The 72,089-nt window shown below is 40.9% G+C and overlaps 1 pseudogene across 1 annotated transcript; it reads left to right on the top strand.

The window, feature by feature from the left end:
• Positions 1 to 26,114: 26,114 nt before the first annotated feature.
• Positions 26,115 to 26,798, top strand: LOC307096167 (transcription factor E2F6-like; annotated as a pseudogene). Its single transcript has one exon. The product of its transcript is annotated as a transcription factor E2F6-like (transcript).
• The last annotated feature ends 45,291 nt before the right edge of the window (positions 26,799 to 72,089 follow it).

Below are 72,089 nucleotides of genomic sequence, written 5' to 3'. Positions count from 1 at the left end.
GTGTGCCCCTGGATCCAGGTGAGGGTGGGTCCCAGGCCCGGGAGAGGCCACGCGCCCCTGGGTCTGGGTGAGGCCAAGCGCCCCTGGGTCCGGGTGAAGCTGAATCCTGGGTGTGGGCGAGGCCGTGTGCCCCTGGATCCGGGTGAGGCTGGGTCCCGGGTCCAGGTGAGGCCGTAGGCCCCTGGATCCAGGTGAGGCCACGCGACCCTGGGTCTGGGAGAGGCCACGCGCCCCTGGGTCCGGGTGAAGCCACACGCCCCTGGGTCTGGCGGAAGCTAGATCCCGGGTCCGGGTGAGGCCGTGTGCCCCTGGATCTGGGTGAGGCTGGGTCCCGGGCCCAGGTGAGGCCACGCGCCCCTGGGTCCGGGTAAGGCCACACGCCCCTGGGTCCAGGTGAAGCTGGATCCCGGGTCTGGGTGAGGCCGCACAAACCTAGGTCCAGGTGAGGCCATGCGCCCCTGAGTCTGGGAGAGGTCACGCGCCCCTGGGTCCGGGTGAGGCCACGCGCCCCTGGGTCCGGGTGAGGCCATGCGCCCCTGGGTCCGGGTGAGGCTGGATTCCGGGTCCGGGTGAGGCCGTGTGCCCCTGGATTCGGGTGAGGCTGGGTCCCGGGTCCGGGGGAAGCCGCGCGCACCTGGGTCCAGGTGAGGCCACGCACCCCCTGGGTCCGGGTGAGGCCATGTGCCCCTGGGTCCAGATGAAGCCGTGCCCCTGGGTCCAGCTGAGACCCAACCAGAGGGAATTGAACCTGCATTACCACCATTTGTCCACCATCCAGAGCTGAGGGGTCAGTGCCGACATGTACACATAAGGTACTGGTGGACATTGATATTGGGTCTCAAAAGAACTGTTGGTCCAGAAAGAAACTCACTACAGACTGATTCATTTGCCTGTCAGCATAACTATTACTGCTCATCTCACATTCAGTTCATATAAGTATATCTCTAGTGACACATGATCTCGCTCATCTAGGGGAAATGATGAACAACATAGACTGATGAAAAAGAACAGAACCAGAAATAAGGAGGCATCGATCGGACTATCGGGCCTCAGAGGGAGGATAGGGGAGGGTGGGGGGAGGGGGGAGAGATCAACCAAAGGACTTGTGTGCATGCATATGAGCCTAACCAATGGTTAAGTTCAACAGGGGGTTGGGGCATCCGTGGGGAGGGGTGTGCGAGGGGAATGGGGGGATGAGGACAAATATGTGACACCTTAATCAATAAAGAAATTAAAATAAAGAATAACAAAGCTAAAGGCAAAATGCATCCTGATTTCAAAATATATTAAAAAGCTATAGTAATTAAAACAGTATAGTACTCTCATAAAAAGCAGACACGTAAACCAGTGGAACAGAATAAAAAACCCAGAAATGAATCCATGCATATACATTCAACTGATTTTCAATAAGAATTGAGAAAGGGTAATCTCTTCAACCAATGCCGCTGAGAAAAATGGATATCCATGTGCAGAGGGAATGAAATTGGATGCATATATTACAACATACACAAAAATGAAGGCAAAGTGGATTAAAGACTAACATGTGAAAAAATGAAACCAGAAAACTTCTAGAAGAAAACACAAAGAGAAACTTATTTACATTAGTCTTGGCAATGATTTCTTACATATGATGTCCACAGCACAGGCAAAGACAGCCTAAACAAACAAGTGGGGTTACATTTAAAAAAGGACCTTAATTTTAGAGAACATTTTATGAATCTGACCCCAAAGGCAAGGGAAGTAAAGGCAAAAATAAATGAATGTGACTATATAGAACTAAAAAGTTTCTGTACAGCAAAATAAACCACTGTCAAATCAAAAAGGCAGCCAACCAAATGGGACATGATAGTTGCAAACAACACCTCCAACTAGTGGTTAATATCCAAAATACTACTATTCCATGCTTCAATGTCTTTGAATCTATTTTGTTCATCAGTTTATTTTGATCTTTAGATGCCACATATGAGTGACATCATGTGATACTTGTCTTTCTTTGATTGGCTTATTTCACTTAGCATAATACTCTCCAGGTCCCTCCATGATGTCTCAAAGGGCAAGAGATCCTTCTTTTTTTACTGCTACTTAGTATTCAATGGTGTAAATGTACCACAGCTTTTTTATCTATTCATCTACTGATGGGCACTTGGGCTGTTTCCAGATCTTACTAGTATATAATGAACTCTTATCAATTAACACCAAACAAACAATCCATTTAAATGAGTATAGGACCTGAATAGACACTTCTTCCAAAAGGACATACCAATATCCAACAGATACATGAAAAGATGCTCAACTTCACTAGTTATTAGGGAAATGCAAATCAAAACGACAATGAGATATCACCTCATACCTGTTAGTATTAGAATACTAATAACAAGTATTAGGGGGGTTATGAAGAAAAAGGAATCCTCATTTACTGCTGGTGGGAATGTAGATTGGTACAGATGCTATGAAAAACAGTATGGAGAGAGAAACCAAGATGGCGGCATAGGTTAAACACCTAACCTACAGCCTGGCACAACAATTTCAAAAATACAACTAAAAGTCAAAACGGACATCATCCAGAACCACAGGAAAGCTGGCTGACTGAAATGCCCACAACTAGAAGGAAAGAGAAAACCACAAGGAAAATCAGAGAAGCCGTAAAAGCCTGAGGTATGGAGACACGGGCGGAGACACCAGCACGCACGAGTACGGGGAGGACGGAGCCGGAGAGAAAGGGGCGGCTGACGGCCTGGCTGGCGTTCTCTAGCAGGAAGGAGATAAAAGCTCCAGATTGCACTGAACCCCAGCTCCGACTGCACTGAACCCCAGTTCCGGTCGAAACCCTGGGAAGCCTGGCTCATGCTGGGGGAATCTGGGCTGTGGGGCGGAGGCACAGAGGAGCGGCGCCGGAGGCACGCATGTGAATGTGCGCAGAGGAGGGACTGTTGCCTGTGCCGCTGAATTGCCCTGGCGGGAAGGAGACAAAAGCTCCTGACCGTGCTGAACCCCAGTTCCAACTGCACTGAACCCCAGTTCCTGGAAAGACCCTGGGAAGCGAGGCTCATACTGGGGGAATCTGGGCTGTAAGGCAGAAATACAGAGAAGCGGTGAAAGGCAGAGCACCGGAGGCGCGCACGGGATTGTGCGCAGAGGATGGTCTGTTGACTGTGCCTCTGGATTGCCCTGGTGGGAAGGAGACAAAAGCGCCAGACTGTGCTGAGCCCCAGTTCCGACTACACGGAAACCCAGTTCCGGGCGAGAATCTGGGAATCCAGATTCATTGGGGGAGAGACTAGACTGTTTGGCAGCGGGCGAAACTCCAGGGCGCTTTTCTCTCAGAGGTGTTTAAAGGGAGTACAGAGGGACACTGAGACACAGGAACCTCATAGAGCGGGGCTGACGGGAAGCCAAGGCTGTAGGCTCCACCCTGTAACTCCGCCCCATCCAAGCTGAGCAGAGGCTTTTACAATTTTGCAAGTCTAGTTGAATAAGGCTGTCTCCAGGCATAGACACAGCTGATCCTCACAGCCAATTGGACTGGAGGTCACATCCTCCCAGTGTACCAACAGCAATCAAGGCTTAACAACACCAAGACTTTGCACTCAGCCCACAAAGGGGGGTATCAAGAGCGACCACCTAGGGAGATTGGGGAAGCTGAGCGATAGGGAGGCAGCCAAAAGGGGAAGACACCGAAACAGGTCACGAATATAAGGGATGCTGTAATACCTGCTGAGTGGCCTCAGGCAGTAGCTGACCTACACTCCATTGGAGACCCAGAAACGAGGGCATCTAGTGGTCGGTGTGAGATGACACCAGATTTCAACCACTCGCATAAGGGACACATTCAAGAGGCAGACTCAGTGAGCGCCAAAGCACCCCTGGGCCCATAAACGAGTCTCCTGCACAGCAACTCTTCCTTTATAGACACAGAGGGTCCGCACGGCCAATTGGCCTGGAGGACAATTCCTCCCAGCGACACCAACAACAATCAAGACTTAACTATACAAAGAAGGACCAAGATGGACCAACACAGGGCAGAAGCCTGATTGTTGCCTACCACAACAATTTTGAGACTACGACGGGAGAGAAGAGCAGACACCATCCAGAACCACCGGAGGGCTGGCTGAGGAGATGCTCTACAACTAGAATAAAAGAGAGGGGTACGCGGGATGATGCTGATGCCGGTGACCCGAAGATCATACTTTAAGAACTACGTCTCAGGCGACACAATGGCAGCCTGGAACATTCTCGGTGCAGTTCCCCCGGTGGTCTCCGGCTGAGGGGACAGCTCCACTCGCTGCGGAGCACGGACAGACGAGCCCCTGGGAGACATGGGGTGGGAGACTCCGCGCTTGCTGACCTCTGAGTCCTTCAAGAATCTCAACGCCCCAGATGCGGCCAGGTGCGCACGCTCGGCGACCGGCCACTGCTGCAGACCCAAGGGCCGACGCAGCCACCCCGGACCAGCCCGCCGCCGTGCACCAGGCACACCGGAGCTTCGCCGAGCCCGCCGCCCAACTAGTTCTGTGGCGGCTGCCCTGGAGCTCTGAAAAAATGGCCAAAAGAATTGCTGAGAGGGAATTGACCAACAGGAATTGGGATCAAGAAGACGAAACCCTGCTGGGTCCCGGATCCGGGTCAAGCCGTGAGCCCCTGGGTCCGGGTGAGGCTGGGAACTGAGTCAGGGTGAGGCTGGGTCCCGGGTACGGGCGAGGCCACATGCCCATGGATCCGGGTAAGGCTGCACGCCCCTGGGTCCGGGTGAGGCTGGGTCCTGGGTCCGGTTGGGGCCGCCCCCCTGGGTCCGGGTGAGGCTGGTACCTGGGTCCAGGTGGGGCCGTGAGCCCCTGGGTCCGGGTGAGGCTATGCGCCCCTAGGTCCGGGTGAGGCTGGTACCTGGGTCCAGGTGGGGCCGTGAGCCCCTGGATCCGGGTGAGGCCACGCGCCCCTGGGTCCAGGTGAGGCCACGCGCCCCTGGGTCCGGGTGAAGCGGTATCCCGGGTCCGGGTGAGGCCGTATGCCCCTGGATCCAGGAGATGCTGGGTCCCTGGTCCAGGTGAGGCCTCGCGCACTTGAGTCCGGGTGAGGCCATGCGCCCCAGGGTCTGGGAGAGGCCACACGCCCCTGGATCCAGGTGAGGCCACGCGCCCCTGGGTCCAGGAGAAGCTAGATCCCGGGTCCGGGTGAGGCCGTGTGCCCCTGGATCTGGGTGAGGCTGGGTCCCGGGCCCGGGTGAGGACACGCGCCCCTGGGTCCGGGTAAGGCCACGCTCCCCTGGGTCCGGGTGAAGCTCGATCCCAGGTCCGGGTGAGGCCGTGTGCCCTTGGAATCGGGTGAGGCCATGCGACCCTGGGTCTGGGAGGGGCCACGTGCCCCTGGGTCTGGGTTAGGCCACACGCCCCTGGGTCCGGGTGAAGCTGGATCCCGGGTCCGGGTGAGGCCGTGTGCCCCTGGATCCGGGTGAGGCTGGGTCCCGGGTCCGGGTGAGGCCATGGGCCCCTGGATCCGGGTGAGGCCACACGCCCCTGGGTCCGAGTGAGGCCACGCGCCCCTGGGTCTGGGAGAGGCCACGCGCCCCTGGGTCAGGGTGAAGCTAGATCCCAGGTCCAGGTGAGGCCGTGTGCCCCTGGGTCCGGGTGAGGCAACGCGCCCCTGGGTCTGGGTGAAACTAGATCCCAGGTCCGGGTGAGGCCGTGTGCCCCTGGATCCGGGTGAGGCCGCGCGCCCCTGGGTCCGGGTGAAGCTGGATCCCGGGTCCGTGTGAGGCCGTGTGCCCCTGGATCCGGGTGAGGTTGGGTCCTGGGTCTGGGTGAAGCTGCGCGCACCTGGGTCCAGGTGAGGCCACGCACTCCCTGGGTCCGGGTGAGGCCACGTGCCCCTGGGTCCGGGTGAAGCCGTGCCCCTGGGTCCGGCCGAGACCAATCCAGAGGGAGTCGGACCTGCATTACCACCATTTGTCCACTATCCAGAGCTTAGGGGTCAGTGCCGACATGTACACATAAGGGACTGGTGGACATTGATATTGGGTCTCAAAAGAACTGTTGGTCCAGAAAGAAACTCACTACAGACTGATTCATTTGCCTGTCAGCATAACTATTATTGATCGTCTCACATTCAGTTCTTATAAATATATCTCTAGTGACACATGATCTCGCTCATCTAGGGGAAATGATGAACAACATAGACTGATGAACAAGAACAGAGCCAGAAACAAGGAGGCATCGATCGGACTATCGGGCCTCAGAGGGAGGATAGGGGAGGGTGTGGGGAGGGGGGAGAGATCAACCAAAGGACTTGTGTGCATGCATATGAGCCCAACCAATGGTTAAGTTCAACAGGGGGTTGTGGCATCCGTGGGGCGGTGTGTGGGATGGGAATGGTGGGATGAGGACAAATATGTGACACCTTAATAAATAAAGAAATTAAAAAAAAAACAGTATGGAGGTTCCTCAAAAAATTAAGAATAGAATTACTATATGTCCTTGCTCTGGGTATAAATTTGAGTTACCATATGCTCTTCTTCTGGGTATCTATGTGTACAAATTAAAAACATTTATTTGCAAAATATATATATATATATGCACTTTTATATTCATTGAAGCACTATTCATGGTGGCCAACATGGAAATAACTGAAGTGTCCTTTGATATATGCTTGGATAAAGAAAATGTGGTACATATATACTATGGAATACAACTCAGCCATAAGAAAAGATGAAATACTGCCATTTGCAACAACATGGATTGATCTTGAGAAGATCATGTTAAGCAAAATAAGTCAGACAGAAAATGTTAACAACCATATGATTTCATTCATATGTGGGATATAAAACAAAGCAACAAATGGGCAATCAAGAAAAAAAACCTCACAGACACAGACAGTAGTATGGTGGTTACCAAAGGGAAAAGGGAAAGAGAGATGGGTGGTAGTAAAGAGTAAAGGAGGTCAAATATATGGAAGATGATTTGACTTGGGGTGATGCGCACACAATGCAATATACAGATTATGAGTCATGGAATTGTACACTTGAAACTTATATAATTTTATTAACCAATGTCACCCCAATAAATTCAATTTAAAATTGAAAGTAAGTATCTTGGCCAATTAAAATAGAATAACCAGAATGAATTATTTGTCAAGCTACTTAATGAGTAAAAAACACATCCTTTAATTAAAGTATTCATTTTTTAAATTTATTGATTGATTTTAGAGAGAGTGAGGAAGGGGTATATAGAGAGATCGACATTGATATGTTGTTCCACTTATTTATGCATTCATTGGTTGATTCCTGTATGTGTCCTGAACAGGGATTGAACTTACAACCTTGGCATTTCGGGACGATGTGCTAACTAACTGAGCTACCTGGCCAGGGCTAGCATATTCATTCTTTAAACAAATGCTGAATACTTATTATGCTCTAGGTAAGGCAGTGTACCATGTACCAAAAAGACCAAAAAATTCCCATTTTCATATAGCTTTCATTCTACTGCAGAAAATGTCATTCATAATGATGTAATTAATAACAAAAATTAACACAGAATTTATGTAGATGTTATTTAGGCAATATAAAATATGGGGATTAGATAAAATGAGTGTGTGCTTTGTAGTAAATACAAAATTTTTCTGTACCAGAAGTGAGATATTACCTGGGCGTTAAAGAAAATAATATAGAGCTTTTTTTTTTTCTGGGTCTAGCTTTTAATTAATAAGTTGGAAATAACTTCATAAATTATTTCCCTGTATCTTCCAAGAATATCCCCATTGTACTGAAATAATATAATCTGAATATTCACTAAGAACTGTGAAAAATGAGATTTTTTTTTTTGCTAATTATTATTCTGGCTTTACTCTGATCTTCTTAAAGGTGAAAATCTACTATAATTCATATCAGCATCCTCCTTTCACCCAAACTGTCACATAGTAGTCACTTGTATGTTTGCTAAGTTATTTTTTTCTTACTTGTTCATATACATTTAATCAATCTAAGGTCAAGAATGTATGATAGGCAAATGTAAGATGGCGGCTGGCAGGACAGCAGTGATGGAGAGGGTATGAGTGAGTGAGGAAATAAAAGGGGCATGTGTGGATGTGTGTGGTGTGTGAATGTGTGAGTAAGGGACAGTTAGATCTCACAAGAGTCTTGGGGGCTGGCAGACGAGGCTCTCCTGGATGGGGAGCCCTTGCCACCACTGTAGGCACTCCCCAGTCTGCGGGGCTCATGCATGGAGCCCACACCATCTTGAAGGGGAGAGTGCTCTCCACTAGGAGCCCAGCCTCACCACCACTCAGACTGGCCTTGGACGCTACCTGGGACCCTGCAGCCACTTTGGCCAAAGTCGTTCTGCCTTGAATACAGACTCACAGACCCAAGGATTTCAGCTCCCCTTTCCCCCCCTGGCTGCTGGCTCCTGGGCCTCTCAGGCACATGGCTCCAGTAGCATACCCTGTAATGTCCACCTGTCTGGTGGGCTCCTGGGACCCTCAGTGAACCACTGGGTGTGCGCCTCTCCAGCCAGGGGTGCACGGCAACAGCAGCAGAAACCATGACTTCCCCTCCCTGGAAGCTGGTTTATGGAAATTGCAGTCATGCTGTTTCAGCAGCAGACCCCGTGACACCCACCTCCCTGGCTGTGGCTCCTGGGTCCCTTTGTGAGCCTCTGGGTGCATACCTCTCCAACCAATTGTACAGGCTCTAGCTGTAGAATCTGTGACTACCACTTCCCTGGCCTCTGGGCCTTGGGCCCCTTAGTGAGTTGCTGAGTACACACCTCTCCAGACATGGATGCATGGCCCCAGTTGCAGACCCCATGACTTCCCCCTCCTGGGCTGTTGTCTTCAAGATCTGTTGAGGGCTTGCCTGTCTGGCCAAGGTCGAGCGGTTTCAACCACAGACTGTGATTTCCACATCCCCAGCTGCTGGCTCATGGACCCCCTCATGATTTGTAGTGTGACATTACTCCAGCAAGCAAGAGTCTCATCACATCAGAGCCACACTACCTCAGTGTAAGGACATGGGAGACCATCATCCCAAGCCATGTACTCCAGGACCTCACAGTGAGTGCACACCAGTATGACATCAGGCAACCCTTGTCACAAGAACCTAAACCAAGAGCACATCCACAAGAGAATGCACAATGAGGCCGGGGTGAATCACATTGTCAGACAATCTGTGATGAGACTTCATCCATGAACAAGAAACTAACATTAAAGACCCAACTATGTCAGGAGAACCCAAATAACTCAAGTAGTGGGCTCCACTAGAACACCAAGCTCAGGAAATCTGAGAGACTGCACCACTGTTCCCACAAATTACCAACTACATAGGACCACACCCAAAAGAACCTGGGTAGCAAGCAGTTGGATCTAAGACATAGAAACAATTAAAATGTGACAGAATAAATGAGGAGACAAAGAAACAATCCCCAAAGGAAAGAAAAAGTGGAATTGCCAGAAAATGAATTAAATGAAATGGAGGCAAGTAATTTGTCAGAGAAAGAATTCAGAATAATGGTTAGAAGGATGCTCAAATGTCTGGATTACAAATACACACAACTCAATGAGAATTATAAGGAGCTGAATGAGAATTTCATCAACATGAATAAGAATCAAGGGGAAATGAAGAATGACATAGCTGCAATAAAGAACACAATGGAAAACTTCAACAGAAGACTAGAAGAAGTGGAAGACCGAATTTGTGAGTTAGAAGAAAAAACACCCAAGCTGAACAGCAACTGGAAAAAAAATAATTAAAAAAACAAGAGGAGAGTCTAAGGGAACTTTGGGACAATCTAAAATGAAAAACATCTGCATAATTGGGGTGCCAGAAGGAGAGGAAACTGAGTACAGAATAGAAAACCTGTTTGAAGAAACAATGACAGAAAATTTCCCAGACTTGGGGAAGAAAAAAGTCTCACAAATCCAAGAAAGTACCAAGCAAGATGAACCCAAAAAGACCCACACCAAGACACATCATAATAAAATTGACAAATGTAAAAGACAAAGAATCTTAAAGGCTGCAAAAGAGACATGGAAGGTTACCTACAAAGATTTCCCATTAGACTATCAATTGATTTCTCAACAGAAACACATCAGGCCAGAGGGGAATGAAATGAAATATACAAAGTGATGTAAAACAAGTGACCTGACCAAAGAATACTCTATCCAGAAAGGCTAACATTCATAATTAAAGGTGAAATCAGGAGCTACACAGACAAAACAAGGCTAAGGGAGTTTATTACCACCCAGCCAGCAATGCAAGAAATGCTAAAGGGACTACTGTAAGGAAGAAATAGAATGGGAGAAACAAAAAGAGGCATAAAGAACAAATATGGCAACAAACAAGTACCTATCAATAATAACATTAAATGTAAATGGATTAAATGCTCCAGTAAAAAGACATAGAGTAACTGAATGGATAAGAAAATATGACCCATATATTTTGCAGTCTACAAGAGACCCACCTTAGAACAAAGGACTTACACAGACTAAAAGAGAAGGGATGGAAAGAATTATTCAGTCAAATGGAAATGAAAAAATACTGGGGTAGCAATACTTATATCTGACAAAATAGACCTCAAAGTCATAGGCCATAACAATAGAAAAGGAAGGCCACTACATAATACTAAAGGGATCAACACAACAAGAGGATATAACTCTGGTAAATATATATGTACCCAATACAGGAGCATACAAATACATGAAAAAGAAAAAACTTCTGGAAGATAGCAAGGGAGAGATAAACACCAATAGAATCATAGTAGGGGACTTTAATAACCAATTGACATTGGATACATCTTCTGGACAAAAAGCAACAAGGAAACAGAAATCCTAAATGACTCACTAGATCAGAAGAAACTAATTGATATCTCCAGAACATTTCACCTCAAAGCTACTGAATATATGTTCTTCTCAAGTGCACATGGGACATTTTCAAAGATAGACCACATGTTAGGACATACACTAAGTCTCTAGAAATTCAAGAAGATTGAAATCATATCAAGCATCTTCACAGATCACAATTGGCATCTTCACAGCTACAATAACCAAATCATAAACAATCAAACATAAGGGGGCTAAATAACATGCTATTAAACAATGAATGGGTTACAAAACAGATCAAAAAAAAGAAATAAAAATAACCATACTGGAAATAAGTGACAATGAAAGCACAACAACAAAAAATCTATGGGACACAGTGAAAGCAATCCTGAAGAGAGTAAGATGGCTGCCGACAGGATGGCCAGCTACAAGTTAGTGTGTGAGTGATAGAACAAAAGGAGAGGGTGACAATGTATGGGGAGTGTCTATTTGTGAGTGACAGACAGCTATATCCCAAGGGACTGTTGGGGACTTCTAGACCAGGATCCCCTGACTGGGCAGCCTCCACTGCTACTGAAATCTCTCCCAGACTGACCAGCTCTGCTGCAGAGACCACACCATCCTGAGGGGAGAGTGACTGTTATCGGAAGCCTAGACTTATGTTCAATTGGTAAGAATTGGATACCTCATGGGACCCTACAACCACAGCACCCAGGGACCAGCAGTGAACCCACAAACACTGGGTCTCAAGCAGCGCCAATACGTGGACCTGGATGAGCTCTGCACCTTCTCACAGAAAGGTCAGATTTCGCCCAGAGAAAGGTGAGGTCTGTGATTCAGGCTGAAGGGAAAAACGCATGCAGAGGGATCTAGAGATTCAGAGGAAGTCTGTGCCCCACAAAATCCGTGGACATAGGGAACAGCATAGTCCGTGAATGTGGAAGGGGGTCCACAGGGCTGCTGACAGAAGGGAACTCTAGAAAACAACCCATAGCTGGGCTGGACACAAAAAGGCAGCTGGAAGCTTTACCAGTAAACTGGCTGCACTGTGCCAGGGAAAAAAGACTTGCGCAGAGACGTGAGCAGAGTTGCGCACAGTGCCGGGGTAAAAAAGTCGCGAGTTCGCACACTTAACTCTGGCTCTTTTTCCTCTTTATGTCCTTGCTTTTGATTACTAAGCCAAGTACATAGGATCACCCAATTAAAAACACTCCCAGAGATGGCAAGGGAAAGTTGTTTTTGAGGAACCTGAGGATCAGAGTGAGGAGAAATGATCAGAAAACCAGTTCTGGGGCAGTCCATACCCCCAAAAAAGTATTAATTGAAGCAGGGAAAACAAATTCTAAATACTGGGTAGAGATGTCAATAGCCCCAGATGTCAATACAGAAACACTGCCACCTAGGGATTGAATCACAAATTGATTCTTGTGTAAATACCACAACAGGCAGACTGATTAACAAAGAAATACTGCCTGCTTGAAAATAAGATTATGGCTTATGACACAGAGGAGCTGTGGAATGCAGGGAACTTCAATATTGTCCTGACTACCTGACAGGAAACAGGTGTGCCAAACAGAACAGTACAGGAAGTGAATGACCTTCACTAATGCACATTTTCAATTTTTATCTTTTACTTAAGAAACTAAATTTTTTCTAACTTGATTTTACCTTTTTAATTATTATATTTTTATTTTTAATCAGTATTACTGCTACTACTATTTTACACTTTTTATAGTTTCATTTTATTTTCTCTTTATTTTATTATGGGATTAGTGTTTTACATTATATTTTCATTTGTCCTTTAACTTCATTTTACTCTCTTTCAACTTTACCTTTATGCCAACACTCTCTTCCTCACTTTTTCCTTTTGTTCTCATAGAATAAGAATGTCTCTTATTCTATTCCTGCTTTAGATTTTCCCTATTCCTTCTTTTTATCCCTGTTAAAAATTCATCCTACTTATATATTTAATTTCTAATTACCTGCACCAAGTCCATACACACTTCTCTCTTCTCTTTCTTCACTATCCAAAATTTTTTTCTCTTCCCTTTTTTTTGTTTTTTGTTTTTAATTTATGTTTTTTGTTTTATTTTGTTTTGTGCTTCTTTCTCTCTGTCCTATTGTTATTAGTTTGACTGTTGATTAGATTGGTTTTATTGTTTGTTTGTTTGTGGGATTGTTCCCTTTTTTTGCTTCTGTTTTTCCTCTCCTCGCTTGTTATTAGTTGTTGTTTATAGTTTGCATTCATATCTTGGTGTTAGTTGTTTGCATTTTTTTGGATTAGTTATTGTACTATTGAAGTTTTCTCGCCATATAAATAGTTTTTCTTCCTTCTTTTTAATTCTCTTCCTTTTCTCTCTTACTTTTTTTTCTTTTCTCAATGTCATTTTTGCACTCTTTTTAAAAATCTCCTAATTCTCTTTTCTCTGGTGGTTACCTTTATTTGGTGTTATTAGTATCATGAATACATTTGTGTTCAGTGCCTTGTGCATTGTGCCTTGTTGTGTTGTATTTTGTGCCTTTAAGTCAACACAGGAGAGAGAGAGCTACATAACCAAACACCCAGAGAGGAGAGATCATGGGGAGACGAAGAAACAACCCACATATGAAAGAAAAGGAAGTAAACGAAATGGAGGCAAGAAATATGTGAGAGAATGAATTCAGAGAAATGGTCATAAGGTCGCTGAAAAGGTTGGAAGACAAATTCAACAATATGTGCAAGAACCAAGAGGAAATGAAAAACCAAGAAGAAATGAAAAATGACATCACTGCACCAAAGAACTCAATAGAAAACATCAACAGTACACTAGAAGAAATGGAGGATCTCATCAGTGAGCTAGAAGACAAGGTAGGAAAAAATACCCAAGTAGAGCAGCATCTAGATAAAAAGCTTAAAAAACAAGAGGAGAGCATAAGGGAACATTGGAACAACACAAAATGAAACAACATCTGCATAATAGGGGTGCCAGAAGGAGAGGAAACTTAGCAGGAATAGAAAACCTGTTTGAAGAAATAATGACAGAAAATTTCCCTGATACAGGAAAGAAAAAAACTCACACAAGTCCAAGAATCTCACAGAGTCCCAACCAAAATGGACTGCAAAAGACCGACACCAAGGCACATTATAATTAAATTGACAAAAACCAAGGACAAAGTAAGAATCTTAAAAGCGGCCAGAGAGAGACAAAAAGTTAACTACAAAGGATCCCCCATCAGACTATTGACTGATTTCTCACCAGAAACTCATCAGGCCAGAAGGGAATGGAATGAAATATACAAAGTCATACAAAGGAAGGGTCTGAATCCAAGAATACTGTATCCAGGAAGGCTACCAATCAAAATTGAAGTTGTAAACAGGAGCTTCACAGACAAAAAAGACTAAGGGAGTTTATCACCACCAAAGTAGCAAAGCAAGAAATACTAAAGGGTCTGCTGTAAAAAGAAGAAATAGGAAGGGAAGAAGAAACACAGGCATAAAGAATAAAAATGGTGACAAATGAGTACCTATCAATAATAACTTTAAATGTAAATGGATTAAATGATCCAATCAAAAGACATAGGGTAGCTGAGTGGATCAGAAAACATGACCCATACATATGCTGTTTACAGGAAACCCACCTCAGAAAAAAGGACTCACATAGACTGATGGTGAAGACATGGAAAAAGGTTTTTCAGGCGAATGGAAATGAAAAAAAAAAAAAAAGCTGGGGTAGCAATACTTATATATGAAAAATTAGATCTCAAAGTGAAGGACATAACAAGAGATAAGGAAGGCCAGTTCATAATACGAAAGGGAGCAATCCAACAAGAAGATATAATTCTGATAAACATATAAGCATCCAATACAGGAGCACACAAATACATAACAAAACTTCTGGAGGATATCAAGGGAAAGATTGACAGCAATACAGTCATAGTAGGAGAATTTAATACCACACTAACACCACTGGACAAATCCTCTAAACAAAAAATCAAAAAAAATCAAAAAATATCAATCCTAAATGACACACTAGATCAGATGGAATTAACTGACATCTACAGAACATTTCACTCCAACATCACAGAATATACATTCTTCCCAAGTGCACATGGGTCATTTTCAAAGAATAGACCATATGTTGGGACACAGGCAAAATCCCTTCAAAATCACGAAGATAGAAATGATATCAAGCATCTTCTCAGATCACAATGGCATAGAACTAGAAATCAACGACAATATTTTATTTATTTTTATTTTTTATTTTATTTATTTATGTTTTCACTTTTTTTAATTTAGGTATTATATGTGTACATATCTTACCATTGTCCCCCCCACCCCACACCCATACATGCCCTCACCCCCCAGAGTTTTGTGTCCATTGGTTATGCTTATATGCATGCATACAAGTACTTAGGTTGATCTCTTACCTCCCCCACCTCTCGCTAAACTTCCCCCTGTAATTTGACAGTTTGTTTGATGCTTTACTGTTCATCAGTTTATAATGTTCTTTATTATCCATAAATGAGTGAGATCATGTGATATTTTTCTTTCATTGACTGGCTTATTTCACTCAGCATAATGTTCTCCAATTCCATCCAGGTTGCTGCAAATGGTAAGAATTCCTTCCTTTTTATGGCAGCATAGTATTCCATTGTGTAGATGTACCACAGTTTTCTGATCCAGTCATCTGCTGACGGGCACCTAGGTTGTTTCCAAATCTTAGCTATTGTAAATTGTGCTGCTATGAAAATAGGGGTGCATATATCCTTTCTGAGTGGTGTTTCTAGTTTCTTCGGATATATTCCCAGGAGTGGGATTACTGGGTGAAATGGGAATTCCATTTCCAGTTTTTGGAGGAAACTCCATAGTGTTCTCCACAGTGGCTGCACCAGTCTGCATTCCCACCAGCAGTGCACGAGGGTTCCTTTTTCTCCACATCCTCGCCAACACTTGTTCTTTGTTTATTTGTTGATGATAGCCATTCTGACAGGTGTGAGATGGTACCACATTGTTGTTTTGATTTGCATCTCTCAGATAATTAGTGACATTGAGCATATTTTCATGTGTCTCTTGGCCTTCCTTCTGTCTTCTTTTGAAAAGATTCTATTTAGGTCCGTTGCCCATTTTTTTATTGGATCATTTATCTTCCTTTTATTAAGTTGTATAAGCTGCCTGTAGATGTTGGAGATTAAACCTTTATCAGTGATACCATTTGCAAATATGTTCTCCCATGCAGTGGGCTTTCTTGTTGTTTTGTTGATAGTTTCTTTTGCTGTAAAAAAGCTTTTTATTTTGATGTATTCCCATTTGTTTATTTTCTATTTAGCTTCCATTGCCCTAGAGGCACTATCAGTGAAGAAGTTCTTTTGGCATATGTCTAAGATTTTGTTGCCTGTGGATTCCTCTAGTATTTTTATGGTTTCCTGCCTTATGCTTAAGTCCTGTATCCACTTTGAGTTTATTTTTGTGTATGGCGTAAGATGGTGATCTAGCTTCATTTTTTTTCATGTATCTGTCCAATTTTCCCAACACCATTTATTGAAGAGAGTGTCTTGACTCCATTGTATGTTCATGCCTCCTTTGTCAAATATTAATTGAGCATAGTGGTTTGGGTGAATATCTGGATTCTCTATTCTGTTCCATTGAACCAGTACTAGGCTGTTTTGAGAATAGTGGCTTTGTAATACAGCTTGAAATCTGGTATTTATATCCCTCCTACTTTATTCTTCTTTCTCAGGATTGCTGTGGCTATTCGGGGTCGTTTTTTATTCCAGATAAATTTTTGGAAAGTTCTTTCAAGGTCTGTTAAATATGCCATTGGTTTTTTATTGGGGAGTGCAATGAATCTATAGATTGCTTTGGGTAGTATGGACATTTTAATGATGTTGATTCTACAAATCCATGAACATGGTATGTTCTTCCATCTGTTTACGTCTTCCTCTATCTCTTTTTTTAGTGTCCTGTAGTTTTCCGTGTATAGGTCTTTTACCTCCTTAGTTAAGTTTATTCCTAGGTATCTTAAATTTATTTTTTTTGGTGCGATGGTAAATGGGTTTGCCTTTTTATTCTCTCTGTCTGTAAGTTCACTATTGGTGTATAGAAAGGCCATAGATTTCTTGGCGTTAATTTTGTATCCTGCTACATTGCCAAATTCATTTACTAAGTCTATTAGTTTTTCGAGAGAGTCTTTCACATTTTTTATGTACAATATCATGTCATCTGCAAATAAAGACAGCTTTACTTGTTCTTTTCCAATTTGGATGCCTTTTATTTCTTCTTCTTGTCTAATTGCAATGGCTAATACTTCCAGTACTATATCAAACAGGAGTGGTGAGAGTGGGCATCCCTGTCTTGTTCCTGTTCTTAGGGGAAATGGTTTTAGTTTTTGTCCATTGAGTATGATATTTGCTGTGGGTTTATCATATATAGCTTTCATTATGTTGAGGTATGATCCTTCTATTCCCACCTTGTTGAGAGTTTTTATCAAGAAAGGGTGTTAGATTTTTTCAAATGCTTTTTCTGCATCAATTGATATGACTATGTGATTTTTATCTTTCAATTTGTTTATGTGATGTATCACGTTTATTGATTTGCGGATATTGTACCATCCTTGCATTCCTGGGATAAATCCTACTTAGTCATGGTGTATGATCTTTCTGAGGTACTGCTGGAGCCGATTTGCTAGAATTTTGTTGAGGATTTTGGCATCTAGGTTCATGAGGGATATTGGTCTGTAGTTCTCTTTCATTGTGTTGTCTTTATCTGGTTTTGGTATTAGGGTGATGTTGGCTTCATAGAAGGAGCTTGGAAGTGTTCCTTCCTCTTGAATTTTTTGGAATAGTCTGAGGATGATAGGTTTTAGTTCTTCATTGAATGTTTGGTAAAACTCTTCTGTGAAACCGTCAGGCCCTGGGCTTTTGTTTGCCAGAAGCTTTTTGATGACTGCTTCAATTTCGTCCATAGTTACTGGCCTATTGAGCTGTTTAGATTCTTCCTGATTGATTTTTGGAAGGTTGTATTTTTCTAGGAATATGTCCATTTCCTCCAGGTTGTCCAGTTTGTTGGAATAGAGTTGTTTGTAGTATTTTGTAACAATCCTTTGTATCTCAGCGGGGTCTGTTGTTATTTCACCTCTTTCATTTCTGATTTTGTTTATTTGGGTGCTCTCTCTTTGCTTCTTGGTGAGCCTGGCTAGAGGTCCATCAATCTTGTTCATCCTTTCAAAGAACCAGCTCTTGGTTTTGTTGATCTGTTGTTTCTTTGGTCTCTATGTCATTCATCTCCACTGTGATCTTTGTTATTTCCTTCCTTCTGGTTACACTGGGCTTTTCTTGTTGCACTCTTTCTAACTCTTTGAGTTGTAGGGTTAGGTAATTTATTAACATGATTCCCTTTTTTTTTTTTTTTTTTGCAGTAGGCTTGTAGAGCTATGAACTTCCCTCTCAAGACTTTCACTGTGTCCCATAGATTTTGGATTGTTGTGTTTTCATTGTCATTTGTTGCCATGATGTTTTTTATTTCTTCCTTGATCTCTCTGGTGACCCATTCCTTGTTTAATAGCATGCTGTTTAGTCTCCATGTGTTTGATTTATTTGGATTGTATTTATGGTAGTTGATTTCCAGTTTTATGCCACTCTTATCTGAGAAGATGCTTGATATAATTTCTATCTTCTTGACTTTGAAGAGACTTTTCCTGTGACCCAGCATATGGTCTATCTTTGAAAATGACCCATGTGCACTTGAGAAGATCGTATATTCTGTGGCTTTGGGGTGAAATGTTCTGAAAATGTCAAATAATTCCATCTGGTCTAGTGAGTTATTTAGGATTGATGTTTCTTTGCTAATTTTTTGTTTAGAGGATTTGTCCAATGGTGATCATGGGGTATTAAAATCTCCTACTATGATTATATTGCTATTAATCTCTCCCTTGATACCCTCCAGGAGTTTTTTTTAATGTATTTGGGTGCTCCTATATTGGGTGCGTATATGTTTACCAGAATTATTTCTTCTGGTTGGATTTCTCCCTTTAATATTATGAAGTGGCCTTCCTTATCTCTTGTTATGGCATTTACTTTGAGATCTATTTTGTCAGATATAAGTATTGCTACACCATTTTTTTTTTCATTTCCATTTGCCTGAAAGATATTTTTCCATCGCTTCACTTTCAATCTGTGTGAGTCTCTTGTCCTGAGGTGGGTCTGTTGTAGAAAGCATATATATGGTTCATGTTTTTTTATCCATTCAGCCACTCGATGTCTTTTGATTGGAGCATTTAGTCCGTTTACATTTAATGTTATTACTGAAAGGTATTTGTTTGTAGTCATATCTATTTTTGTGTCTGTATTCCTTCTTACCTGTTTATTTCTTCTTTTCACAGTATTCCCTTTAGCATTTCTTGCATTGCTGGTTTGGTGGTGATAAACTCTCTGAACCTTTTTTGGTCTTCGAAGGACCTTATTTCCCCTTCAATTTTGATTGATAGCCTTGCTGGATATAGTATTCTTGGATTCAGTCCTTTGCTTTGCAACACTTTGTATACCTCCTTCCATTCTCTTCTAACTTGTTGTGTTTCTGTTGAGTAATCATTTGACAATCTGAGGGGTGTTCCTTTGAAGGTAACTCTCTGTCTCTCTCTTGCCGCCTTTAAGATTCTCTCTTTATCATTTATATTTGCCATTGAAATTATGACATGTCTTGGTGTGGGTCTTTTGGGGTTGATGCTGCTTGGGACTCTCTGTACTTGCGTAACTTTTATCTTTCCCATATCCGGGAAATTTTCTGTCATTATTTCTTCAAATAGATTTTCTAATCCCTGCTGCTCTTTTTGTCCTTCTGGCAGCCCAATTATACACATGTTACTTTGTTTCATGTTGTCCCGAATCATCCTTAGGCTTTCCTCCTGCTTTTTAATTTTTTTCTCCAATTGCTGTTCAGATTGAGCTTGTTTCTGTACCTGATCTTCTAACTCACTAATTCGGTCCTCTGCTTCTTGTAGTCTACTGTTGATACTTTCCATGCTGTTTTTGATTGTAGCTATATCACTTTTCATTTTTTTCCTGCTTCTTGCAGAAGTTGTTGATTTTCTCATCCATCTGATGTATAAATTCCACGACTATTACTCTGAACTCCTTTTCGGTCATGTTGCAAGATTTAGTTTCACTAATTTCCTTTCTTGGTGACTCCACATTTTCTTTCCTCTGTGAGTTATTTTGTTTCCCATTCTGGCTATCACCAGAAAGCTCAAGCTTCCATTTGCGTGGACCTGGGCCGTGTGCTGTGGGGACTTCGCTCCACCCGAGTTTCACTGAATTGCTCTGACACTAGGACCTGTGGCTTCCTTTGGTTGGTGGGAACCAGACATTCTCAGGGTCAGTGTCCCCAGTGTTCCGTGGGGTCTCGTGTGCACACTTAGAATCAGCGGCCTTGTTTGCACCACACTGTTGGTACGTGCCGAAAATGAGATCCTTAGCATGTGCCAGGAGTCAGAGTTTCCTTGTGTCTGCACCAAGAATCGAGTGTCAGTCTCTGTTGCCTTGTTCAGTTTCTTGTTGAGAATCAGGGTCCCTGTGTGTGCATGCACCAACAATTGGAGTCACTGGCTCTTAGTGTGAATGCGCTGTGAGTCAGGGATCCCAGGCAGCTGTGTCCAGCGTGCCAAATTCCCTGAAGTGGAACTGCGTCCTGTGTGTGCTCTCTCTACTGAGCCAAACTGGCTAGGGCTTAGCACACTCTCAAATTCCTGAAGGGGAGCTGCCTCAGTGCACTCTCCGAGATTCCCCAAAGGGGGGCGGAGTCCCCCTGTGCATCAAATTCCCCAAAGGGGAGCCCCTCTGTGCGCTCTCTAAGATTCCCCAAAGGGGAGCTGTGCACCGCAAGCCAAATTCCCGCAAATTCCCCGAATGGGAGCCCCCTGTGCACCCTGTCAGATTTCCCCAAAGGGGAGCTGCGTCTGTCCTGCATGCCAAATTCCCTAAAGGGGAGCGCGTCCTTTTGAGGGCACTCTGCAGCTTGGGCGAGGGGTGGGTCTATCAGTTACTATGGGGCTATCTGGGAGCCTACGGGCGCTTTGCAGCTCGGGCGAGGGGTAGGTCTATCAGTTACTAAGGCGATATCCGCGCGCCTGCGGGGAGGGGTATAGGCACTTTGACTCACGGAAATCTGCTGCCACAAGTCTGGATTCTTGTTGTTTGTTGGTCTGCAGCTGTGATACCAGTTCTCTCTCCCTAGTGGCTGCAGGGTCCTGGTTTGTGTCTGAAGACAGGATCCTAGTCTCAGGAAGCTCTGTTTCTCAAGATGGCGTGGTCTCAGCGTCCGCACCAGCCACCGAGAAGTGTCTGCTTTGTGCGCAGGGCTCCGCAGTCTAGGACTGCCCGATTAGGCAGCCCTTTGGAAGACCTGAAGAATCTAACTGACCCTAGCTCATACACACACACACACACACACACACACACACACACACACCCCACACGTCTACACTCTCCTCTATGGGTTCCTCACTCACACTGTCTCTCTCCCTACCTTCCTGCCAGTAACCATCTTTCCAAGTCTCCTATACTTAGTACTTTGAATTACCAATGTTTTCCCTCACCTTGAAATCCCCTTATCCCTCCTTCTATTAAACTTCACAGATCCTTCAAGGCTCAAATCATCACCGCAGTGAAGTTTTCTCATGGTAATTCTTCCCCTTTGTGTTGTCCATCTCATCTTAACTTCAGCTGCACTTAATGTATGTTCATTCTATTGTGCTTGCAGTTAATTTGTTTGTGTACATATTTATTAAATGAACATTTCCTGAATGTCTATTATATGAAAGACACTGTATTAGACCCTGGGAAAAGACAGTTTCAGTTCTTCAATGATTTCCATGCATCACTTTAAATTAATTGCACAATCAATGGTGAGAAGGTGTGTCGTTAACCTTTAGCTGGTCCATAGTAGAAAGCACTGTTGACATTTGTGGATATTGTAACAAGGGTAACTGTGGCATTCTAGACCATTCCCATTGGCTATTTTCTCCAAACCAATTATTGGTGAGGCAGCAGCAGAAGTCTGCTTCTCACAACCATAGGCATGTGACATTAAGAGAAGACATTATTGTGGGTCCATTGATCTTCCTGGAAAATGCTGAAGACTATAGTATGGAGTGGTTCACTTTTTCTGCTCATAGCTCCACATATTTATGTGAGCCAATACAGGAAAATATAAAAAGTGAATTGAATATGATTATAAATGTATGCAAATGTTTAATAAAGAAAATAAGAATCATTCTAATATAAATTTGCAGCATATGCTCATTTACCAAATAAACTAAAGGACACATTTTATATTGATACATGAGGAGTCAATCACTACTAGTATGACTGTCTTTCTTACTCCTTATTGGATGACACCTACAGCTGTCTCAATTGTTCTTGCCATTTCAGAGTCAGTCTATTGGACTATTGAATGTGCTGTGTAATGGCAACAGCTGGACAACTGCTGTACTATTGTGCTTAATTATTGTAGCAGATAGCTCTGCCATGACAATTAGTCTTAAAATGTGCAACATGCTGAGGATATGAATTTTATCCTATTTATGTTCATAGTTTTAAATTTAAGAATCATAAGGAGCAGTGCATACCAATAAATATTACAGTGAAACAACCATTTTAGCTATTTTAAACCACTTGTTTAAAAAGTCCTGATAATGAAACATCTCTTTAAATCCTGATCTAGCCAATAAGCCCAATTTTATTATAATTTTGGGTATATTGAAATTTGACTTTTAACCCCCTAAGACTCTCAAGAATCTCATGGAGGAAATAAGTCACTTATCTATGTAATAAGAATATTTTCCTCTTGATTGAAAATAGATAAATTTATTTATTATACACTTATATTTGACAAAATCAGACATTCTTTACTGAGAAAATATCTGTAAAAGGAGAGACATCTTTCCAGATATAAATAAAGTCAGGAAATTCTCTTGAAGAGATGATTATTGCCAATGAGAGGCAATAACCAATTTGTGACCAATTTTACCTGACTCAGGGTAAAACTTTGATGCTATTCAACATCAGTAAATCAAATAATCCCATCAAGTACTATGGATGTTTATTTTCAAATTATTAAAATTTCTTTTTTCACATTATTCTTAGCCAGTATCGTTGAGTTCCTGTTCATTTTCATGCCAAAAACCACCCATTAATGGAAACTAACACATTTTAATGGAAAAACCCCCACAATGGATCAGGAGACAAACAAAAATGATTTTACTAGTGTCTCTTGTTGACATATCATACCACTTTAGTAAGAAATAGTACAAAATTTTAGTTTTATAATAAGTAAAATAAGGATAATATTACTCCTATTCTCCTCAGGCTTATGATTGTACACCCAGAGCCTGAAAATTCTTTTAACAACTGCTCCTTATTTAGAATAAGTTATCTAAACAGCTGACTCTTCAAATAAGTTGACTCATGGCCTCCATATTCACTGGCCGTTTAATAAATAAAGAAATATCAACCTAAAAGTTTTCATATGTATTTTGGATTTACAGATCTGACAGTATTATAAATTTATATATCTTAAAATAATAGACTCTGCAAGAAGGGACCTTCAAAGTTATATAATATTTTCTATACCATCACTGACCTGCTGTCTTCCAGTTTGGGCTCAAATCCCTGGAGTAGCATGAGTTTACTTTCTTAAGTAAATATTATAAAATAGTTTCTTTATATTCACCACAAACTTCCATACATCTTCTGACCCCTGAGGTTCTGGATTTCTTGAGGACCACACTCATTTTCCTCTATGATAGCTTTTCAGGTATTTAATGATAGCTTTCAAGGCCACCTAATTTTATTTACCCCAGGTTAAACTTAATATTCCTTCAAATGCTTTCTATGTGACACAATTTAGTTGGTAAGGAACTATTGCAGTGATCAAGAGGTGAAACAGTGAGAATTCACCCTTGCACTGGGAATAAAGAAGGGAGATTAATGCAAAATATATTATGAAACTGTAACCAAAGGACTTGAAAATAGTTTTGTGTGGCAAGGAAAGAATCAATGATGATATTGAACTGTCAAGCCCATATCAATGGAAAGATATTGACACTATTAGCCTAAACAAAAAAAAGTAATTAAAAAAGTTTCAGAGTGAATAAGTTAAGTTGATGTTTAGAAATATAATTTTAGATGATAAAATGATATAAAAATGTAAATGTGTAATGGAGTTAAAATGTGGATTTAAAACTCAAAAGAGTATATAATAATAAAAATGTTAAAGACAGCCCTAACTGGTTTGGCTCAGTGGATAGAGTGTCGGCCTGCGGACTCAAGGGTCCCAGGTTCGATTCCAGTCAAGGAACGGCATGTACCTTGGTTGAGGGCACATACCCAGTAGGGAGTGTGCAGGAGGCAGCTGATGGATGTTTCTAACTCTCTATCCCTTTCCCTTTCTGTAAAAAAATCAATAAAATATATTTTTAAAAATGTTAAAGACAAAGTATTTCAGACCGGCTGGTAAAAATAAGTATGTAAAACAAATGTGTTATAACACAATTTTGAATTAGAGAACACGTGTTCAATTTGAATGTTAATCAAACAAGTCATATCTGTAAATTATACTTGATGCAGAGACTTCCAGTTTATATATTTGTTAGGTATAGAGAAGAGAGCTAAGAAAAAAAATTCCAGGAAACATCATGCTTTCATGTGAGGAGGAAATGAGACCAGAAAAATGGACTGTGTAGGTACATGAGACTGAGAAAGAATGGTCAGAAGAGGACGAAGAGGAGCGCTAGGAGGGTGTATGGAATTGCAACAGCCAGGAAGTGTCAAGTTAAGTTAAATAAGTCTAATGTCAAAGACAACTAAGATGAAGAATAGCAAACAGATATTGGGATTTTTTAGCTAGTGACCATTGAGTGAAATAGTATGTGTTAGTTAGAGTGTCATGGGAAGGATTTACAAAATGATTCGAGTAATGAGGTTTTAGACGTATAGATAGACCATTCTTTTAAGAATTTTGAAGTTAAGGGAATTTCAAAAAGGTATTGCAGCTTCAAGGAAGTATCAGGATTTAGGAACTTTTTAAAAAAAATGAATGGGGACATCTTGAATTTGTTTTTATTATGAAGGAAAAGGATTTGGTGCCAAGTGAGAAATTAAAAATAAATAAAGAAAAAAACCTGAGGTGAGGGAAGGAAAGAAAAAGGAATCTAAGGCTTTAGAAAGAACAAATGTTTTCTAAGATGGGAGGGGAAAGTATAATGTGTATAGAAAATATATAAATAATTAGAATTTGAGAAGAGAGACATTAAAGAATCTCATGTTGTGACAGTGCTTCCAAACCACATTAAATCTTAGTCATGTTTGATAGTATTGAATTCAAGAAGGACTCGAAGTGCAATTAAACACCAAGGGAGTATAAATTGAACATGTTCTATATATGCTTTAAGTTTCCTATATTAACAATTAGATTTGTAATTAAAAGGTAAAGTTAAAATTAATTGCTTTAATCATAATGACTACAGCTATATTCAATATAGTTCTTAAATATATTGAGGTATACCAATCACTTGTAAAAAGAAGTCTTCTACAAAAAAAAAAAAGGAACAAGATTCCAGCTATTAACTTTTTTTGTGTACACATAGTATTTTATGTTGTAAAATATATGCTAAAATAATATTCACCATTTTTCACCCTTACAGTTTTCCTTAAAATGGATCACTATATAGTATCATTACTAACACTTTTTTATATTGGCTCTCTTAGTTGATACAACATATCTCTAATGAAAAAGCAATAAATAAATAAATAAATGCACAATGTATTGTTATCCTGTGATACATTAATTTATTAAGCATGCAGGGTACCCTGACATCATATTCCTTTTCTCTTACAACATATTTTTAAAAATGGCTTAGTTGGGAGGTGGTCTGTCAGCTACATGATGAGTATAGCATCCTGAAAATCGTGAATCTCCCTGATCTTCTCTAGTCTGCTTTATAATTCCCAGGACCAGGACCTGGGCAGTGGTGCATTCATCCATATGTCCACAGATCGTCCTAGCCAGATGCATATCTGAGAAGGCTGCAAGCCCTCTATGTGCTTTGCTCAGGAACCAGCGCCTTGCGGGTAGATTCTGACCCAACCAGCAGAAGGTGCTAGAGCTCACGGGGTGCAAGGGCAAGGGGCCGCTGGCTGGGCATCATGAGTCAGCAGCTGCCAGCACAGAATCTGCTCAGCTAGCTCGAGGACCAGACAGAGGAGCAGGTGCACCCCCAGCGCCAGGACCACACCAACGTGGACGGCCCGCTGCCATAAAAAAAAGCATTGATTTAGAAGATAATGTACAAGCTGTGCACATGAGAAAAGCTCCAAAATGGAAGAGATCTCGTTTTGATTCATCACTATTTCTTATAACAAGAAAATTTATGGATCTTATCAGGAATGCTTCTGGGGATATTGTTGACTTAAACACGATTTCAACAAAACTGGGAGTAGCAAATCGAAGATTATATGACATCACCAATATCTTAAGTGGCATTGACCTGGTTGAAAAAAATATCTTAAAACCATATTAGATGGATAAGATTTTATATCACCAATTTTGAAGCATTGCCCCAACAGAAGAAGCTGCAGGAGGAACCCTATGGCATATCAGCAATGGAAGATGCTCTGGATGAGTTAATTAAGGATTGTGATCAGCAGTTGTTTGAGTTAACAGATGACAAAGAAAATTAAGGACTATCTAGATATTCAGAGCATTCAAGCATTCCATGAACATATTGTTATTGTAGTTAAAGCTCCAGCAGAAACCAGACTGGATGTTCCAGCTCCCAGAGAAGATTCTGTCAAGTAGGTATACGGAGCACCAGAGGGCACATTGATGTCTACTGGTATTTGTTTGAAGTGAAACAGGATCACTCAAGTAATAGGTATCTGAAGATGTAGGAATCTCCTTATCTAAAAGCAAACACTCAGAAAACCCTGATAAGGAAGAAAATCCTCCACAGCAAAGTGAATAATTACTTGAAGTGAGCAAGTGATAGCCTTTGAAATTCCTCCATTGAGTGTTTTTCAAACATCCTGTATAGATTAAATATGCATTAAGTTTGATGCTCAGAAGTTCCCTCATTCTTAGTCAGTATCAGCATTAAGGCCAGTATGTTTTTGAGTAGCTCACTACTTATATTACTGGATAATTATGATTTCCACATTAGAAAATAACTCTTTTTATATTTATTCATGGCTTTTTGTCAGTAAATTTGACACCCTGGCTACTGAAATAACTTCACCACAGAGTATCACTAAAACAGATGGTCAGGCCTAAAATGGACAGTTCTTCATGGGCTCTGTTCTTTCCTGCAAAGATTATGTGTTCTTATAACAAAATAAATTGCCTTACATGGGTTCATGTCTAAAATTAGCTGTTGTACACAAGCATCTAAGCATTATGTCTTTAAATATATGTGTATAATGTTTAGATTACTTGTGAAGTATGTCTAAGTGAAACTTTTCACCACTGTACAGCCAAAATAATGTATATAAAGAAAGTAACATACAAATTCTCTAATATTTGTGGTATCTATAACATACTAGAATCCTCTGAATACGAGTTAGAGGAAAGTTTTTCCAAACTGCCAAATGTAGAAGTATCATAATTATGCTATACTGGTACATTTAAAGTTATTGGTGTGTATTTTTTTGTTATTATTGTTAATCTTCACCCAAGGATATTTTCCCATTTATTTTCAGGAAGAGAAAGGCAGAGAGAAACATTGATGTGAAAGAAACACATTGATTGGTTGCCTCCTGCATGAGCCCTGACCAGGGCCCAGGCATGGGAAGAGCCTGCAGCCAAGGTACATGCCCTTGAATGGAATCAAACCTTGGACCCTTAGGTCTGCAGGTCGATGCTCTATCCACTGAATAAAACTAGCTAGGGCAAAAGTTATTGGTATTAATTGAATGTCAATATGATTCCCAGTGCTAAAATTGGACTTCAAACTCCCTACACTTAGTATGTCTGAGCAGACCATTGGCATGCCCCAAGCCTTTAGGGACAAGTGTAAAAATACCATCAGGTAGTGGTTTAATTGATTGTAAGACGTGACTTCAATCAAGGTGACAATTGGAAACTATTTTAACCTTTTCACCAGGAAATTTTATGATATGCTTTTGTATGTACCCTTTCTCTTCAAGCAAAGGCATTTACTTATGATGTGTTATTTGTACCCTGGCCTCTTTCCAGCTCTAGTCCCCCATTTCTAAGTACCTGGCTAATTCTACCTCACTCACTAAGTCATTTACCACTGTGCCTCAGTTTACTCAGTAGTTTACCATTAGACTGTGAGCTCCTTGAGGGACTTTGTCTTAATTATTGTTACACACCATGCCAGGCATATAAAAAGGGCTCAACAAATGTTTGAACAAATAAAACAGATCATTTTAACATAAAAGCTTTATTAATTAATATAGAAACAGTGCATATATTTAAGGTGTGCAATTTATGTTTTAACATTTTGGTACATATACAGTATGTTGTGAATTGACAACCACAATTGAGCTAATTAATATGTCTGTCACTTCCACATGGTTACCATTTTCTTTTTTGTATATGTTGAAAAGGCAATATAAGATCTATTTTCTTAATAAATTTCCAGTATACAATACAGTGTTGTTCACTGTAATCACCACACTATTTTTGCTAACTGAAACTTTGGTGAGTTTGGTCTAAGAGTATGAAGTTTCATAAGATTTTTTTATTAAAATTTATTTTTGTGATATAATTTATTGTTTATTAGAATATTAGAGGCCCAGTGCACAAAATTCGTGCATGGGGGTGTGTGTCCTTCAGCCCAGCCTGCACCCTCTCCAATCTGGGACATTCCTCTCACAATCCAGGACTGATGGCTCCCAACTGCTCACCTGCCTGCCTTCCTGATTGCCCCTAACCGCTTCTGCCTGCCAGCTTGATCACCCCCTAACCATGCCCCTGCCAGCCTGATTGATGCCTAACTGCTCCCCTGCCAACCTAATTGCCCCTAACTGCCCTCTCCTGCATGCCTGGTCACCCCTAACTGCCCTCCCCTGCAGGTCTGGTTCCCCCCAACTGTCCTTCCCTGCAGGCCCAGTGGCCCCCAACTTCCCTCCTCTGCCAGCCTGGTCACCCCTAACTGCCCTTCCCTGCAGTCTTGATTGCCCCCAACTGCCCTCCCTTGCAGGCATGGTCCCTCTCAACTGCCCTCCCCTGCTGGCCTGATCGCCCACAGCTGCCCTCCCTTGCAGGCCTGATACCTCCCAACTGCCCTCCCCTGCTAGCTATCTTGTTGCGCCCATCTTGTGTCCACATGGGGGCAGCCATCTTGTGTGTTGGAGTGATGGTCAATTTGCATATTACTCTTTTATTAGATAGGATAGAGGCCTGGTGCACGGGTGGGGGCTGGCTGGTTTGCCTTGAAGGGTGTCTCGGATCAGGGTGGGGGTTCCCTTTGGGCTTGGGGTGGCCTGGGTGAAGGGCCTGTGCTGGTTTGCAGGCTGGCCACACTCCCTGGCGACCCAAGCGGAGGCCCTGATATATAAGATTTATTTATTTTCTATAATTGAAACACAGTAGCCTTGAGTGGAGGCTAGGGCAGGCCAGGGCGGGCGGAAAGCTTGGCTTTCTCCATCATCGGGGAAACCCAAGCCTCCTGCTCGCTCTATGGCCGCAGCCATATTGGTTGGGTTAATTTGCATACTCACTCCTGATTGGCTGGTGGGCATGGCTTGTGGGTGTAGCAGGGGTACGGTCAATTTGCATATTACTCTTTTATTAGATAGGATGAGGGCCAGTGGTCAGTATAGATATCCCTATGAAACCTTGGACTGAGAGCTGAAAGTATTAATTCAATATAACTCTGGCATTGTCTGTCTTGGGGAGCTGTACCTTTTTTTATTTAATCAAAAGTATAGCATATATTTTCTTCATTCAATATTATTTTATATTATTTTTAGATGTACAGAATAGTGGTTAGATAATTGTATACTTTATAAAGTGTTCCCTGATATTTCCAGTACCTACCTGAGACCTTACATAGATATTACAATATTCTTGATCACTTTGACACCTAGAACTGCTTTTGAACCGATGGTTTGATACTATTTTATGCTAATGGAAGATAAAATTTGCAGCTTGTAAATATGAACATATTTCCAACTGAATAAAGTAATTTTCTCCTTCTGTAGTTGTTTTTCCAAACATCCCTATATTTGTCAATTTATATATCTTAAAATGTGTGACTATGGCATCAATTATATACTGTGATAAAAAATCTCTAAAGATCTCAGAAGGATACTTTTGTTGTACTTACTGTGTACCTTGGTGTGATGTTACCATAATAGAACTCAAATTTTATGTTTTTTTTCAGAATATTTGGTGTTTATTATATATTTCAAGACGTGTGTTGAATATTCCCATTGTTATTTAAGAATAGAACCAAATAAAATGTGCAAATGCAAACACTTTGACCACTCCATTTGTTTCCTATATAAAAGATAGAAGTAAATGTGACTGCTTTTCTTTTAGCTCTTAGAAAACACACATTTTCTCTATAACTCACTTAGTAATTGTAATCTAGTGTTTAAATAATATTCTTATAATGAAGATGAATCTAGTTACAGGCATAAGACAGTGACATCATTATGTGTGAAATATCTTGCCAGGAGCAGCTAAAGCAGAAATGATCCCCTCAAATACAACGACTGAAAACTCTGTATAATGTAAGTTATATTGAATATCTGCAGTCTTACTCATTAAAATAAAAGTGTCAGAGTTATGCTAACATTAAGGAGTGTGGCTGCTAAATGCTGGAACACTTGAATGCAATACCTGAGTCATTAGAAGTCTCCAGCTATTGTTCAAACACAATGAGAGCAATGTACTGTACATAATTAGATGTTGTGCTGTAGTGAAAAATAACCTTTCTATGAAAGGGTAATCTTAAAAAAGCACTTTGTTGGAAAGACCTTTTTGATTGTGGAGAAGTAATAGAGTACTTTGTGATAAAATAAAAACTGCTCTGTATATTTCAAATTACATAGAGAGGAAAGAAAAGATGTGCTTCTGGCTTCATACCACTTAAAGAGTGATTTTATAAACAGACTTCTTGTACTTCAAAAGTTATTAGCTCCTGTTAGCAGACATTTTTAAAAAAATATATTTTATTGATTTTTTACAGAGAGGAAGAGAGAGGGATAGAGAGTTAGAAACATTGATCAGCTGCCTCTTGCACACGCCCTACTGGGGATGTGCCCGCAACCAAGGTACATGCCCTTGACCGGAATCTAACCTGGGACCTTTCAGTCCGCAGGCCGATGCTCTATCCACTGAGCCAAACCGGTTTTGGCTGTTAGCAGACATTTTAACAGCCATTTTGACATTAGCAGATTCATAAATATTCAAATGAATTATAAGTTGCTTAATTTTCTGTTCAATAATCATTTTATTAATTTTTATTTTATAAAAAATTATTGAAATTATTGTGGTGATATCCTATATAATAAGAGAGGAATATGCAAATTAGGCTGGGACTCTGTAAGGTCATGACCACTCGGCAGGAGGGGTGAGTGGGGCCTGCGGCTGGCACATGAGCCTGTGGTGCTGCCTCTGGAGTTGGGGAGCTAATGACCCACAGGCTCCCATCCTCCTCCACCAGTCCTTTCCAGCAGGCATGGGGTTGCTGACACCCAGGCCGGGCCTCTGGCCACAGATCCACAGCTTCCCAGAGACTGACTCTACCAGGCTGCCCGGAGGCCATGTGGCTGGGCCGCAGGGTGCCCGTTCAAGATGTGACACAGAGAGGAGGTGCGGGAGGAAATCCAGAGAATGGGATGTGGGGGTTCAAGACTCACTTCCTTTGGGCTTTGTCCTTCTTGGTCTTGGTTCTTTTCTTTCGGGCCTGGAGCTCAAGCACTGCAGGGGAGAGGGATGGATGAAGGCCGAATGGGGAAGAAAGGAAGTGAACCAGGTGAGGGTGGAGACCTAGCAGACGTTTGAGGCTGACTGTGGAGCTCCAGGGCGAGTGCGGCAGCTTTGGTGAAGCGGCCAGCCAGGAGGCGGGCCTTCCAAAGGGCACAGAGTGGCCGCACTGTCCCTCTATGAGGACACCCCACACAGGCGCTGCCTTCACCAACAGGCTCTGGGCAACATCTGCAAATGCTACTGCAACCTCTAACATTCTGGGCAAATACCTGACCCTGTTCCCCTCTGGGTACCAGGCTTGCTGGGAGTGTGCTGTCACAGATCAAAGGCAAAAACCTAGTGAGGCGGGGTGCACCAGAGGGGGCTCAGGCTGGGCAGGGGGCCGGGGGGGAGGGGGGCAGGGATCTGCCTTTCCTGTGGAGAGCGAGGTTCTGCAGTGGCCCCAAGAAGCCGGTCAGCCTGGCTGGGGATCAAGGGGCATGGAAGGACACCCAGGCAGAGGGGCGAGGACCTGCAGCCCTGAGGTGGGGGTTGAGGGGCAGTGCCACCTCAGTGAAGGGGTGCCACACTGCAGGGTCCGGACTGACTGACTCAATTCAGAGAAGCTCCCGGCATTAACCTGTCATTGCCCAGGCGACCTTCACACTTCAGAGGCAGCGACTCCTGCTCCTGTCTTGGCCCAAAAGCAAGCCCTCGCCCACCCTGCCCCATGGCAGCACACACCTGCACTGTGAGTGCGAAGCCTACCACCTGCTCTGGAGAAGGGGGTGAAGTAAAGAATGGGGGTGGGGGCCGGGGGAGAGGAAAGAATGTGGAGCATCAGCAATGAAGAGGTGCTTGAGAAAGAGGCTCGGCAGCCTGACAAGAAGGTTTGTTCTGTTTGCCCGGTGGCTGCCCCTTAGGAAGGGCAGAGGTAGCACTGCTATGAGGGCTCCCTGCATGCTGAGTCAAGTTCCGCAGCCAACTGGAATTGGCCTCAGTTTCCTGGTCTATAAAATGGATTAAGTGTGTCCCACTGCCTTCGCTGAGCTTTGATGGCCAATTGAGATACTATATAAGGAAAATGAGGGAAGAAGTGAGAAAGAAAAGGAAGAAAGAGCAACACAAAAGAAAGATTGGAAGGAACCTGTAAACCTATTGTCACTTAAATAGGGAATATAATCAATAGTGTTGTAAAGACAGTTGATGCCAGGTGGGTACTGAAAATATCAGGGAACACTTTGTAAAGTATATGATTGTTTAACCACTATTCTGTAACTAATATAAAACCTGAAACTAATACAAAATAATATTGAATGTAAAGAAATGAAAATAGGAGTGAAATTTTTATAAATTTCAAAATTTAAATAAAGGCTGTAAAGGAAGGAAGGGGGAGAATAAAAATAGTGTTTTTCATTTACCACTTTATTGTCTTTTCAGTACATGAAAAAGACAGTTGTCTTTCTATGGTGCTTTTATACTTTTCTAAGTCATCATCTCATTTTATGTTCAGGGCAACTTAAAGACTAGATAATTATTACCTCCACTATTCAAAGAAAGGAAATCTTGGTGTCTGGCCCCAATGTTTCAATCATCAAGCCTTTATTGTAAAGCTGGGTTAGTGAAATTTTCTGTGAAGGGTCATATCTATACTAATAAAAGCCTTGGGGGTGATCAGGCCAGCAGGGGAGGGCAGTTGGGAGCAATCAGGCCAGCAGCGGAGAAGTTAGGCCTCGATCAGGCCAGCAGGGGAACAGTTAGGGGGTGATCAGGCAGGCAGGCAGAAGTGGTTAGGGGCAATCAGGCAGACAGGCGAGCAGTTAGGAGGCAGCCGTCCCAGATTTTGAGAGAGATGTCCAACTGTCTGTTTAGGCCCAATCCCAGATTGGAGAGGGTTCAGATCGGGCTGAGGGACCCCCCCATGCATGAATTTTGTGCACCAGACCACTAGTTATTTAATAAAATTATACAGGTTTTAGGTGTACAATTCTATAATACATCATCTGTATATTGTACTGTGTGTTCACCACCCAAAATCAAGTCTCCTCTCACCATTTATCCCCCCTTTACTATCTTCTACCTCCACTACCCAACTTTCCCTCTGGTAATCACCATACTGTTGTCTGTGTCTATGAGGGTTTGTTTTTTTTTTCTCTGCTTAATACCTACAACTTTTTCATCTTTCCCCCCAAAACCCCTTCCCTCTTACAGCTGTCAGTCTGTGCTCTAAATCTATGAGTCTGTTTCTATTTTGTTTGTTAGTTTATTTTGTTCATTGGATTCTACAGATAAGTGAAATCATATGGCATTTGTCTTTCTCTGGCTGGCTTATTTCACTCAACACTCTCTAGGTCTGTCCATACTGTCACAAAAGGTGAGATTTACATAATTTTTATGGCCGAGTAGCATTCCATTGTGCAATAGTACCACAGCTTTTTTTATACACAGCATTTTTATCCACTCATCTACTGATGGGCACTTGGGCTGCTTCTACTGATGGGCACTTTACTATTGTAAAAAGCACTGCAATGAACATCAGGGTGCAAATATTCTTCCAAAATTGTATTTTGGGTTTCTTTGGGAAGTGAAGTGGGATAGCTGGTTCATAAAGAAGTTCCTTTATTTTTTTTTTTTTAGGAAACTCCATGGGTACAAAAGTCTGAATTTCCACCAACCGTTCATGGGGGTTCCCTTTTCTCCACATCCTCACTAACACTTGTTTATTGATTTATTGATGATAGCCACACTGACAGATGAGAGATAATATCTCACTAAGGTTTTAATTTGCATTTCTATGTTAATTAGTGATGTTGAGCATCACTTCATATGTATAGTGGCCATCTGTATATTCTGTTTGGGGAAGTTTCTATTCAGGTATTTTGCTCATTTTTTAATTAGATTATTTGAGTTTTTTTGGTGTTTAGTTGTAAAAGTTCTTTATAAATTTGGATATTAAGTCCTTATCAAATGTATCATTGGAAGAGGATATGTTTTTACATTCAGTGGGTTGTCTTTTTATTTTGTGATGGTTACCTTTGCTGTGCAAAAACTTTTTAATTTTATGTAGTCCCACGGTTTATTTTGTTTGTTTGTTTGTTTGTTTCTATTTCCCAAGGAGATATACCAGAAAAAAATATTGCCATGAAAACTGTCTGAGATTTTATTGCTTATGTTTTCTTCCAGGATTTCATTGTTTCAAGTTTTACAATTAGGTCTTTAACCTATTTTGAGTTCATTCTTTTTTCATGGTATAAGGAGAGGGTCTAGTTTCTTTTCTTTTTTCTTTTCTTTTTTTTTTTTTGCACTTGTCTGACAAATTTTCCCATCACCATTTATTGAATGGACTGTCTTTACCTGATAGTATGTACTTGTCTCCTTTGTCAAGTACTAATTGGCCATAAAGGTGTGCGTTTATTTCTGGGCTCTCTATTCTGTTCCACTGATCGATATGTCTGTTTTTATGGCAGTACCATGCTGTTTTGATTATTATAGCCCTGTAGAATAGTTTGATATCAGCTAGTGTGATTCCTTCAACTTTGTACTTTCTCAAAATTGCTGTGGCTATTAGGGTCTTTTGTAGTTCCATATAAATTTTTGGAATAATTGTTCTAGTCCTGAGAAATACACCATTGGTATCTTGATTGGAATTCTGTTGGATGTATAGATTGCTTTGGATAGTATGGACATTTTAATATTCTTAATTCTTCTTATCCATGAACATGGTATATGCTTCCACTTATTTATATTTTCTTCAATTGCTTTCTTCAGTGTCTTTTAAGTTTCTGAGTACAGGTCTTTTACATCCTTCATTAAATGTATTCTTAATTATATACTAGTATATCTATTTTTATCCTCACCTGAGGATATTTTTCCATTTTTTTAAGAGAGAGTAGAGGAGAGGGAAGAGAGAGAGAGAAAGAGAGAGAGAGAGAGAGAGAGAGAGAGAGAGAGAGAGAGAGATTGATATGAGGGAGACACACCTACACACCTACTGGTTGCCTCATACAAGCAACCTGGGACTGGGAAACAAGCCTGCAACCGAGATATGTGCCCTTGACCAAGAATTGAACCCTCCACCCTTTGATCTGTGGGCTGACGTTCTAACCACTAAGCAACCACCTAGGACCCTAATTATATTTTTATGCAATTTTAAGTGGGATTGTTTTGTTGAATTTTCTTTTAAAATAAAAGGCAGCCTTTTATTTCTTCTTGTCTGATGGCTGTGTCTAGGACTTCCAGTACTATCTTGCATAAGAGTGGTGAGAGTGGACATCCCTGTCTTGTTTATGATCTTAAGGGAAACATTTTAGTTATTCCCTGTTGAATATAAAGTTAACAGCAAGTTTGTCATATATGGAATTTATTGTACTGAGGTATTTTCCCTCCATTCCCACTTTGCTGAGAGTTCTTTTCATAAATGGGTGGTGGATATTGTCAAATGCTTTTTCTGCATCTATTGATATGATTATATGATTTTTATTTTTTATTTTATTTATGTGGAGTATTGTGTTAATTGATTTACAAATATTGTACCAACCCTGCATCCCAGGATTAAATATAACTTGATCAAGTTGTATGAATTTTTTAATTAATTGCAGGATTCACTCTTTTAGTGTTGTTTATTTTATCATTTGTGTTGTTGTTAAACCTCACCAGAGGATTTTTTCCACTTATTTTTAGAGAGATATAGAAAAGGGGACAGGGTGAGGAATGGAGGAGGAGAGGGAGAGAGAGAGAGAGAGAGAGAGAGAGAGAGAGAGAGAGAGAGAGAAACATTAATGCGAGAGAGAGACATCGATTGGTTGACTCCTGCACATGCCCAGACTAGGGCTTGGGATCAAACATGCCACCCAGGTACATGCCCTTGACTGGGAGTCAAACCCGAGTTGATTGGGTGCACAGGCCAACAGTCTAACCACTGAGGAAACACTGTCCAGTGCTGGTGATGATTTTTTTTATCTATGTTCATCAGGGATATTGGCCTATAATTTTCTTTCTTTACAAAGAAAGTGTTTTATCTGACTTTTGAATTAGGATAATACTGGCTTCATAAAATGAACTTGGGAGGTGTTTCTCCTCTTGGAATAGTTTGAGAAAGATAGGTGTTAGTTCTTTTTGAATGTTTGATAAAACATTCACTTGTGAAGCCATCTGGTCCAGGAGTTCTTTTTGTTGTAAGTTTTCTGATTAATGCTTCGATTTTACTAGTTGCAATCTGTCTGTTGAGATTTTCTGTTTCTTCTTGATTCAGTTTTGAAAGATTGTATATTTCTAGGAATATATTCATTATTTCCAGACTGTTCAATATGTTGACTTATCCTTTTTTAGAATATTTTCTTATAATTCTTTATATTTCTCTGATGTCACTTGTTACATCTTTGTTTTTATTTCTAGTTTTAATTTTTGGGGTCCTCTCTTTTCTTTGTTTGATGAGTCTGGTTAATAGTTTGCCAGTCTTATAATTTCAAATAACCACCTCTTGGTTTCATTAATCTTTTGTATTGTTTTTTTAGACTCTATTTTTGTTTATTTCATCTCTAATATTTATTATGTCCTTTCTTCCACTCTTTGTGATTTATTATTCCTTTATGTGTAATGTTAGATTCTTTAAGATTTTTCTTGTTTCTTGAGATATTCCCATAGTGTTATGAATTTCCCAAGATAGCTTTTTAAAAATGGAAAAAAATAAAATATGTGTTTTTGTTGATTGAGATGAGAAATCAAGAATTGCCTGTCTTGGAATGAAAGGGGATGATTATAAGTGTAAAATATGTTAGTAGAAGTGGATGATATTCAGAAAACAAGTAGATTCATTGATTTATGGCAGGGACAAAGCATATATTGCCCTAGGAAATATAGGAAAGTTAATATAGTAGGGGCAAATGAAGAAAATATCTTCTGTAGGTATTATCACAGTGAAAAAAAAAAAGCAAGGACATTAGACAATAAGAAATGGCAAAGGGTGTTTGATGTTTGAGGAGAAATAAGAAGGTGACTAGTTGTCATCTCAAAGAGTGGAGAAAGTTAATTAACAAATGAAATGAAGTATGCTGTCAAACTATGTTAAAAAGCTGCTTGATTTTTATGTTCAAAAATGGAAATTAAAAACAACCATGATGCTTGGAAAAAATTTTTTTTACAATTTTTTTATTAAGGTATTATATTTATACATATCTTACCATTGCCCCCCCACCCCACTCCCATACATGGCCTCACCCCCCAGAGTTTTGTGTCCATTGGATATGCTTATATGTATGCATACAAGTCCTTCGGTTGATCTCTTATCTCCCCACCTCTCCGTAACCTTCCCGCTGTAATTTGACATTCTGTTTGATGCTTTACTGTCTCTGTATCTTTTCTTTTTGTTCAACAGTTTATAATTTTCTTTATTATCCATAAATGAGTAAGATCATGTGGTATTTTTCTTTCATTGACTGGCTTATTTAACTTAGCATAATGTTCTCCAATTCCATCCAGGTTGCTGCAAATGGTAAGAATTCCTTCTTTTTTATGGCAGCATAGTATTCCATTGTGTAGATGTACCACAGTTTTCTGATCCAGTCATCTGCTGACGGGCACCTAAGCTGTTTCCAGATCTTAGCTATTGTAAATTGTGCTGCTATGAACATAGGGGTGCATATATCCTATCTTATTGGTGTTCCCAGTTTCTTAGGATATATTGCTAGGAGTGGGATTACTGGGTCAAATGGGAGTTCTTTTTCAGTTTTTTGAGGAAAATCAATACTGTTCTCCACAGTGGCTGCACCAGTCTGCATTCCCACCAGCAGTGCACGAGGGTTCCTTTTTCTCCACATCCTCGCCAACACTTGTCCTTTGTTGATTTGTTGATGATAGCCATTCTGACAGGTGTGAGATGGTACCACATTGTTGTTTTGATTTGCATCTCTCAGATAATTAGTGACTTTGAGCATGTTTTCATGTGTCTCTTGTCCTTCCTTCTGTCTTCTTTTGAAAAGATTCTATTTAGGTGCGTTGCCAATTTTTTTATTGGATCATTTATCTTCCTTTTATTAAGTTTTATAAGCTGCCTATAGATGTTGGAGATTAAACCTTTATCAGTGATAGCATTTGCAAATATGTTCTCCCATACAGTGGGATTTCTTGATGTTTTGTTGATAGTTTCTTTTGCTGTAAAAAAGCTTTTTATTTTGATGTATTCCCATTTGTTTATTTCTCCTTAGCTTCCATTGCCCTAGGGGCAGTATCAGTGAAGAAGTTCTTTTGGCATATGTCTGAGATTTTGCTGCCTGTGGATTCCTCTAGTATTTTTATGGTTTCCCGTCTTATGTTTAAGTCCTGTATCCATTTTGAGTTTATTTTTGTGTATGGTGTAAGTTAGTGATCTAGTTTCATTTTTTTGCATGTATCTGTCCAATTTTCCCATCACCATTTATGGAAGAGACTGTCTTGACTCTATTGTATGTTCATGCCTCCTTTATCATATATTAATTGAGCATAGTGGTTTGGGTTGATATCTGGATTCTCTATTCTATCCCATTGATCTATATGTCTGTTCTTGTGCAAGTACCATGCTGTTTTGAGAACAGTGGCTTTGTAATAGAGCTTGAAATCTGGTATTTATATCCCTCCTACTTTATTCTTCTTCCTCAGGATAGCTGTGGCTATTCAGGATCTTTTTTTATTCCAGATGAATTTTTGGAGAGTTCTTTCTAGGTCTGTGAAATATGCTGTTGGTATTTTATTGGGGAGTGCATTGAATCTATAGATTGCTTTGGGTAGTATGGACATTTTAATGATGTTGATTCTACCAATCCATGAACATGGTATGTTCTTCCATCTGTTTATGTCTTCCTCTATCTCTTTTTTCAGTGTCCTGTAGTTGTCCGTGTATAGGTCTTTTACCTCCTTAGTTAAGTTTATTCCTAGATATCTTAGTTTTTTTGGTGTGATGGTAAATGGGATTGCTTTTTTAGTCTCTCTTTCTGTAAGATCACTATTGGTGTATAGAAAGGCCATAGATTTCTTGCAGTTAATTTTGTATCCTGCTATATTGCCGAATTCATTTATTAAGTCTATTAGTTTTTTGATGGAGTCTTTCGGGTTTTTATGTACAATATCATGTCATCTGCAAATAAGGATAGCTTTGCTTCTACTTTTCCAATACGGATGCCTTTTATTTCTTCTTCTTGTCTAATTGAAATGGCTAATACTTCCAGTACTATGTCAAATAGGAGTGGTGAGAGTGGGCATCTTTGTCTTGTTCCTGTTCGTAGGGGGTAAATGGTTTTAGTTTTTGCCCATTGAGTATGATGTTTGCTGTGGGTTTATCATATATAGCTTTCATTATGTTGAGGTATGAGCCTTCTATTCCCACCTTGTTGAGAGTTTTTATCAAGAAAGGGTGTTGGATTTTGTCAAATGCTTTTTCTGCATCAATTGATATGACTATATGATTTTTAACTCTCAGTTTGTTTATGTGATGTATCACATTTATTGATTTGCGGATATTGTACCATCCTTGCATTCCTGGAAAAATCCTACTTGTTCATGGTATATGATCTTTTTTATGTACTGCTGGAGCCAATTTGCTAGAATTTTGTTGAGGATTTTGGCATCTATGTTCATGAGGGATATTGGTCTGTAATTCTCTTTCATTGTGTTGTCTTTATCTGGTTTTGGTATTAGGGTGATGCTGGGTTCATAGATGGAACTTGGAAGTGTTCCTTGCTCTTGAATTTTCTGGAATAGTCTGAGGAGGATAGGTTTTAGCTCCTCCTTGAATGTTTTATAAAACTCTCCTGTGAAGCCGTCTGTCCCCGGGCTTTTGTTTGCTGGAAGTTTTTTGATGACTGCTTCAATTTCTTTCGTAGTTCCTGGCCTATTGAGCTGCTTAGATTCTTTCTGATTGATTTTTGGAAGGTTATATTTTTCTAGGAATATGTCCATTTCCTCCAGGTTGTCCAGTTTGTTGGAATAGAGTTGTTTGTGGTATTTTGAAACAATCATTTGTATTTTGACAGGGTCTGTTGTTATTTCACCTCTTTCATTTCTGATTTTGTTTATTTGGGTCCTCTCTCTTTGCTTCTTGGTGACCCTGTCTAGAGGTCCATCAATCTTGTTTATCATTTCAAAGAACCAGCTCTTGGTTTTGTTGATCTTTTGTATTTTTTCTTTGATGTCTATGTCATTTATCTCCACTCTGATCTTTATTATTTACTTCCTTCTGTTTACACTGGGCTTTTCTTGTTGCTCTCTTTCTAACTCATTTAGTTGTAGGGTTAGGTAATTTATTACCATGGTTTCTTGTTTTGTGCAGTAGCATGCACAAAACAAGAAACCATGTTTTGTTTAATAGCATGCTGTTTAGTCTTCATGTGTTTGATTTCTTTGGATTGTTTTCATTGTAGTTGATTTCCAGTTTTATGCCATTGTGATCTGAGAAGATGCTTGATATGATTTCTATCGTCTTGAATTTGGAGAGACTTTGCCTGTGTCCCAACATATGGTCTTTCTTTGAAAATGACCCATGTGCACTTGAGAAGAATGTATATTCTGTTGCTTTGGGGTGAAATGTTCTGAAGATGTCAATTAATTCCTTCTGGTCTAGTGAGTCATTTAGGATTGATGTTTCTTTGCAGATTTTTTGTTTAGAAGATTTGTCCAATGGTGATAGTGGGGTATTAAAGTCTCCTACTATAATTGTATTGCTGTTAATCTCTCCGTTACTATCCGCCATGAGGTTTTTTTATGTATTTGGATGCTCCTGTATTGGGTGCATATATGTTTACCAGTGTTATTTCTTCTTGTTGGATTTCTCCCTTTAGTATTATGAAGTGGCCTTCCTTGTCTCTTATTATGTCCTTCACTTTGAGATGTAATTTGTCAGATATATGTATTGCGACCCCAGCTTTTTTTTCGTTTCCATTCGCCTGGAAAACCTTTTTCCATCCCTTCACCCTCAGTCTGTATGCGTCTATTTTTCTGAGGTGGGTTTCTCGAAGACAGTATATATGGTTCTTGTTTTCTTATCCACTCTGTTCCCCAATGTCTTTTGATTCCGACATTTAATCCATTTACATTTTAAGTTATTATTCATAGGTACTTATTTTTGGCCATTTTTATTCTATACCCCTGTGTTCCTTCTTTGCTTCCTATTTCTTTTCTTTTCTTTTCTTTTTTTTTTTTTTTTACAGCAGACCCTTTAGCATTTCTTGCATTGTTGGTTTGGTGGTTATAACTTCCCTTAGTTCTTTTTTGTCTGTGAAGCTCCTGATTTCACCTTCAATTTTGATTGATAGCCTTGCTGGGTACAGTATTCTTGGATTGACACCCTTCCTTTGCATGACTTTGTATATTTCAATACATTCCCTTCGGGCCTGATAAGTTTCTGTTGAGAAATCAGTTGATAGTCTGATGGGGGTTCCTTTATATATAACTTTCTGTTTCTCTCTGGCCGCTTTTAAGATTCTTACTTTGTCATTGGTGTTCACCAATTTAATTATAATGTTCCTTGGCATCGGTCTTTTGGGATTCATTTTGCTTAGGACTCTGTGAGCTTCTTGGATTTGTTTGGGTTTTTTCTTCCCTATATCTGGAAAGTTTTCTGTCATTATTTTTTCAAACAGGTTTTCTATTACTTGCTCAGTTTTCTTTCCTTCTGGAACACCTTTTATGCGAATGTTGTTTAGTTTTGTGTTGTCCCAAAGTTCCCTTAGGCTCTCCTCCTGCTTTTTAATTTTTTTTTCTAGAAGCTTCTGTGTTTGGGTATTTTTTTCCATCTTGTCTTCTAGCTCACTGATGTGGTCCTCTGCTTCTTCTAGTCTACTCTTGATGCTTTCTATTGAGTTCTTTACAGTAGCAATGTCATTTTTCATTTCTTCTTTGTTTTTCATTTCCTCTTGGTTCTTACTCATATTGTCGTATTTGTCTTCCATTCTTTTCAGCCACCTTATGACCATTTCTCTGAATTCTTTCTCTGATAGGTTGGCCTCTAATTCGTTTATTTCTTTTTCTGGTGATGCCTGCTTTTCTTTCATATGCGGGCTGTTTCTTTGTCTCCCCATGGTCTCTCTTCTCTGGATGTCTGGTTATGTAGTTCTCTGTCTCCTTTCCATGGTGGAGTGAAGAGCTTCTTTGAGTGCAAAGTTCGCACCACCTGGGACCGGTGTTTTGTGGCTCACAGCTGTTTGGTTGTTGCCGCAGTTTTTGATTTTCAGGCCTCCGACAAGATCCACTTTTCCTTTCAAAATGGCGAGATTTCCCCGTCCGAGCCCATATCTCTGGGAAGGGACCCGGCCACCGTGGGGGCTACCCTGTCAGGGAACCCCGCCTAGCCCTCCCCCACCTTCTCCTGGAGTTCAGCTGTTTCTTAGCTTGCTGCCAAACACTGCCCATGCGACCCTCAGCTATTCTTTCTTTCTGCTCCAGGACCAGACTGGGAACACGTCTGTCTATTCAGCCACCATTTTCTCCTCTGCTTGGAAAATTTTTTCTTTTATATTTGGTTCCCCAAGTTTGGGTACAGAATAGGAAGCTGGTAGGATTTAGCCACTTTAGTATGATGGAGCCATTTAAGATCAAGATAGTTCAGGATATATGTAAGAGAGTAATTGAAATGATCCATAGAATATAAGATGAAAGGTAAAGTAATTTTATTTCATTTTTTAAAAAAATAATTTTTTAGTTATGATTTGTTCTTCCATTTATTTATGCATTCATTGGTTGCTTCTCGTATGTGCCCTGAGCAGAGATAAAACCTGCAACCTTGGTGTATCAGGACAATTCTCTAAACAAATGAGCTACCCATACAGGGTGGAAAATTACTTATGTATTTGAATTTTAGTTATATGCCATTTTAAATTCTTGTTAAAAGAATTGTTATTGTAATTGTTATTATATCTGTGTAACTTTGTACAAGTTAATGAGCCTCAGTTTCCTCATTCATAAAAGATGTGTCTGTAGCAATAAAGGTTAAATTAGAAAAAAATGTACTCTAAGTATTTTAATCAGAAAGTCATTTACACAAAGAAATAAATACACTTGAAACTTTGGAAAGGTCTAGATTCGTGGAAGTCAAGGGATTTTAACTAGATTTCCAGTGCCACTGAGGAAAATTGTGTCATAAATATGTTCCTGCAATCCTGAAGAGATGAGGAAACTCCTGTAAATTAGCACTTATGCAGCTTTCCTACATCTATGTGACAACTGAAAGGAAAAATCACATGTTAAGTTTTTTTTCATAACTGGGCAAATTCACAGTGAGAATTAAGAAATTGTACACAGGACAGAATATTGAAGAGAGAATAGAGGGAATAGAGTTGATGAGATATAACATATATTTTGGGGAGCAGTAAACCAAGATGCAATGAAGCACAGCAATAGATGGACTGCCCTCTTATCACACTTAAAATTCTGGGAATTTGTTACTTTCTTGTTGTTGATGACTTAGCTTTCTCTCTTACCCTTACATCTAATCAGTTTCCTAAGATAATTTCTCTTTCTTAAAATTAAATTCAACCATCATTTGTGGAGCATTTACTTATAATTCAGTCATTTAATCATTTACTCATTAATTCAAAAAACATTTATTGAGTACTGAATATGTGTCAGACACTCAGAGTACAATGGTGGTCTTTGGCATCATATGCAAATAAGTATACTAGGTCTGTGTTTGGGAATATCTGTACCCATTAGCTGTTACTTTCCATTCCCTCCACCCCTCACTCTATGGCCTGGCCACCACAAATCTACTATCTTTCTCTGTAGCTTTGTCTATCTTGGACATTTCATATAAATGGCATCAAACAATATGGAACCATGTTTATACCTGGATTCTCTCAGTATAATATTTTCAAGTTTTATCCAATTTATAACATGTACCAGTAGTTCATTTTTTTTCAACTAGAGGCCTGTTGCAGGAAGATTCCTGCAAGAATAGGGCTTCCTCGGGCCTATTCCTGAAAGAATAGGGCTTCCTGTGGCCTGGCCTGTCTTCACTCCCTTCTCCACTGCCTCACTCCCTCCAATCTCCGCTGCCTCACATGACTCCCGTTTCCACTGCCTCCCTTCCCTCCCATCTCTCCTGCCTGACTCCCTTCTCTACAGCTTCACTCCCTTCTGCAGCACTTGGCTTCCTTCTACACTGTCTTCAGTCTTCACTCTGTGCCTGTGTATGCAAATTAAAAGCCATTTTTTTGTTGGGTTAATTTGCATACTCACTCTGATTGGCTGCTGGGTATAGCAGAGGGATGGTCAATTTGCATGTTTCTCTTTTATTAGTGTAGATGTCAAGTAATATTTTATTGCATGGATGTTTCATATTTTATTTATACATTCATTAGTTGATGGACATTTTGTTTACTCCACTTTTTGTTATTATGAATAATGCAGCTATGAATATTTATATACAAGGTTTTTTTTCATTAACTCATGCCTTCAGTTTTTTTGGGTCTTGAACTAGGAGTCAAATTTCTTGGTCATATTGTAATTCTGTGTTTAAATTTTTGAAGAACTGTAAGTGATATGAAAAGAAAGCCTATAGTTCTCCTTTTTTATAAGAAAATACCCAATGGTATCTCAATTGGTTGAATTATAAATAATTATTCTACACACAAGTACAAATATTCACCAAACATTCCTGGAACTTTGAGGATTCAAAGTTGTGCAAGAAAGAAGTAACCTTTCTAGTGAAGATCTGCTTATTTTTTTATTACACTGTCACCTTTATTAAATTTTGTTTTGCACTTTTGATTTAAATGTGCATCATCTATTAGATGTACTTACGGCATGAACAGTCTTCATTAACTCAGTTACTGATTACTCTCTTTAGTATAGTGGTGTTTTTGAAAAGACAGTATTATTTGGAAATATTTATCAATGAAAAAATCTATATTCTATTTACTTGTATAAAATAAAAAGAAGAAAAGTCATTGCAAAAGAAATGTATAACAAAATGATGTGTGGACTTTAGTACTCATCTGCAATTTTGTGATGGTGTAGTTAATTTTTCCGAATAAGTGTAGAGCATATATTTTCTCTGTCATTCACTTTGAAAAATATGATTTCTCTTAAAATTTGCCAAATTGGAACAATCAGTCAGTACAGTAAAGTTCTTCTTCTCCCTGTTCTTTTATTAAGTGGGACCATGATATTAAAGAATTGGTAGTTGAGTGAGAGGCACCATGTCCGGCCTGTCCCGCTGCACCAGCATAGAGACATGTGGCCCAGACCAGCTCACCACCTGCACAAGGAGAACAGCGCCTGGCCTGCCCTACCACCTTGACAAAAGGCCCATCTGGGACATAGGGATCTGCTGCCCAGTCCTAGCAGGCCCAGCCAGGTGGCCCTGGAAGACTTGTCACACTGCCTTGAAGTGGTGCACCTGGCCCTGCCAAATTGATCCAATGTCACCAAACACACAGACTTGCCACCATGATCCACTGTGCCTGAGCTGGTGCCTCTGGATAAATAGCCCCATTGCCTGACACCACCTGGAAGAAGTTAACTGACATACCTGGATGCATGGATTTGCAAGAGTAACCTGGCCTGCCAAACTTGGTGCCTCCAGAAGATTGGACCCATCACTGTGACCTCAGTGTGACCAGTCACATCTGAACACAGACTTGGCCCTGTGACCCCTCCACCCTCACCTGGCATCCCAGACTACGAGGCTGCTAAAATGGGGAGACAAAAAAATATGCCAAAATGAAAGTAAGAGGAATCACCAAAAAAGGAACTAAATGAAATGGAGGCAGGCAATTTGTCATATAAAGAGTTCAAAGCAATGGAAATAAGGGTACTCAAACAACTCAGTGAAAACTATAACCAACTTAATGAGAATTATAAATGACTTAATGGGAATGATACCAACATGAAAAGAGAGGATAAAACAATCAATAACAATCAATCAGAATTGAAGAAAGACATAGCTGAAATAAAGATCACCCTGAAAGCATTCAACAGTAGACTAGAAGAAGCAAAGGACCTAATCATATAGTTGGAAGACAACATAGGGAAAAAAAAGCAGGAGGATAGTTTAAGGGAGTTTCAGGACAACATGAAACATATCAACATTTGCATAATTGGGGTATCAGAAGGACAAGAATCAGAGTAAGGAATAGAGAACCTGTTTGAAGAAATAATGACTGAAAACTTCCCTGACTTTGGGAAGAAAAAAGTCACACAAGTCCAGGAAGCAGAGAGAGTCCCAATGAAGATGAACCCAAAAAGATCCACAAGACACTTAATAATTAAAATGACAAATTTTAAAGACAAAGAAAGAATCCTAAAGGCTGCAAAAGAGAGACAGAAAGTTACCTAAAGGGAGCTCCTATTAGACTGTCAGCTGATTTAGCAATAGAAACACTTCAGGCCAGAAGGGAATGGCATAAAGTATACAATGTAATGAAAAGTAAGGATCTGAATTCAAGACTACTCTATACAGCATGGCTATCATTGAAAATTGACAATGAAATTAGGAGTTATTATGAGTTTATTAAAAAAAATTGACAATGAAATTAGGAGTTATTAGGAGTTTATTAAAAAAAAAAGACTAAAGGAGTTTATTATCACTAAACCAGTACTCCAAGAAATGCAAAAGGGAATATTTTGTAAGAAGAAATATATAGAGAGAGGGTAAAACAAGTATATAGAATAAAAATGGAAACAAATAAGGACCTATCAATAATATCCTTAAATGTAAATCGCTTAAATGCTCCAATCAAATGACATAGGGTTGTTGAATGGATAAGAAAACATGTTTTCTTATCCATTCAACAACCCTATGTCATTTGATTGGAGCATTTATATATATATATATATATATATATATATATATATATATATATATATACACTAGAGGCTGAGTACACGAAATTCGTGCACGGGGGGGGGGGTGTCCCTCAGCCCAGCCTGCACCCTCTCCAATCTGGGACCCCTTGAGGGATGTCCGTTAGCCCGTTTAGGCCAGATCCCACCGGGATCGGGGCTAAACTGGCTGGCGGACATCCCTCTCACATACCAGGACTGCTGGCTTCCAACCACTCACCTGCCTCTGCCTGATTGCCCCTAACCACTTCTGCCTGCCAGCCTGATCACCCCCTAACCACTCCCCTGCCAGCCTGATCAACACCTAACTGCTCCCCAGCTGGCCTGATTGCCCCTAACTGCCCTCCCCTGCCACCCTGGTCACTCCTAACTGCCATCCCCTGCCAGTCTGGTTGCCCCTAACTGTCCTTCCCTGCAGGCCTGGTTGCCCTCAACTGCCCTCCCCTGCTGGCTTGGTCACCCCTAACTGCCCTCCCTGCTGACCTGATTGCCCACAACTGCCCTCCCCTGCAGGCCTGGTCCCCCCTAACTGCCCTCCTCTGCAGGCCTGGGTCTCCCCCAACTGTCCTCTTCTGCAGGCCTGGTCTCCCCAACTGCTCTCCTCTGCTGGCCTGGTCACCCTTAACTGGCCACAACTGCCCTCCCCTACAGGCCATCTTGTGGTGGCCATTTTGTGTCCACAAGGGGGCAGCCATCTTGTGTTTTGGAGTGACAGTAAATTTGCATATTACTCTTTTATTAGATAGAATATTTCCTATATAATAAGAGAGGAATATGCTAATTAGCCGGGACACCCTCACGGGTAACATCCAGCAGGAGCGGGTGGGCATGGCTGCATGTGGCATGAGGCTGGGCATGTGAGGCTGCTTCAAATAAATTAAAATGCATTCACATGCCCGAAGACTTTCAGGGTTCAAGGAGAAAGGGCTCAAGTTTCGTTTTCTCACACCCAGCTAGGAGGACTCCCTGGGGCGGCTCTCTCCTCCAAGCCCTGAGCAGGATGGGTGCTCCACTCCGACCCAGGAGCCCCGAAGGGAGGCAGAGCAAAGTGCTTTTCCTCCAGGACCCCGCTTTCCCTGGGAACCCATAAATCTACCTCCCGGGGCAACTGCACAGCAGCCAGGCCTGGTGAGCCGTGGAGAGGGCGACACAGCTGCCATAGTTGAAGTTGCCCTCTATGGAGGAGTGGGGGTAGCGGGGATCAGAGTTGACCATGTCAGCAATGGAACCCCAGCTCCCCACCAAATGACTACAGCACATGGACCTCAACGGTCTTCAGTCACTTCCTGAGCAGCAGTCAGCTCAGACTGGTGATCAAACCTGAAACCTAAGTAGGTAACCTGACAGAATGGAACCCAAACCTTTGCTGTAGCAGAGGAGCACCAGCCCACAGCAGGGGCCAGGGCTCACCAGAGGGGTATTGTTGAGGGACCCTGACAGGCAGCCCGCAGTGCAGTGGGTTAGAACCTCCTCCTGATACAGCAAGGTTGTGGGTTGGATCCCTTGTCAGGGCACAGACAAGAAGCAACCAAAGAGAGCATTATAAGTGGAATAACACACTGGTGTTTCTCTCGCTCCCTTCCTCTCTCTAAAATAATCAATCAATAAAAGTTAAAATAAAAAATAAACCCTCTGGCCCTAAACGGTTTGGCTCAGTGGATAGAGTGTCGGCCTGTGGACTGAGGGGTCCCAGGTTCGATTCCGGGGGTGTGCAAGAGGCAGCTGATCGATGTGTCTCTCTCATCAGTGTTTCTAACTCTCTATTCCTTTCCCTTCCTCTCTGTAAAAAATCAATAAAACATATTTAAAAAATAAAAATAAAAATAAACCCTCTGGCTTGCAGAGTTGCTAAATCAGTTAGAAAGTGAAGTCCCATCCCTTCCCATTCATTCAACAAATACTTCATATGCTCCTTCAATAATCACACTGGGAATGGGTGTTTGTTTCTTTGTTTGTTTTGGTTAATCCTCATCTGAGGATATTTTTGCATTGATTTTTTTTTTTTTACAGAAAGTGGAAGGGAGGGAGAAAGAAAGAAACTAATGTGAGAGACATCAATTGGTTGCCTCTTGCTGAATCCCTGACCAGGGCTCTGGATTAAGCATGAAACCCAGGTACGTGTCCTTGATCAGAATCCAACCTGGTACCCTTCAGTCCACCTGCAGAAGCACTATCCACTGAACCAAACCAGCTTTTTTTTTTTCCTTTTAAGTCCTCCTCTAAGGATATGTTCTTTTCATTGATTCTAGAGAGAAAGGAAGGGAGAGGGAAAGAGAAAGAGAAACATCGATCAGTTGCCCAAGCAATCCGACAGGGATGGAACCCACAGCCTGTGTATGTGCCCTTACCTGGAATCGAGCCCATGACCCTTTGGTGCATGGGAGGACACTCTAACTTCTGATCCACACCGACCAGGGCCTAGAGGTACCTTAAAATTTTTTTTCAGATCTGCCCAGACCAGGTGGCTCAATTGGTTGGAGTCTCAACCTGTATACCAAAGGATTTCCTATTGGAGTCTAGGTTAGGGCACATACTTAGGTTTAGGTTAGATTCCGCTGGGTCAGGAGGTGCAGGGCAGCCTACTGGTATTTCTCTGTCACATGGATGCTTCTCTCTCTAAAAATCAATTTTAAAAACATCCTCAGGTGAGAAATATTCATATCTAAAATTTTATTTGGTTCTTTTTTAAATTTTATTTTTCATTTACAGTTCACATTCAATATCCTATCCTATATAATAAAACCCTAATATGCAAATCGACCAAATGGTGGAATGACTGGTTGCTATGAACTGACCACCAGGGGGCAGATGCTCAATGTAGGAGCTGTCCCCTGGTGGTCAGTGTGCTCCCACAGGGGGAGCGCCGCAAAGCCAGAAGCCAGGCTTACGGCTGGCAAGTGCAGTGGAGGTGGCGGGAATCTCTGTGGGAGGACTAAGGAGCAGCGAGCTGAGCAGTAGGGAGCAGCAAGCAGGCAGGTGGTAATGAGTTAGGGGTCCCGGACTGTGAGAGGGCACAGGCCGGGCTGAGGGACCCCACCACCCCCAGTGCACGAATTTCATACACTGGACCTCTAAAATATATATATTCCAAAAGAGACCCACTTTGCCCTAGTCAGTTTGGCACAGTGGATAGAGTGTTGGCCTGTGGACCAAAGGGTCCCAGGTTCAATGCCAGTCAAGGGTATTTACCTCATACTTCAGTTGCAGGCTTCTCAATCAGGGTATATGCAGGAGGCAACCAATCAATGTGTTTCTCTCACATCAATATTTCTCTCTGCCTTTCCCTCTCTCTCCCACTCTCCTTAAAATCAATGGAAAATTATCCTCAGGTAAGAATTTAAAAAATAATAGTAATAATAAAAGAGACTCACCTCAGAATAAATGACTCACAAAAGCTGAAGGTCAAGAGATGGGGAAAAAAAAAGTCTATGCAAATGGAATTGAAAAAAAGCTGCGGTTGCAATACTCATAAATACTCATATTAGACAAAATAGACTTCAAAATGAAGGCCATAACAAGAGACAATGAAGGGATCTCTACAACAAGAGGATATAGCCTCACTGACATCACTTGATAGATCTTCTAGAGAAAAAAGAAAAGAGAAAACAGCAACCCAAAATGACACACTAGATCAAATGGATTCTTCAAATTCAAGAGGATTGAAATCATATGAAGCAACTACACATATCACAATGGCATGACTTTAGAGATAAACTACAATAAAAACACCCCAAATTTATTAAACACATGGAGACTAAATAGGATGTTATTAAACAATGAATGGGTTACCAATGCAATCAAGAAAAAAATTAAAAATTACTGAAAACAAATGAAAATGAACACATGATAATCTAAAAATTTAGGGGATTCAGAAAAAGCAGTCCTGAGAGGGAAGTTCATAGCATTACACGCCTTTCTCAAGAAGCAAGTAAAATTGCTAAGAAACTATCTAACTCTAAAACTTATAGAATTAGAAAGAGAACAACAAGAAAATCCCAGAGTAGATAGAAGGAAGTAAATAATAAAGATCACAGCAGTAATAAATGACATAGAGAGTGAAAGAACAATACAAAGATCAATGAAACTAGGGACCGGTTCTTTGAAAGATAAACAAGATTTGTTTAGTCAGACTCATCAAGAAACAGAGACAGGACACAAATAAATAATATCAGAATCTAAAGAAGTGAAATAACAACTGACACCAGAGAAATACAGTAAGAAAATACTATGAATAATTGTATGCCAACAAACTGGACAACATGAATGAAATGGACAAATTCCTAGAAAAATACAAACTTCCAAAATTTAAGCAGGAAGAATCAGAAAACTTGAATAGGCCAATAACAACTGATAAAATTGAAGCAGTAATCAAAATACTCCCAGCAAATAAAAGCCCTGGCCTGGATGGCTTCAAAGGGGAGTTTTACCAAATATTAAAAGAAGTAACACCTATCTTCCTCCAACTATTCCAAAACAATCCAAGAGGAAAAAATATTCCCAAGCTCTTTTCATGAAGCCAGCATTATCCTTATTCCAAAACCAGATAAATACACTACAAAGAAAGAGAATTACAGTTCAATATTCATGATGAACATAGATGCTAAAATCCTCAACAAAATATTAGCAAATCGCATCCAGCAATATATATAAAATATCATACACGATGACCAAGAAGGATTTATTCCAGGTATGCAAGTCTGGTACAATATTTGCAAATCAATAAATGTGATACAGCCCTAACTGGTTTGTTTCAGTGGATAGAGCATCAGCCTGTAGACTAAAGGGTCTCAGGTTCGATTCTGATCAAGGGCATGTACCTTGGTTGCAGGCACATCCCCAGTAGGGGGTGTGCAGGAGGAAGCTGATCAATGTTTCTCTCTCATCGATGTTTCTAACTCTATTCCTCTCCCTTCCTCTCTGTAAAATATCAATTAAAATATATTAAAAAAATAAATGTGATAGATCACATAAACAAATTGAGAGACAAAAAACACATCATCATATCAATAGATACAGAAAAAGCATCTGACAAGAGATCACCCAAAGGACTTTTACGCATGCATATAAGCAAAACCAATGGACACAGACAGTAGTGGGGGGGGTGTGAGGGCTTGTGCTTGGGGGAAAAGAGGTCAATGGGGGTAAAAGGAGACTCATGTAACACTTTAGACAATAAAAATTAAAAAAAAAATAGATGCAGAAAAATCATCTGACAAAATATGACACCCATCCTATATAATAAAAGGCTAATATGAAAATCGGCCAAACGGCAGAACAACCGGTAACTATGACATGCACTGATCACCAGGGGGCAGATGCTTAATGCAGGAGCTTCCCCCTGGTGGTCAGTGCACTCCCACAGGGGGAGCACCACTCAGCCAGAGCCCTGAGCTGGGCTCATGGCTGGCAAGTGCAGCGGTGGTGGCAGGAGCTTCTCCACCTCCACAACAGTGCTAAGGATGTCCGACTGATGGCTTAGGTGTGCTCCCCATGGGCTCCCAGACTGCAAGAGGGTGCAGGCCTGGTGGAGGGACACCACTGAGTGCACAAATTTTGTGCACTGGGCCTCTAGTTTTTTATAAAAGTGGGAATGAAGGGATCATACCTCAACATAATAAAGGCCGCATATGGCAAAACTACAACCAACATTATACTCAATGGGCAAAAACTAAAACCATTTCCCCTAAGAACAAGAACAAGACAAGTTTGTCCACTTTCATCATTTTATTCCGCATAGTATTAGAAGTACTAGCCAAATTGGAAAGGAGGAAGTAAAACTGTCACTGTTTGCAGATGACATGATATGATGTATAGAAAACCATAAAGACTCCACCAAAAAACTATTAGATTTAATAAATGACTTTGGCAATATAGCAGGATACAAAATTAAGTCAGAAATCATTGGAATTTTTATATATCAATAATGAGCTCTAAGAAAGAGAAACTAAAAAAATAATCCCATTTTCCATTGCTACAAAAAAAAATTAAGATACTTGGAAATAAATTTAACCAAGGAGGTAAAAGACCTGTGCTCAGAAAATTATAGAATGATGAAAAAAAAAAGATAGAAGAATCCTGGCCAGTGTGCTCAGTGGTTGAGTGTTGACCTGTGAACAAGGGGGTCCTGATTCAATTCCTGACTCATGCCTGGATTGAAGGCTTGATCCCAGTAGGGAGTGTGCAGGAGGCAGCCCATCAATGATTCTCTCTCATCATTGATGATTCTATTTCTCTCTCCCTCTCCCTTCCTCTCTGAAATCAATAAAAATATATATTTTAAAAGAGATAGAAGATATAAATAAGTAGAAGAATATACTGTGTTTATGAATTGGTAGAAACAATACCATAAAAATTTCCATTCTACCCAAAGCAATCTACAGATTCAATGCAATCCCTATTAAATTACCAATAGCATATTTCACAGATCTACAACAAACACTCCAAAAATTTATATGGATCCAAAAAGACCCTGAATCGCTGTAGCAATCTTGAAAAAGAAGAACAAAGTTGGCAGAATCACAATACCAGATATCAAGCTATACTTCAAAGCCACTCTAATAAAAACAGCCTGGTATTAGCACAAGAACAAGCATAAAGATCAAGAGAACCTAGAAATTAAACCAAGTCATTATGCTCAATTAATATTTGATAAAGGAGGAAAAGGTATTCATTGGAGTAAGAATTGTCTTTTCAATAAATGGGGTTGGGAAAATTGGACAGCTATAGACAAAAAAATAAAACTAGACCACCAACTTATACTATACACAAGAATAAACTCATAATGCATAAAAGATTCAAGGTAAGTTATGAAACTATAAAAACCCTAGAAGAAAATGTAGGAAGCAAAATATCAGACATCTCATGTAGCAGAATTTTCACAGATACATCTTCTGGGGTAAGAGAAACAAAGGAACAAATTGGACTACATAAAAATAAAAAAGCTTTTGCACAGCAAAAGAAACCATTATTATAATGAAAAGGGACCCCATTGTATGGGAGAACATATTTGCTAATGATACATCTGATAAGGGGTAATTTCCAAAATATATGTATTACTCATACAACTCAACAAAAAAGAAGTCAAGCAATCCAATTAAAAATTGGGCAGAACACCTGAATAGACACTTCTCCAAAGTTGATATACAGATGGCCAAGAGACATATGAAAAAAATGTTCAAAGTCACTAATCATCAGAGAGATGCAAATTAAACAACAATGAGGTATTACCTCAAAAACCATCAACAAATCAACAAATGACAAGTGCTGGCGAGGACATGGAGTAAAAGAAATCTTAGGACACTGCTAGTGGGAAATGCAGACTGGTGCAGCCACTATTGAAAACAGTGTGTAGTTTCATCAAAATATTAAAAATGGACCTGTCATTTGACACAGTGATCACACTTCTAGGAATATATCCTAAGAATCTGGAAACAGCACAAGAGCCCATCAATAGATGAATGGTACATTTACACAACAGAATACTATGCAGCTATAAAAAGGGATCTCCTAATCTTTGAGACAGCATGGAGGGACCTGCTGAGTATTATGATAAGTGAAATAAGCCAGTAAGAGAAAGATAGTATCACATTATCTCACTTATATGTGGAATCTAATGAACAAAATAATATGACAAACAAAATAGATCCAGATTCATGGAAGCATGCAACAGACTGAGAATTCTCAGAGGAAAGGCAGGGCGGGGTGGGGAGGGAAGAAATCAACCAGAGGACTTACATGCGTAACCCATGGGCACATACAATAGTGGGATGAAGGCCTGCAGATGGGATGGGAGAGGAGAGGAGGGGGTCAAGGGGAAGGAAGAGGGGACATCTTTAATACTTTCAACAATAAATTTAAAAAAGAATCCTTTTGGGCATTTGGACATGGCAGGCAGCAGGTCTGAAGTGAGGGAGAGAGTTTGAATAAATGAGTGAGAGGGTGAGTGTGGATGTGCGTGAGTGTGTGGATATGTGTATGAGTGAGAGTACGATTGTGCGGGAGCCTTGGAGGCAGGCAGTTTGGGCTCTCCTCACCAAAGAGCCTCAGGCACTTCCCCTGACTGGGCTCTGGCTATCATAAAAAAAATCAACTGGAGAGAATGCATGGAAAAGGGAATACTAACTAGTTCACTGCTGGTGGGAATGCAGATTGGTGCAGCCACTGTGGAAAACAGTATGGAGTTTTCTCAAAAATTTAAAAATGAAACTTCCATTTGAACCAGTGATCCCACTTTTAGGAATATATCCTAAAAATCCCAAAACCCCAATCACAAAGAATATATGCACCCCTATTTTCATTGCAGCGTTATTTACAATAGCTAAGATTTGGAAACAACCCAAGTACCCATCAGTAGAAGAATGGATAAAAAAAACCTGTGGGACATTTACACAATGGAATACTATGCAGCTGTAAAAAAGTGCTCTCTTACCCTTTGGTGCAGCATGGATGGACCTGGAGAATATTATGTTCAGTGAAATAAGCCAATCTGAGAAAGATACATATCACATGATTTCACTTATTTGTGGAATCTAATAGACAAAATGAATTGACCAATGAAATAAGACCCAAAGCATGGAGGCATGAAACAGACTGACATATTGGATGAGCGGGTGGGGAGACGAGAAGAGATAAGCCAAAGAACTAATATACCTATATGCATAGCCCATGGACAGAGGCAATAGGGTGTTGAAGGCCTGGGAGTGGGGTGGGTAGGGGCTGGGTGGAGGGGAGTAATAGGAGGGTAGACAAGAGACATCTGTAATACTATCAATAATAAACAATATAAAAAATTACTTTGTCATGCAGTCTAACTTAAAGCTAAATTTTAGTTCACTATTTGAAAATATTTTAAAAACTGAGAAATGCAGCTGCAGTTATTAAAATAATAGTTTCATTGTTTTAAAAAAAACACTTGTCTTCCGGAACACGCAAGTTTTACTTTAGTGAACTAAAATTTAGCTTTAAGTTAGGCTGCTTGAGAAATCACCTCTGAAAAAGAAAAGAAAAGAAAAGAAAAAAAAGAATTGGTAGTTGAGTGACTAACCCAAGATCCCAAAGCTAATAAACTTGATGCAGGACTTGAATTAATACCTCTGTATGGAGATGTGAACCTGTATGGTTTAAAAAAAATATTTATTTACTTTTTAATATTTTTAATTAAATTTATTGGGATGACATTGGTTGCTAAGATCATATAGATTTCAAGTATAGATTTCTATGTTACAAGATCTGTATATTGCACTGTGTGTGCCCACCCAAGGTCAAATCATCTCCTGTCACCATATATTAGGCCTCCTTCTATCTCCATCCCCCACCTCCATCCCTCTGGTAACTACCACACTGCTATTTGTTCCCATGAGTTTCAGTTTTATAACCCACATATGAGTGAAATCATATGGCTTCTAACTTTTTCTGCCTGACTTAATTAACTTAGCATAGTATTTTCAAGTTCCATCCATGTTGTCGCAAATGGCAGTATTTCGTCTTTTTCTTATGGATGAGTAGTATTCCATTGTGCATATGTAGCACATCTTCTTTATCCAGTCCTCTATCATGGGATACTTTGGTTGTTTCCATGTCTTGGCCACTGTGAATAATGCTGCAATGAACATAGGGGTGCATATATATTTGCAAATACATGTTTTCAAGTTTTTCAGGTATATACCTAGGAGAAAAATTGCTGGGTCATATGGTAGCTCTGTTATTAACTTTTTTAGGAATCTCCAGACTGTTTTCCATAGTGGCTGTACCAGTCTACATTCCCAGTAAGTTCACTGCTGGTGGGAATTTACTTTTTAATATATTTGAGAGGTTTGTTTGGAGTGGTAATTGGGAGCAATGACCAGAAGTAGAGCAAAGTCACTCATGATCCCAGTATTGGAAGGTTAAAAACAAGAATAGGTCTGATGGTACCTGAAATCAAAGTAAGCTTGAGCTGAAGTTTGATTTCCCTGAGAAATTAATGTAAGCTTGGAGTTGAAGTTTCCTCAGTTAGAGTATATTGAGCAGGGGTGGGGAAACTTTTTTTTTCAATGAACCATTTGGATTTTTATAACATCATTCTCGGGCCACACAAAATTTCAACTCAAAAATTGGCCTGTTATATTTGGTCAAACATTTCATTAAATCACCACTAAAGCCTTGGCAGGGCCAGACCAAATGATTTCTCTGGCCGTGGCTGAACATCCCCCACCCCTCCAGTAGTGAATGTGAGCTTTGAATAGGTTGGGGGATTTTATTCTCTTTTAAGTCTAGTTGTTTTAAACCAAGCTGAAAGTATTAATCTAATATGCACTGTGATCATTATGGTTTGCCATATATACTATGTACAGTTGAACTGAAAAAGTATATATAAGAAAAAGAAAGTGGATGAATTAATATTAAAGATAATATTAGAGGAAAGGATGTGAAACAGCACAATCGGACATCCCTCTCACACTCTGGGACCGCTGGCTCCTAACTGCTCGCTTGCCTGCCTGCTTGTTCAGTTGTTTGGTCATCCCTCACTAACCCCCCTGCTGGCCTGGTCATCCCACACAGCCTGCTTGTTCCGTCGTTTCTCATATAAATCTCACAGAAATTTCTCATATATCCCTGCACCCACATGTGCATATCCCCTCCCATTATTAACATCTATCATCAGTGTGGTACACTTGTTATAATTGACTAGAGGCCTGGTGCACAAATTTGTGCATGGGTGGGGTCCAGCCAGCCTGCCCCGATGGGGGATGATGGGGGCTGAGCTGGTTGGTGGTCCCTCACTAACACCCCTGCTGGCCTGGTCATAGACAGCCATCTTGTGAGGGTGTGAGAGTTAATTTGCATATTACCTCTTTATTATATAGGATATATATATTTTTTAAAGAATGATCTATTTTGATATATGATATAAATGATATAAAATATTTTCTTATATCATATTTATAGAATCAGTAATTGAAAACTGAGATTCCTGGCAGGATGAAAATGTGCCACATTTTTATAAAATGTGAATTAAAGTAAAATGAGCTAGAATTTACCAAGGATATTTTCTTATGTAAATGAATTAGGCAATGATTAAGACAGCATCTAAATACAAAAATACGTTACTACTGTAAGGTGTGAAGATCTGACAGTTAAGATCCCAAGATGGTTTAGTGAGAGTAAGAAGCACTGCTTTTATCAAGGCCAATACTGTTGCAAGATTTTATTATTTGCATTCATGCTTAACACTCTTTGGTTTGCTTACTTAGTTTTGGACGGAGATAAATGTCTGTGATTTGTGTGGGCTTCTTATTATATTTCAAGTTTCCTTTGTAGATTCTCCTATTTCATCCTATTTTCCCTCTTCTTTGTCCAACAGAAACAGCTTAGATGATCTTCAAGTAATGTTGATTTTCCAGAGTGTCAAATTAATACTTTATTAGGAATTTTCTTTTCACAATGGTTTCCATTGTTTAGGAAAATGCACTTATAATAGTTCTTTTTTAAAATATGGTTGTCTTTATTTATTTGAGCCATTTTAATAGCATACCACAGACTGGGAAGTTTATAAAAAGAAGAAATTTAATTCTCATTTTTCTGGAAGCTGAGAAGTCCAAGATCAAGGCACCAACATGGTCTAGTTTGCTGGTGAAAGCCCTCTTCCTGATTCATAGCTAGTGCCTTCTGACTGTAACCTCACATCATGAAAAGGGCTAAGGAGCTCAGAGAAATCCTTTTATAAGAGCACTAGTCTCATTCATGAAGACTCTGGCCTCATGAACTAATCATCCCCAAAGACCCACCTTCTAATACCATAACGTTTGGGAGTTAGGATTTCCACATATGAATGTTGGAGGGACCCAAACATTTATTCTATAACCGAATTTAGTTTTTTAGATCAGCTTTAAGTTCATAGCAAAATTGAGAGGAAGACACAGAAATTTCTTCTATATCCCTGCACATACATATGCATATCCTCTCCCATTATTAACATCTATCATCAGTGTGGTATGCTTGTTATAATTGACTAGAGGCCTGGTGTACGAATTTGTGCATGTGTGGGGTCTGCCTGGCTTGCCCCAATGGGGGCCAATGGGGGCTGGGGAGGGCTGGAGGGAGGGCCATGGGCGGTTGGCCAGCCATCCCCACCCCAATTGAGGTGGGGGAGGCTGATGCGGGGATGGGCCGGCCAAGGGGAGGGGCCGTGGGAGGTTGGAGGGAGCAATCGGGGCCCTTATTGGGGTGGTTGGCCACCACAGTGCACGTTATAGTGACTGGTCATTCCGGTCATTCTGGTCTTTCCATTGTTCCGGTCGCTTGGCTTTCATATATATAGATGAACTCACATCAATGCAATGTAATTACCAAGAGTCCATAGTTTACCTTAGGGTTCACTCTTGGTTTAGACAAATGTATAATGATATGTATTCATCATTATAGTATCATGTAGAGTATTTTCACTGCCCTAAAAATTTCTGTGCTCTGCTTATTCATCCCTCTCTGCCCCAAATCCTACATAAAACCTGATCTTTATACTTTCCCTATAATTTTGCCTTTTCCAGAATGTTATATTTGAAATCATAAAGTATGTAGCCTTTTCAGATTGGCTTTCATTTAGTAATGTGCCTTTAAGTTTCTTCCATGCATTTTGATGACTTGATAGCTTATTTCTTTTTAGGACTGAATAATATTTCATTGTCTGGATGTACCACAGTTTCTTTTTCTATTCTCATATTGAAGAAAATCTTGGTTATTTTCAAGTTTTGGCAATTATGAGTAAAACTTTTGTAAACATCTATGTATAGGTTTTCATGTGGACATAAGTTTTTAATTCTTTTGAGTAAATATCAGGGAGCATAATTGCTGGACTATATGGTAAGATTCTTTTTAGTTTTGTAAATACCACCAAACTGTCCTCCAAAGTAACTACCATTTGGCATTATTACCCTGGCAATGAATGAGAGTTCCTGTTGCTCCATATCCTCACCAGCATTTGGTGTAGCAAGTGCTCCAGATTCTAGCCATTCTAAAAGAGGTGCACTTCTGTCTCCCTGTTTTAATTTTCATTTACCTGATGACATATGATGTGAAGCATCTTTCCATATGATTTTTTTTCCAACTGTATATCTTCTTTGACAGGTGTCAGTTAAGGTCTTTGACTCATCTTTTAATCATTGTTTGTTTTCTTATTGTTGTATTGTGAGTTCTTTGTATACTTTGGATAATAGTACTTCATCAGATGTGTGTGTGTGTGTGTGTGTGTGTGTGTGTGTGTGTGTGTGTGTGTGTTTGGCAAATATTTTATCTCAGCCTTGACTTATCATCTCATTCTTTTGTCCCTGTCTTTTGCAGAGCAGTAGTTTTTAATTTTCATGAATTTTAGTTTATCAATTATTTCTTTAGTATATTGTGCCTTTTGGTGTTTTACCAAAAAAGTCATTGCTTGCCCTGACCCCTATGAGCATCATCCCTTATACCGCAAGGTTGCAGGTTCAATCCCAGGTCAGAGAACACAACCAATTGGTTCCGACTCATTTTCCCTCTTCCTCTCCCCCCTCCCTCCTTTCTCTGCTCTCTGAAATTAATAAGCATAACCTCAGGTGAGGATTAAAGTACAGTTTAAAAATTAAAAATAAGAGTAAATTTTCTCCTATGTTGTCATTAAGGGCTTTGGAGTTTTGCATTTTACATTTAGAATGCTAACAATGAATTTTAAATAATTTTAGACTCAGAATAATTTTAGAATATTTTTAAATTTTTGAAATAATTATAAATTCATAGAAAAACTACAAAATATTACAGAGTTTCTGTACCTTTCCTCAACCAGTTTCCCCATTGTTAACATCAGACATCAATTTGGTACATTTGTCAAAGCTGAGAAAATAACATCAAATAAATAATATCAAGTAAAAGCTGTGTTATTTTAATAACTCTACCCAATTTCTCTGATAAATAAAAAATTATTTTGAAGATACAGCCTTAAAAACTAAATAACCCAAAATCTGTTGATAATTAAGACAATTTGCTTATAATTTTTTAAAAATCATCTTTATTGTTGAAAGTATTCGAAATGTCCTCTTTTTTCTCCCCCAGTAACACTCTCCATCCCACTCAAACTCCCCCCAATCCCCAGTGGAAATTTATTTTAAAACAAATTAAGTGGAACTATTTAGATTTGTATTTCAAAGACTGATATGGGAATCTCAAGACAAGCCTATTATTAATATGAATTTTGTAGGATACTGAGTTTCCTTTCCTTTAAATTACCCTGTAGTTGGAAATATTTGAGATTTGAATTGCAACATTCTGGTTTCTTCTTATAATTTTTGAAAATCTAGAAAGAATATGCTCATTTTGTTGTCATTTTTGTTTAAGAACTAGGTTCGAATTCTGTCACTGCTGAGTAGCCATCAAACTGAACCATACAGTTATGACTGGACTATCATGATATAATTATTAGAAATTCAAAGTTTCCAAGCTACTTTAGGAAGGCTTATGATGTTTTCTTGTTTTTTTCACCAACTCAAGGAACTTATCCTATATAATAAAGAGGGAATATGCAAATTGACCATCACTCCGCTACAAAGATGGCTGCTCCCACAGTGGAGGCGAGGTTTCCATAACACAAGATGGCTGCACCCACAGCGGAGGCCGAGTTCCCGTAAGGAGACTTAACAAGCAATCAGCAGGGACCTGAAGCTTCGCCCATCCCCGACTCCTGCTCCCATGGGGCTTGACAGGGGATCTCAGGCCATGCCCCCCACCCTGGCGCTAGGCCGGGGGACCTCAGGCCACACCCCCAGCCTGGTGGAGCTTGCCGGGGGACCTCAGGCTGTGCCCCAAGCCCCGGCCAGGCCAGGGGACATGAGCCTGCGCCCCCCCGCCCTGGTGCCAGGCCGGGGGACCTGAGGTCACACCCCCTGCTCCGGCGCCGGGCCAGGGACATGAGGCTGCACCCCCACCTGGTGGGGCTTGACATGGGACCTCAGGCCATGCCCCCCGCCCAGCAGGGCTTGATGGGGGACCTCAAGGTGCACCCCCCGCCCTGGTGCTGGGCTGGCGGACCTCAGGCTGCTCCCCCGCCCCAGCGCCGGGCCAGGGGACCTCAGGCCATGCTCCCCACCCAGCAGGGCTGGATGGGGGACCTCAGGCTGCACCCCCCACACGGCAGAGCTTGACGGGGGACCTCAGGCCATGCCCCCTGCCCAGCGGGGTTTGACAGGGGACCTCAAGATGTGTCCCACTCCCCGGTACTGGGCCAGTGGACCTCGGGCTGCTCCCCCTTCCCTGACACCAGGCCGGGCAACCTCAGGCCATGCCCCCCACCTGACAGAGCTTGACGGGGGACCTCAGGCCGTGCCCCCCACCCTGGTTCCAGGCCCAGGACCTGAGGCCATGTCCCACGCCCAGCAGGGCTTGACAAGGGTGTGACCGGCCATGTCTGGATCTAGCTCAATGTGGGGGGCCAGCCAGGTCTGGGCCTCATGCAATTTTGAGGCACACATGGGTGGGCGGGGACTTGACTCTGGGTTCCGCAGCACACCCCAGACTCTGATAGGAGGGAGATTTTCATATACCTTTTACTAATTTTCTTTCATCGCTGACACTTCTATTATAGAGAAAAGGCAAATAGTAATATTAAAATATTTCCTCTAATTAATCCCCTTTTAATGTGCACAAATTTTGTGCACTGGGCCACTAGTTTTTGTATATTGACAAGATTAGGATGAGGTATAGAAATTTGAGAAAATATAATATCTTCAATGGAAAAAATGTCTACCAAAGCAGACATGAATTTAAATAAGCCAAATGTTTGCTCTGATGTTTAACATACTTTGAGATTCTTAAAAAAAATGTAATGCGGTTATATCATTTTGAAACTTGGGGACCACATTTTTCATTGGATTATGATTTTTCAGACTACTTTTAAATCCAGTAATTTCCTACCCCACAACAAGTAAGTGTTAATGCATTTGCTTTATAAACTCTAAGTTTTCATTTGGAACATTAACATTCTCCCTACAATCCTTTGTTTTCCTGGTTATTAAATATACTGTGATGCCATATATGAAGAGTCTCTTCATTTAAGCTATAATAAAAAAGTGGAGGTTTCAAAATAGACAAGAGCTGAAGTCCAGTGACTTATGTTAATTAATCTCTTGTCAGGAAATGCATAAAAATGAAATGTGTGTTTTTTCAAAGATAGGTTTAAAATATAGCGCATAATTTGTCTAGCTAAAAGATAATTATTTTAGAAGTACAATTCTAAATATATTTATGCAATGAAAAACACCAAGAACCCCTTCAAAATAGATGACTAACATTATTTATTTTGGAATTTTACCATAAAAAATCTCTTTATGTAAAGGGTGGAAGTGGTCCATTTGTCCAATATGATCCTAAAATACTAAGAGAAAGGATCCTTATTTTTTAAGTAGAATTGAAAGCAAAATATTATTTCCTAAAACAAGTTCATAAAGAACTCACATAAAATAATGGCGAACGGCAGGAAGGTAGAGAGAGAGTGTGTGTGAGTGAGGAACCCATAGAGGAGAGTTTAGACGTCTGTGGTGTGTGTGTGTGTGTGTATGAGCTAGGGTCAGTTAGATTCTGCAGGTCTTCCAAGGGGCTGCCTAACCGGGCAGTCCTAGACAGCAGAGCCCCACACACATAGCAGACACTTCTTGGCGGCTGGTGCGGACGTGGAGACCACGCCATCTTGAGAAACAGAGCTGCCTGAGACTAGGATCCTGTCTTCAGACACAAACCAGGATCCTGCAGCCACTGGGGACAAAGAACTGCTATCACAGCTTCAGACCAACAGACAACAAGAATCCAGACTTCCTGGCAGCAGATTTCCATGAGTCAAAGAGCCTATCCCACGCCCCGCAGGCTCCCGGATAGCGCCATAGTAACTGATAGACCCGCCGCTCTCCCAACCTGCAGAGTGCCTGCACAAGGACGCGCTCCCCTTTAGGGAATTTGGCGCGTGGGACAGAAGTAGCTCCCCTTTGGGGAAATCTGACAGCGTGCACAGAGTGCTCCCCGTCAGGGAATTTGCGGGAATTTGGCTTGCGGGGAACAGCTCCCCTTTGGGGAATCTTAGAGCGCACACAGAGGGGCTACCCTTTGGAGAATTTGGCATGCAGGAGGGACTCCGCCCCCTTCAGGGAATATGGGAGGGTGCACGGAGGCAGCTCCCCTCAGGAATCTGAGAGTGTGCAAAGCCCTGCAGGTTTGGCTCAGTAGAGAGAGCACACACAGGATGCAGCTCCACTTCAGGGAATTTGGCATGCTGGACACAGCTGCCTGGATTCCTAACTCACAGCGCATTCACACTAAGAGCCAGTGACCCCAATTGTTGGTGCATGCACACACAAGGACCCTGATTCTCAACGAGAAATCACACGAGGCAACAGAGACTCTAACACTCGATTCTTGGTTTAGACACAGGGAAACTCTGACTCCTGGCACATGCTAAGGATCTCATTTTCAGCACATACCAACAATGTGGTGCAGACAGGGCTCCTGATTCTAAGTGTGCACACAAGACCACACGGAACACCGGGGACACGGACCCTGGGCAAGCCTGGTTCCCACCAACCAACGGCACCCACACGTCCTAGTGTCAGAGCACTTCAGTGAAACTCGGGTGGAGCGAAGTCCCCACAGCACACGGCCCGGGTACATGCAAACTGAAGCTTGAGTTTTCTGGTGATAGTCAGAATGGGGAGTTGAAACAATTCACAGAGGAAAGAAAATGAGGAGTCACCAAGAAAGGAAATTAGTGAAACTGAAGCTTGCAACGTGACCAAAAAGAGTTCAGAGTAATGGTCGTGGAATTTATACATCAGATGGATGAGAAAATCAACAACTTATGCAACAATCAGGAAGAAATGAAAAGTGATATAGCTACAATCAAAAACACCATGGAAAGTTTCAACAGTAGACTAGAAGAAGCAGAGGATCAAATTTTAGTGAGTTAGAAGATCAGGTACAGAAACAAGCTCAATCTGAACAGCAATTGGAGAAAAAAATTAAAAAGCAGGAGGAAAGCCTAAGGGAGCTTCAGGACAACATGAAAAGAAGTAACATGCGTATAATAGGGCTGCCAGAAGGACAAGAAGAGCAGCAGGGATTAGAAAACCTATTTGAAGAAATAATGACAGAAAACTTCCCGGATATGGGAAAGATAAAAGTTAAACAAGTACAGAGAGTCCCAAGCAGGATCAATCCCAAAAGACCCACACCAAGACATGTCATAATTTCAATGGCAAATATAAATGATAAAGAGAGACTCTTAAAGGCAGCAAGAGAGAGACAGAGAGTTACCTACAAAGGAACACCCCTCAGATTGTCAAATGATTATTCAACAGAAACACAAGCTAGAAGAGAATGGAAGGAGGTATACAAAGTGTTGCAAAGCAAAGGACTGAATCCAAGAATACTATATCCAGCAAGGCTATCAATCAAAATTGAAGGGGAAATCAGGTCCTTCGAAGACAAAATAAAGGCTCAGAGAGTTTATCACCACCAAACCAGCAATGCAAGAAATGCTAAAGGGAATACTGTGAAAAGAAGAAATAAACAGGTAAGAAGGAATACAGACACAAAAATAGATATGACTACAAACAAATACCTTTCAGTAATAACTTTAAATGTAAATGGACTAAATGCTCCAATCAAAAGTCATCGAGTGGCTGAATGGATAAGAAAACATGACCCATATATATGCTGTCTACAAGAGACCCACCTCAGAACAAGAGACTCACACAGATTGAAAGTGAAGGGATGCAAAAATATCTTTCAGGCAAATGGCTATGAAAAAAAAGCTGGTGTAGCAATACTTACATCTGACAAAATAGACCTCAAAGTAAATGCCATAACAAGAGATAAGGAAAGCCACTTCATAATACTAAAGGGATAAATCCAACAAGAAGAAATAATTCTGGTAAACATATACGCACCCAATATAGGAGCACCCAACTACATAAAAAAACTCCTGGAGGATATCAAGGGAGAGATTAATAGCAATACAATCAGAGTAAGAGACTTTAATACCCCACTATCACCATTGGACAAATCCTCAGAAAGAAAAAATCAGCAAAGAAACATCAATCCTAAATGACTCACTAGACCAGATGGAATTAGTTGACATCTTCAGAACATTTCACCCTAAAGCCACAGAATATACGTTCTTCTCAAGTGCACATGGGTCATTTTCAAAGATAGACCATATGCTGGGTCACAGACAAAGTCTCTTCAAATTCAAGAAGATAGAAATCATAACAAGCATCTTCTCAGATCACAGTGGCATAACACTGGAAATCAACTACAATAAATACAATCCAAAGAAATCAAACACAGAATGCTATTAAACAAGGAATGGGTCACCAGAGAGATCAAGGAAGAAATAAAAAACATCATGGCAACAAATGACAATGAAAACACAACAATCCAAAATCTATGGGACACAGTGAAAGCAGTCTTGAGAGGGAAGTTCATAGCTCTACAAGCCTACTGCAAAAAAACAGAAATCATGGTAATAAATTACCTAACCCTACAACTCAAAGAGTTAGAAAGAGTGCAACAAGAAAAGCCCAGTGTAACCAGAAGGAAGGAAATAACAAAGATCACAGCGGAGATAAATGACATAGAGACCAAAGAAACAACAGATCAACAAAACCAAGAGCTGGTTCTTTGAAAGGATAAACAAGATTGATGGACCTCTAGCCAGGGTCACCAAGAAGCAAAGAGAGAGCACCCAAATAAACAAAATCAGAAATGAAAGAGGTGAAATAACAACAGACCCCGCCGAGATACAAAGGATTGTTACAAAATACTACAAACAACTCTATTCCAACAAACTGGACAACCTGGAGGAAATGGACATATTCTTAGAAAAATACAACCTTCCAAAACTCAATCAGGAAGAATCTAAAAATCTCAATAGGTTGATAACTATGGAAGAAATAGAAGCCGTCATCAAAAAGCTTCCAGCAAACAAAAGCCCGGGGCCAGAGGGCTTCACAGGGGAGTTGTACCAAATATTCAAGGAAGAACTAAAACCTATCCTCCTTGTTGTAGAGTTCACGTGAGTGAACGACCACTGGAGTCCAGACCAAATTAAAATTTAGCGAGCTTTATTAGCCAGGCGGCTGTCCAGCCAGCCTGATGGCAGCTGCTCTGCCTTTCTCCATGCAGGCAGTCCAGAGAGCAGCTGTGATCCTTTGTGGGGGACCATTTTTAAGCACATTAACCACATCCTGTTTTTGCAGAAAAAGTAACACAAGACAAAATAGTTTTTCCTAAGCAACGTCAGGATAATGCCATTGACAACCATGTTTTTCACAGGGTCATCCTATTCTTCAGAAAGCTGACAGTGTTCTATGAAAGAAGGCCTACGTGCTGGGAAGGGGTCATGAGACCCTATCTCAAGGCATGGCCTGGTGTCAGCACTGACAACTCTATCTGGGGCATAGTCCACGGCCTCTCTGGAGTGCTCAAAAATTCCCACTCTCCAACATTCCCCACCGGTTTTATGTACATGAGTCAAATCATTGACTCTTTTGGGTCATTGAGGGAGTTATACTGACCCCTGAGGACTATAAGCTTGATATAATTAATTCTCTGCTGAGTAATGTCAGTGGGCCTGTTTATAAGATAAGGGCCAGGACTAATCTTAAGAGGTTCTGAAGAGTCCTGGACTCTATTTTGCCTGGGCTATCTTAAGCTGGGTGTGATGAAGCCATGTCAGGATCCCCTCAACCTTGACTGCTGTGGGGGTGGTCCTTTCCAGGTAGGAGTCAGTCAGAGTCACCAGGGTGGAAGAATGAACCGGATCAGGCATGCTTCTGGACTGCTTTCTGGGTAGACTGTAAAGCCTGCAAGAACTTTAGTAAAGATTGGTTATGGATTTCAGCTTTTCTAGATTGGGTTTCTATGTAAGCTGGTGAGGTGAGTAGGTTAGGGTTTGGAAGAGTCACTAGAATCTGTAGAGGCCCCACTGGTTTTAGGGCAGCCTCCTGGGCTGCTTCATCTGCAGCCTCGTCCCCTCTTGCTTCTGTGGAGTCCCCTTGTCTCACATAGGTAGATGGAAAGACTTAATTACATCTGGTAGTGCTAGTTGGCCCATCATCCTTGCTCTGCTCATATCTGTCTAACTGCCTAATATATTACCTCAAGGATCCTGGCTCTGAATTATTTTAGTGAAAATGGATGTCGGTGGGCTCTTCTAGCTACTTCCTGCTAAGGCTGGTCAGAAGTTTCTCTCAGAGCCAAGAGATCCTTGCTGTCTGTCAGAGGGACAATGAGGCCTAGGAACAGAAGGAGGTGGGCTTGTGACCTGATAGAGACAAACTGTAACAAATGGTCTGGTGGAAGGGAAAGAAAACCTTTCAGTTTTAATAACTTCTATTGAAATAAGAATTTTTCTCCTCAAAATTACCCCCATTTTTATCAAAAGAGCCAAATCAAGACTAATTTATCTATTGTATTTAATTTGGCCTGATTGTTTGCATAAACATAACAAGAATGGTAACTGACTACCTTTTCCGGAATTTCATGATTGAATCTTAATGTGCTCCATAGGGCCAGGAAGCCAAGCTTTAAGATAGAATTTTCCTTGCCAGTCCTTTTTGTGGACTTTCTAAAGTAATATTTTCTGAATGTATTATAACAAACAGTAACTGTTAGATTTCTTTTATAAGTCCCTCCCTAAGTACTTTGGCATAAGCTATTTACCCTCTATTTAGGGAGGCAGAATGTAAATTATTTACTGTTCCTGGCTTACTGGCTTGTATTATTTGATTTCTTTTCTACATTTCTCTTCTCCTTCTTACACCTATATACACAACCTTCTATTGAAATAGACACTTCTAAATTAGCCTTCAAACCTTCTTTCTACGTCCTTTAAAAATGCATAATCATGCCTCAGACCTTCTACTCAGTATTCCTTATTCTTTGCAACCTCAATCCTTTAAACAGCCAGAATTTCTTAGATTAACATTTATGACTTAGAACTTCTGTGATAAAACTAAGAGCAGGTAAAAATATTTCTTTTTGAGAGACAGAGATTTTTAAAACTTAAACTAGTTGTAACATTAAAGATATTATATTTTAAAGTTCCTTTGCTGAATATTCTACCACAGCCCAAGAAGTACCCAGTAAACCCCACCCTGCCAGGCTCAGACAGTGAAATTTTCTTTATGTGTATTGGAAGGGTTAAGGAGAAGAAAACGGGGCAGAGAAAGATCCACTGTGTTTTGCCAGCATAGTTCAGATAAGCAAGAAACCAAGGACACCAGCAGAGCAGGTTGTAACCAACAAAATCAACAAAAACCTATCTCTCCCTGCTCTCCCCGCCAACAACCCCCCTTTTCTGCATTAACCATTTACTTTGTCCTTTGCAGGGGAAATAAGGCAAGCAGTCTGAGATCCTGTATAACCAGGCTTTTTACACTTAAGGAACAGCTGCACTCCCTCCCAGATTTTCCTTCTTCCTACGGCCATACCACCCTGAATGCACTCGATCTCGTCTGATCTCGGAAGCTAAGCAGGGTCAGGCCTGGTTAGTACTTGGATCGGAGCTTTTCCTTCTTTAGTCCAAGGTCCCAGGAGATCTTAACCTTCACCACTTCTGATATCTCCAACCATCCCCCTGTTCCCCAGCAGAGGGCTTCTCTATCTCAGCAGGCTGAGAGTGAATTCCACTGCTTCTACCCTTTCTCACACCTGTTCTGGATCAGTTTTTACCCAACAAGCCTTTGTTTAAACTTCTCTGGATAGGCAACCTTCACAAATTAACCCTAGAATCCCAAAATTGTAAACTAACACAGCAAAATTACAAATCAAGGAAAAACAATTAAAAGTTCTCTACTGTTTCCCTCTAAAGCAAAGTTTGCACTATCTTTCACACAGACTATCACACTTACATTTCTTCCAGGATGCCTTCCAGGTCCCCTGGGCCCCAAACCCAGTCCATTCACTGGAGGCCAAAAGGCCAGCACGCGGCGACACTCCTGTGCCAGCACTTCCTCTTTTTTGTAAATCAAAAGCATTAACGGAGGCTCCGTAGTCATCCACTTGCCGCTTTAATCCCTGAAAATATTTCAAAAAACATTTCAGGGGAGTACAGACAGAAGCAGACTAACCCATTCTAATGATAGAGACAATTAGACCTTAATAACACAGAATAACAAAGACAATGACAACCAACTGAGGATCGCCGGGCACCATCGTGTGCAGGATCTGGTCTCAGAAGTAGTGCTGCGTCCAGCCTTCCAGAGACCCTAGATGGGTGCCCACAGAACCAGAAATAAGTTTCTTACCGGTAAGAACCAGATCCAGGTGGCTCCGAACAGAGTCAATCAGGAAATTTAGCAGGCAGGGTCTCCGACCTCTACAAGTCCCGGGGCTGAGGAACATCTCTTAGAGATCTCCCCCTAGGTTAGAGAGTCCGGGGACCCCAGTGGGCTCTGGTCACAGGACCAGTAAAAGGCTGGTTATCTCACTGGGGCACCTCCAAATGTTGTGGAGCTAACGCGAATGAACAACCACTGAAGTCCAGACCAAATTAAAATTTAGGGAGCCTTTATTAGCCGGCCGGCCAGCCAGATGGCAACTGCTCTGCCTTTCTCCATGCAGGGAGTCCAGAGAGCAGCTGCGACCCTTTGGGTAAGACCGCTTTTAAGCCCATTTACCACATCCTGTTTTTGCAGAACAAGTAACCCAAGAAAAAACAGTTTTTCCTAAGCAACATCAGGATCATGCCATTGATGACCAAGTTTTTCACAGAGTCATCCTGTTCTTCAGAAAGCTGACAGTGTTCTATGAAAGAAGACCTACGTGCTGGGAAGTGGCCATGAGACCCTATCTCAAGGCCTGGCCTGGTGTCAGCACTGACAACTCTATCTGGGGCATAGTCCACAGCCTCTCTGGAATGGGCAAAAATTCCCACTCTCCAACATCCTCAGACTATTCCAAAAAATTCAAGAGGAAGGAACACTTCCAAACTCATTCTATGAAGCTATCATCACCCTAATACCAAAACCAGATAAAGACAACACAATGAAAGAGAATTACAGGCCAATATCCCTCATGAACATAGATACCAAAATCCTCAACAAAATTCTAGCATATCAGATTCAGCAGTACATCAGAAAGATCATACACCATGACCAAGTAGGATTTATCCCAGGGATGCAAGGATGATACATTATCTGCAAATCAATAAACGTGATACATCACATAAACAAATTGAGAGATAAAAACCACATAGTCATGTCAATTGATGAAGAAAAAGCATTTCACAAAATCCAACACCCAATTTTGATAAAAACTCTCAGCAAGGTAGGGATAGAAGGATCATACCTCAACATAATAAAAGCCATATATGACAAACCCACAGCCAACATCATACTCAATGGGCAAAAACTAAAACCATTTCCCCCGTCAGAAGAGGAACAAGACAATGATGCCCATTCTCAGCACTCCTGTTCGACATAGTACTGGAAGTACTAGCCATTGTGATTAGACAAGAAGAAGAAATAAAAGGTATCCAAATTGGAAAATAAGAAGTAAAACTGGCCCTTTTCGCAGATGACAT

This window comes from Cnephaeus nilssonii (genome assembly GCF_951640355.1).
Source record: "Cnephaeus nilssonii genome assembly, chromosome: X".
Lineage (NCBI taxonomy): Eukaryota > Metazoa > Chordata > Mammalia > Chiroptera > Vespertilionidae > Cnephaeus > Cnephaeus nilssonii.
Note: the sequence above shows the minus strand (reverse complement) of the source record. Positions and strands in the feature narration are given on the sequence as shown.